The sequence below is a fragment of the Pyrus communis genome, chromosome 11, assembly GCF_963583255.1.
Source record: "Pyrus communis chromosome 11, drPyrComm1.1, whole genome shotgun sequence".
In the NCBI taxonomy this organism is placed as follows: Eukaryota; Viridiplantae; Streptophyta; class Magnoliopsida; order Rosales; family Rosaceae; genus Pyrus; species Pyrus communis.
This window is the reverse complement of record NC_084813.1, coordinates 2,965,171-3,037,259: the sequence shown is the minus strand read 5'-3', so window position 1 is coordinate 3,037,259 and position 72,089 is coordinate 2,965,171. Positions and strand designations below refer to the sequence as shown.

At 38.4% G+C, this 72,089-nt stretch overlaps 2 protein-coding genes and 1 pseudogene across 2 annotated transcripts; 2 read left to right on the top strand and 1 right to left on the bottom strand.

The window, feature by feature from the left end:
* Nucleotides 1-15,366: 15,366 nt before the first annotated feature.
* On the bottom strand, nucleotides 15,367-15,858 carry LOC137749513 (uncharacterized; the record flags this gene model as incomplete). The annotated part of the gene is made up of 1 exon (XM_068489614.1): nucleotides 15,367-15,858. A coding segment is annotated over one exon (492 nt), but the record flags the coding sequence as incomplete, so codon positions are not given.
* A 16,605-nt stretch (nucleotides 15,859-32,463) lies between these two features.
* Nucleotides 32,464-45,607, top strand: LOC137707959 (uncharacterized; annotated as a pseudogene).
* Nucleotides 45,608-49,893: 4,286 nt separating this feature from the next.
* LOC137708054 (F-box/kelch-repeat protein At3g06240-like) lies at nucleotides 49,894-51,096 on the top strand. Its single transcript, XM_068447033.1, has one exon. The coding sequence runs from the start codon at nucleotides 49,894-49,896 to the stop codon at nucleotides 51,094-51,096; it is 1,203 nt and encodes a 400-aa protein (XP_068303134.1).
* Nucleotides 51,097-72,089: the final 20,993 nt, after the last annotated feature.

Sequence of the window (72,089 nt, the reverse complement as noted above, 5' to 3'; positions counted from 1 at the left end):
GTAACATTCCTGGACCAGAGAAGACTCAGCGCCTGAAACATTCACAAAGTTCACAGTTATAATCGGCCAAATTCTCCGCAAGCTCAAGAACGAACCTTGGTTCGAACTGCCGCTACCCATGAAAGGCGATCTTACCAGGCTGGATCATACAAAGTATTGCGCATTGATAGGAGCATATTTATGCTACTTAGTTATGTTGTTTCCTTGCATTTAGTTAGTTAATTACTACTTATTATAGTCTTTTAAGCTATTTTTGTATGTTTATAGGTCCTAATGGCAAAAGGAGCAAGAAAGTGCATTTTGGAGCCATTTGGACCAATTTTGGGCATGGATTGGATAGCTTAACTATGGAGCAAAGTGGATGGACGAAATTGAAGTCAAGAGAGGCTAGGAAAGGCTACAAATCTGGAGAAAGAAGTTCAAGTACAAAGAAGATAAGGAAGGAGCAAGAAATAAGGAACATTATCCAACCTTATCTTATCATATCCTAACCAACCTTATCCTATCTTATCTTATCTTATCCAAATCAGTTTGTGCCTTAATTCTAGCTAATTAGAAGGGATTAGTTATACATTTAGACACATAACTCAGATTCTAGAAGCCTAATCCCTTATGTGCCGCATATATACCATTCCTTGGAGGTTTAGGAGTTGTAATTCCTATCCTACACCTATGCCGTGTGTCCTTGTCCCTTTAGGTCCAAAAATCTGCCCTAAATACTCTTTCTAGAACACCCTATTTGTTCCTAATTAGGTGCCGCACCTATCCTTTTAGAAACCCCAAATCCTTGTCGTGTATTCCCTATCCCTTTCCCCCTTGGTTTCTGCCAAACCTTAATCCTTTTTCCCATTGGATTATGCAATCATTTTCCTTCAGAAATTGTGCAAAACCTAGCCTATAAATACAAGTGTTTGCCGCACCATTCAATCATCCATTCACTCATTCATTCATTCATACATTTAGCCATCAAACACCACAATTCACACCACATCACCCTAGTGCCGCAAGCAAGGAAGGAAGGAGAAGAAGACTTGTGCAATTTGCCATCCAAGGGAATGCCGTGCATGCCATTGGAGTGTGGAGCGTTTCTTGGTTCTTTCTATCCTTAGATTTAGTTTAATGTTATGTTAATTTGGTTTTCAATTATGATGAACACGTGGAACTAATTTCTTTTTAGTTAGAGGTGAATTCGAAGCCATGATTATATGTTTTATATGAATTGATTACATCCAGTTATTGTTTCTTAAGCCTTGAATGTGATTTGCTTATCTAAGTTATCAAAACTTGTTTATGTATGTTGATTGGGGGTCGACACTTAATTTGCATGCATGAATTTGATGCTAGAGTATAAGGGAATTTCACCTAATCGTTATGAACTTATATTCACAAGTAGTGGAAGTCACTAGTCATGATTGTGTTAAGTAAATCCTTGGTATGAGTATCATGCTTTTCATATTTACGAATGCCTTGTCAATGCTTATGGTTTTCAAAGAACTTAATGACATTTGATATGATTTTCTATCATGCTTTTCTTAGTTAGGGAACTTGATAAGGGTAATTTGGTTGCGATGCGTATCCCATCCAATTCAATGAATTAAGGAAAATCTGAAAGTTAACTTATGCTTTTCATGGTTAATTTGGGGCGTTGTCATTCATAGTCTAAAGGAATAATAACTGGAAATTGGTTTGTATGCATATATCATGTGTGGAGAAGGACCCTCTAACTAGCCTTTTACCCATTTAATTCACCCAAATTCGTTTTTACAAAGTGTTTTATACAAAGTTTCTGTTTTAAGTTTTAAATTCGTCAAAAACAATCCCCCTTTCATTTAGTCTTGTTATTTGAGTCAAAATCTATTTTCTTTTAGTCTTTTGAGTCAAGTTAAGTTTTATTTTCGCCAAAATCACTTGTTAGGTCTAGAATTGAGTCTTTTTGAGTGTTTGTTGTTGTTTTAAGTGTTTTGAGTTAGTTTTGAGTCTATAAAGTCTAGTTTAGTGTTTTTGAGTCTTAATTGTGTTGAGTAGCATCCCTAGTTAATCCCCGGTCTAGAACGATCCCTACTTGCATATATACTACAATTGTCACAAATAGGGTTTAATTTGTGTGTCAAGTTAATTTTCACATCACGCATTCCATCAAGGACCGGGCCACACTACCAACGGTTGCCTGAAGTGGAAGCAGTACCATAAGAAGCTGACAAATGAGGGCCAATGCGACGAGTACCTTGGCAGGTCAACAAAACGGCCTACACAAGTAGGGGAAGTCTTCATCACCCCTTGAACCAAATAAGTTCGAAGTCTCAAGCAGCTCGACGAACAAGGCTTCACAAGCTGAAGATTAACCAGTTTGTTATGCAGTTTCTACCTTCCGGCACAGTTGATTTATTTCTTTATTCTCAATGAAGATTCAAGAAGTTATTCATAAGCCTGGCTCAACTGTTGTCCACAACAGCTGCTAAAAACCCTTTCTGGGTTTGCTTTCCAGTGCGAGACGATAAACTAATTGCTCTCCAGTGCGAGTAGGTAAACCAATTCCTCGACATGCGTATGGGTCTGCTCTCCAGTGCGAGAGGATAAACTAATTGTTCTCTAGTGCGAGAGGGTAAACCAATTCCCCGACACCCATATGGGTCTACTCTCCAGTGCGAGAGGATAAACTAATTGCTCTCCAATGCGATTTTTGAAATAGTGGCGCCTCTTCGATTTCTGAGCGACGCCCCTTCGATTTCTGAACGACACCCCTTTGCTTTCTGAACGACACGTAGTAGTGCGGATGCGGCTCCTTTTGACAAAGCTGCACGCGGTTTCTGAAAAGCAGAGAAAGCGTCGCCGAACTTTGACAAAGTTGAACGCGTCTTCTGAAAAGCTGAGAAAGCTTCGCCTAACTTACGTCGGAAATTCCGGCTTTTTGAATCGGTGGACGCGTCGCCTTGGCTTTTTATAGAGTTATCGATCATCGCCAACACACACACTCTGAAGAATTCCCATTCTTGAACATCGTCTCCGGCCCTTTGAAATTTAACTCCATCCACCCCTTCTCTTTGAACACTTTTGAAAAATGGCAAACCCATCGAACCTTAGCTTGGAATTGAGCCTTAGCAGTGATACGGGCGCGCCGCGTCAAGGTAACGTATGGCGCCCTTCTTTCTTATCTTCTAACGGTCCTCTTTCAGGTGAAGACTCTGTGATGCAGGACGCCACAACAGCTACAATAGTAGCTAGGAACCTCCTTACTCCAAAAGATAGTAGGCTGCTGTCAGGACGGTCCGATGAGTTAGCCGTTCAAGAATCCCTCGCACTTAGTGTTCAGTGTGCGAGTTCTGTGTCCAACATGGGCCAACGCCTGCTTGCCCGCTCCCGTCAGGTGGAATCATTGATGGCAGAGGTGGAAAGTCTCAAGCAGGAGATCAAACTGCTTAAGTACGAGAATAGAAGTTTGCACGTGCTTGCCAACAACTATTCGACGGGTATGAAGAGGAAGCTTGATGAGCTACAAGAATCCAATGGTCGGATGCAAAGTGACCGTCAAACTGACCGTCAAAGGCTTGCGGCTTACTTCCAGAGGCACATTTTTCCGGGCTCATCCAGCGTTTGGCCAAGTATTGAGGCCTCTTCTTTGATGCCTCCCGCTCCGATACCTTCCGCCCCGATGCCTTCCGCCTCGATGCCTTCTGCTCCGATGCCTTCCGCATCTATGCCTCCTGCTTCTAGAGTTTTGCCCAGTAGTGGGGCTTCAAGTAAACGCCCTTTGTGAAGCTCCATCATTCTGCCATGTTTTTTTTTTTTTTTTTTTTTTTTTTTTTACATAAATAAAATCAAACGGCATGGAATTGGTCCTTGAATGGAAGGTGATACTTGAAGTGAACCGGCATTGGTTCAAATTCTAAAGTGGGTGCCTGGATCATTAACAACATATTAGTATAAAAGAAAATTGAAATTCGGGGAGGCGGCTTACCTGTGTGCTCTGGTGCGAGATTTACTTGACACTCAAATTAAACCCTCGTTTGACAATTGTAGTAGAATGGATAAGTGAGGGATCGTTCTAGACCGGGGATTAGGAGGGCTTGCTAAAACCTTCTAAATTGACTTAAAAACATAAAAACTAAATTAAAATACTCTTAACAAGACTACTATGACTCAGAAAGGCTTTGAAAAACTCAAATTGTCTAAAACAATCAAATTGACTCAAAAAGAAGCTAGAACTTGATTTAGACGAATTTGCAATTGTTTATGACTCCACAAGCTTAAAGATACAAAAATAAAACAAATACGAATGATTAAGACTTAACAAAATAGGGGGGGGGAATTGTGGTTGGACGATATTAAATTAAAAAGACAGAATATAATTAAAGGCAAAAATGTAAATATGAATGTGATAAAAAATATGGATGATGGAATAGCCAAGGGGTTCTTCTCCACACATGTTACACTTGCAAACAAAATTGATTCTCAATTGGTCTTTCGATAAGTTGTGAAACTCAATGCTCCAAGTTAATTAGATCCGCTTAGATTAACTTTCAGATTTCCCTAAATTCGTTGGATTGAATGGGATACGCATTACAACCAAATTATTCTTAATCAAAGTCCCTAACTATGGAATACGCATGATAGAGACATTTAACCAAGATCATTAAGTTCAACGGAAATCATAAACATCGACGAGGCATTCGTTACTATGGAATACGCATGAAACTTATGCCAAGAATTCGTTTAACGCGATTGTTTATAAGCAACCTCTACTACTTGTGAATATAAGTTCATAACGATTAGGTGAAATTCACTTATATTCTAGCGTCATATTTATGCATGAAAATTAAGCTTGCAATCTCAATGAACATACATAAATAAGTTATCAATCAAACAGTTAAACGAATTGAATCCACAACTTATGAAATTCCAACCAAACGTAATCAATTCAAAATGCAAATATAAACATAGTTTCGAATCACCCCCTAGCTAAAGGGGTTTTAGTTCCTCATAACTTTGAAATTAAAGAAACACCTAAACATTCCAACAACTCAAACGTGAATTGTATGAACGTTTAGGCACTCTTCTCTTCCCTTCTCATACGTACAAAACAAAGAGAATTAAATTTAAACTTTGAAATCAAAGAAACACCTAAACATTCCAACAACTCAAACTTGAATTGTATGAACGTTTAAGCACTCTTTTCTTCCTCGTTGTTGTAGCACAAGGTCTAAGGTGAGCTTTGGGGATTATGTGAAGTGTTTTGGAGGGATGGGAAGTGGTTGGATAGTGGCTGCAATGAAGGAGAAAAACTGCACAGAAAATGGAAGGGGAATTGCGGCAATGGATGTGTATTTGTGTTGTGTGAAGTGTTGTGAATGGAAATATGAGATATGAATTGAATGAATGAATGCAAGGGTATTTATAGGAGTAGTGGAGGGAACATATGGTTGTTTGTTTAAGATGCAAGTGGCTAATTAATGATGGAAAAGTATGTGATTTAAAGGATGCAAAGTGAATGAATCATGAATCATTGTGGATGAAAGGTGGAAGTGCATGTGTTGATGACTAGGTTAGTGGGTGGAAATCTGAAAATGGCATATAGGAATGGGAGCTCATGGTTTGAATGTGTAAAGTGTGTGTGAATGCATGTGAAGATGCAATAAATAATGCATGTAGGGTTAGGAAATAATGAAGAAATGCATGTGAGATGTTTGGAAAGGAAATGGGAACCCATGGCAATGAAGTTGTTTTGTGTTGTGAATTATGATGAATGCATGTGAGTTAAAGAGGGAGAATGTGGTGAAATGATGAAGTAGGAAGGTGGAAATGCATGTGAGATGTTTGGAAAGGAATAAAGAATGAATGGTGGAAATGTGAGTGAATGATGTGCATGTGTGAGAATGCATGTGGAATTAAGAGGAGTATGGAAGTGAAATAAATGAATGATATGTTAAGTGATAAGTGAATGATATGTGGTGAGTGATAAGTGAATGGTTTGATAAGTGATAAATGAATTAGTTTAAAGGGCTAGGGTTTAAGTACATAGAATGGGCCTAAAATAGGTTGGTTTGTATGGCATAATGTGTTTGATTGGGCTAGATCCATTGTTTTGTGTCTTCAAGTGCATACAAGGCCTTCAAATTCGTCCATCCTCTTGGCTCCATGGATAAGCTATCCAATCCATGCCCAAAAATGCTCCAAATGGCCTCAAAATGCACTTTCTTGCTCCCTAGGCCCTTAGAACCTGAAAACACACAAAAGAAGCATAAAGGACTAAAATAACGAGAGAAACATAACGTAAATGCACGAGAACAAGCCATTTAAGTCGCATGAATATGCTCCTATCAAATACCCCCACACTTAGCTTTTGCTAGTCCTCGAGCAAAACAGAATAAAAACAAATAAACAAAACGACACTAAACACGTAAAACACAACCTAAACCTTCCAACAACCGTCTTAGGGATTTCCAATGCACATGACAAGTTAAAAATCATCATTCTCACAGATTTTAGTCATCTTCACATTTAAGTACATTCTTAATCATAGTCACCATATACTAGTTCACAATTAAGCATTTAAAACCATGTTTTGAATGTAGTAACATGCCTTAGAGAATTTGCTCAATTCCTTTCAAGATATGCACTCAATTTTTACTCAGATTTTCTAACTACACACCCTAATCTAGTCATATGTGAGAAGATTGATGTAAACATGAAAACGACACTCACATATATGTATCACAAAGAACGCAAATTCTGGAGTTAATAATCAATTTTAGATATGATCTCATGAATGGAATGCTACTACTTAGACGCGAGAACCAGTGACACCATAAGCTCATACCAAGTTCAAACTCCACAAATTGAAATACACAACACTCAAGATAGAAGTCAAGGGTTGTAACGGGGCTTGGGGTATGTGGATAAAGAAGGGATATGGAAAACAAAGGTTCTTAAAGAAATAGTGAGCAAAGCATTTTAATCAACTTAGAATTCACTTTTGAATGAAAACTCAACTTTTGAACAAAAAGGGAGAATTTAGACAATTTACGCCCAGAATTGGTGTTTTGGAACCTTTCTTCAATCACTTATTCTTTTCTCTTTTTTTTTTTTTTTTTTTTTTTTTTTTTTTTTTTTTTTTTTTTCTTTTGAATCTCAAAACAAAAACACTTAAACATTCTCTCCCCCACACTTATTTTCTTTCATAATGTAACTCAAAAGGAATTCAATTAAGTCATGCTCACTATCTTTTAAGAACAAGGGTAAGGACGGTCATATTCTAGGTTAGGTGAAGATAAAGTGGGTAAACAAAGAACATGGGTTAACATGGCTCAACGGGGGTAAAACTTACAACATATACGAAATATGGGAAGCGAGGCTATTTGGCTATGGTGGCAACTACACAACTTCATCTTGATATATGTTATGCAAATCAATAACATGCTTTGAATGAAATGGGCATGAGTTCTAGCATTTGGAACTATATGATGAAACGCCTTCTAAGTAGTAACCAAGCAAAGAATAATGAGATCATGCAACGATTTTAGAAAACAAGAAATCACAGATTATACTCTCCAAAGAACGTTATAGGCTCAAGTCTCTCAGGGTTGTAGCATTTGTTTGAGTTCCTTCCTTCAGGCATGTTACAAAAACTAAATTTTCTTTTATGATTGCATGTGAAGTTATACATTATAACCATAACCAAGCATATACCAAGAGTAAATCAAACTTTTCTCTATGTTAATAACTCTTTTTAACAGTCATGCAAGTACAAACCAAATCCTTATCATTGTGTTGGAAGGTATCCTAAGACACAAACACACACACAAAAACAACTTTAAAACAACTCTTTTTGGGTTTTTCAAAACAATTTTTCAAATTTTTATGGGATTTTCGAATTTTTAAGACAAAACACACTAAAACAGTTTTAAAACAGTGAGAAACAACATGTGAAGTGATAGGTGATAAAATCCAACGAATTTGCATCAAATATACTTAGTTACCCCCCCACACTTAAATCAAACATTGTCCTCAATGTTTTAAGCATAGATTCACACAAAGCATAAGTAAATACACAAAAAGCACTTAAACATACTAAACATGGCATAATGTAATTAACAAAGAGAAGAGTTTAGAGACGCAAATCTGGTTATAGAGTGTAAATTCCATCTTCTCTTTGTTGATTGCATTGAGGCTTGATCTTGATGATTCCACAGGCTTACTTTTGAACTGGTTTCTGCCCATCGTTGATTTTCCTTTGTGCTACTTCTTGAACTGGGCAGCAGGATGGTTCTTTTGGTCTCCCCCGAAGGTCTGAGCTTATCCCTTTTATCTGTTTCTTTGTTCAATCTTTCCAATTCGTATTGAAAAGGGTTGGAGGATAACTCAGCCTATGTTTGTCTCCACATGCTTCAATGTATCATTTGCACTTGCCTTACTCGCTCCCCTTTGCAGAAGTGGTCCCTTCTCCGGAAGTGTATCAACCGTTGAAGATGACTACTCGAGAGCAACGCTAGGTAAGCAATCAGGAATAGATTCCAGACAGTTGGCTCCAGAACGGAAGACTAACTCCAAGTGCCGGCTGATTGCTTGTTTTACTTTGCCATGCGAGTAAGAACAAGGACAAAGAAAAAGACAGGGAAAGAGCATGATATGAGATACTTTTGCTTTTGACCTTGATGATATGAGATACCTTTGCTTTTGAAGAAGCGGTGAATGAATCAGCACATGTATTTGTTGTGCTGTTTCCTCCTGGGTCATATGTACTCCAGGCATCTGGTATCATCTTTGGGGAAGAAGAAAGAATTGAGTCTTTCGAAAGGCTTTGCTGGGAGTACGCCCTCAGAGGTGAGGGAGAGTTGGGCATTTTTCTTCAGGTTTGCCCTGCCATAAAAGACGAAGGTCGACATATATAGAGATAATATCAAGTGGTGGTACTTTTTACCTTTGTCGACAAACGTTTTGATCCCGCAAATCCGGCTTTTTGAAATAATGGCGCCTCTTCGATCTCTGAACACGCCTCTTCGATTTCTGAGCAGGCGCCCCTTCGATTTCTGAATGACGTCCCTTCGCTTGCTGAACGACACGTGGTAGTGCAGATGCGGCTCCTTTTGACAAAGCTGCACGCGTCTTCTGAAAAGCTGAGAAAGTGTCGCCGAACTTTGCGCTTGTCGGCTAAAGATGTGTAGTTGCGATGATGGCCTCCACGTGTTGTCTGAAAAGAAGAACTCTTTTGACAAAGTTGAACACGTCTTCTGAAAAGCTGAGAAAGCGTCGCCTAAATTACGTCGGAAATTCCGGCTTTTTGAATCGGTGGACGCGTCGCCTTGGCTTCTTATTGAGGTATCGATCACCGCCACAAACACACTCTGAAGAATTCCCATTCTTGAAAATTGACTCCGGCCCTTTGAAATTTAACTCCATCCCTTCTCTTTGAACACTTTTGAAAAAAATGGCAAACTCATCGAACCTTAGCTTGGAATTGAGCCTTAGCAGTGATACGGGCGCGCCGCGTCAAGGTAACGTATGGCGTCCTTCTTTCTTTTCTTCTAACGGTCCTCTTTCAGGTGAAGACTCTGTGATGCAGGACGCCACAACAGCTACAATAGTAGCTAGGAACCTCCTCACACCAAAAGATAGTAGGCTGCTGTCAGGACGGTCCGATGAGTTGGCCGTTCAAGAGTCCCTCGCACTTAGTGTTCAGTGTGCGAGTTCTGTGTCCAACATGGGCCAACGCCTGCTTGCCCGCTCCCGTCAGGTGGAATCATTGATGGCAGAGGTGGAAAGTCTCAAGCAGGAGATCCAGCAGCTGAAGTATGAGAATAGAAGTTTGCATGTGCTTGCAAATAACTATTCGTCGGGCATGAAGAGGAAGCTTGATGAGCTGCAAGAGTCTGAAGGTCGGATTCACAGTGACCGTCAAAGGTTTTCGTCTTTCCTCCAGAGGCACCTTTTTCCTGGCTCATCCAGCGCTTGGCCAAGTATTGAGGCTTGGAATGCTCTATCTTCGATGCCTCCCGCTCCGATGCCTTCTGTTCCTACGCCTTCCGCTCCGATGCCTTCCGCTCCAAGAGTAAAGCCCCGTAGTGGGGCCTCAAGCAAACAACCTTTGTGAAGCACCATCTTTCTTTGTTTAGCAGTGCCTATCAATAAATCAAACATTTTCTCAATGTTACAATCATAGACTCACACAATTAATAAACAAACAAACAATAACAACTAAACAACCTAACAAGGCAGAAACGAAATAGCAACAAAGAGAAGAGTTTTTTTTTTTTTTTTTTTTTTTTTTTTTTTTTTTTAATTTTTATCAAATTTTCGAAGTTTTATATCAAGACACTATAAAACAGTCTAAAAACGCTTAAAACAGTGAGAAACAACATGTGAAGTGATAGGTGAATAAATCCCACGAAATTCATGCAAATACAAATTGTTTACCCCCCCCACACTTAAATCAAACTTTGTCCTCAATGTTTTAAGCAGAAAGTCACAACAGAGCAAGCAAATAAACAAATACGAGAAAGAAAGCAAAGTAAAGGCAGTAAAGAAAAAGAAAGGAATAAAAATAAGTCTCTTAAAGGGGTTTCCAAGTTCTTCTCTATTCGGATGCATGGGTTGCCTCCCACGAAGCGCTTTCTTTTACGTCTTGCAGCCGGACGGTACCTCCGTTTAAGCTTGACTAGGTTCCACGACATGGAGGGGTACCTCCTCCACGACATGCTCCTCAAACATCTCGTAATAGGGCTTCAATCGATGCCCATTCACTTTGAATTCTTGCTGCGTCCTTGAACTTTTGATTTGCACTGCACCATGAGGGAAAACATTAGTAACAACAAACGGGCCAATCCATTTAGAATGCAACTTACCAGGAAACAAACGTAGGCGAGAGTTAAAAAGTAACACTTTCTGCCCAACTGTGAAGGTCTTGGTTCGAATCATTTTATCATGGAATGCTTTGGTCTTGGCTTTGTACATCCGGGCATTCTCATAGGCTTCATTCCGAATCTCCTCAAGTTCATTCAATTGGAGCTTCCTATGAACTCCCGCTGCATCTATGTCCATGTTGAAAATCTTCACGGCCCAATGTGCCTTGTGCTCTAACTCTACGGGCAAATGACATGGCTTACCATAGACGAGCCGAAAAGGTGACATCCCAATGGGTGTTTTGTATGCCGTACGATATGCCCACAGTGCATCATCTAAACGTAAGCTCCAATCCCTCCTTGTTGGTCCAACGGTCTTCTCCAAAATTTGTTTTATTTCTCGGTTAGACACCTCGGCTTGGCCATTTGTTTGAGGATGGTAAGGTGTGGAGACCTTATGGTTGACATGGTACTTTCTTAGCAACGCCTCAATGGTCCGATTGCAAAAGTGAGACCCTCCATCACTTATGATTACTCTCGGCATTCCAAACCTAGCAAAAATGTTAGTTTTCACGAAATCTGCAACCACCTTAGAATCGTTAGTACGGGTGGCTTTTGCTTCCACCCATTTAGAAACATAATCAACGGCTAGCAAGATATAAGTGAAACCATAAGATGGAGGGAAAGGGCCCATGAAATCAATGCCCCAAACATCAAAAATTTCAACATTAAAGACAGGGGTTTGCGGCATTTGGTCCTTGGTACCTATGTTACCCATTCGTTGGCAACGATCACAAGACATACAAAAGGTTCTAGCATCCCTAAATATAGTCGGCCAATAAAAACCACACTCTAGAACCTTGAGGGCAGTGCGTTGTGTGCCAAAATGACCACCACATGCATATGTGTGACAAAAGCTTAGAATTGAGTGAAATTCAGAATCATGCACACATCTATGTACAATTTGATCTGAGCAATACTTCCACAAATAAGGGTCATCCCAAACATAGAAACGTGCATCATTTTTAAGCTTATCACGTTGGTGCTTGTTTAGTTCATTTGGAATTTGTTTAGTTACCAAGTAATTCACTAAATCTGCATACCATGGTTCACTTACCTCAATGGATAGCAGCTGCTCATCGGGAAAAGTTTCAGGGATAGGCACGGCATGTTCATGCTCCTCGTGGATCATTCGGCTTAAATGGTCAGCCACTACATTCTCGCTTCCTTTCTTATCCCGGATTTCAATATCAAATTCTTGAAGAAGAAGAATCCAACGGATAAGCCTCGGCTTTGCTTCCTTTTTTGTGAGCAAGTACCTCAAAGCTGCATGATCAGAATAAACGATTACTTTATTACCAATTAAATATGAACGGAATTTATCTAAAGCAAAAACCACAGCTAGAAGTTCTTTTTCCGTCGTGGAGTAGTTCAATTGGGCATCATTGAGAGTCCGAGAGGCATAGTATATGACATGCGGCCGCTTGTCTCTTCTTTGTCCTAGAACAGCTCCTAATGCATAGTCGGATGCATCGCACATGAGCTCGAACGGAAGGCTCCAATCTGGAGGTACAATAATGGGGGCCGAGACTAGCTTCTCCTTGAGTTGGTTAAATGCCGAATTACACTCTTCATCAAACTTGAATGGCACATCTTTTTGAAGCAATCGGCAAAGAGGGTTGGACATCTTGGAGAAGTCTTTGATAAAACGCCTATAGAACCCTGCATGGCCAAGAAACGAACGTACCTCTCTAACCGAAGTAGGAGAGGGTAAGTGACGTACAAGGTCTATTTTAGATTTATCTACTTCAATTCCTTTTTCTGAAACAATATGTCCTAAAACTATACCTTGTTTCACCATAAAGTGACATTTCTCCCAATTCAAGACAAGGTTAGTTTCAACACATCGTTTCAAAATTAAGGTCAGATTATCCAAGCAATTATCAAATGAACTCCCAAATACACTGAAATCATCCATGAAAACCTCAATGATCTTTTCAACAAAATCGGAAAATATACTTACCATACACCTTTGGAAAGTGGCCGGTGCGTTGCATAAGCCAAATGGCATGCGACGATAAGCAAATGTTCCAAAGGGACATGTGAATGTGGTCTTCTCTTGATCATCCGGGGCTATCACAATTTGGTTATATCCAGAGTATCCATCAAGAAAACAGTAAAAAGCATGACCGGCTAACCTTTCGAGCATTTGGTCGATGAATGGCAAAGGAAAGTGATCTTTCCTAGTCATGGCATTTAGCTTCCGGTAATCGATACATACTCGCCATCCAGTCTGAATGCGTGTAGGCACGAGCTCATTCTCATCATTCTTGATAACAGTTACTCCGGACTTCTTGGGAACGACTTGAACTGGAGAGACCCAACGGCTATCGGAGATAGGGTAGATCACTCCGCAATCCAAAAGTTTGATTATTTCCTTCTTCACCACTTCCATCATCGGAGGGTTGAGACGGCGTTGAGCCTCTCGAGTTGGTTTAGCCCCCTCCTCAAGAAGTATACGGTGCATGCATGTGGTAGGGCTTATTCCTTTAATGTCGGCCAAAGTCCACCCTATGGCCGTTTTGTGTTCTCGCAGCACCCTCACAAGCTTCTCCTCCTCCATTGCCGTGAGACTTGATGAAATGATGACGGGCAATGTTTCGCCTTTTCCCAAAAACACATACTTCAAATGGTCTGGCAACGGCTTAAGTTCAAGCGATGGTGCCTGAACAACAGAAGGTAGCATCTTAGTGGAAACTGAATTTGAAAGTGAGAGTGGAACCTTACCATATTGTTGTGGCAATGACTCAAGGGCTGCCACAACCTCAATTATTTCTTCACTAGAACCCATTGCAAAGAATTCCTCCTCCTTGTCGTGGCCTTGCATTGGCCCAAATCCTTCATTTTTGCGCTCTATGGCCTTAGTGATGGTTGTTTCCAGGGCGTCCTCGTTCAATTCTTCAAGGTATACCTGCGCCAAAGAATCGATAACATCAATGGAAAAACAAGAATGGTCATCAACGGGATATCTCATAGTTTCAGAAATATTAAAATCAATCACTTCCCCATCGAATTCCATTGTCAAGGTGCCTTTGTATACATCAATCTTCGTTCGGGCCGTCTTCATGAATGGCCTACCAAGGAGAATCGGCAAAGATGTAGAATGGGCTGAATCCTCCATGTCTAGGACGTAGAAATCAGCCGGAAAAATTAAATGGTTCACCTGCACAAGCACATCCTCCAAAACTCCTTTTGGATACGCGTTAGAACGATCAGCCAATTGTATAATTACACCATCTTGTTTTAATTCACCCAAATTCATAGATGCATAAATAGAATAAGGCATGACATTTATGGATGCACCTAAATCAAGCATGGCATGTTCAAAACGATTATGTCCAATTACACAAGGAATCGTGAAACTACCGGGGTCTTTGCACTTGGTAGGCAGTTTACGTTGCAAAACAGCGGACACATTCTCGCTTACCTTCACTACCTCTTTGTTTGCCCTTCTTCTCTTTGTATTGCATAGGTCCTTGAGGAATTTAGCATACTTTGGAACCTGTTTGATTGCATCGAGAAGCGGTATGTTCACTTGCACTTTCCGGAACGTTTCAAGAATGTCCTTCTCGCTTTCTTCCTTTTTTTCTTGCATGAACCTGCGAGGAAAAGGTACATTGGGCAGATTAGGACGTGAAGTACATGAATTTGAACTTAAATTACCTGATTTGGCCGAGTTAGGGTGATCTGCCTCAGGTTGTGTCGTCTCTTCATCTACTTTCTGGGCAGATTTGGGATTGTTTGGCTCGGTCCCAACTTCTTTTCCACCCCTTAGGGTGATGGCCTTGGCGGATTCGAATCCTCCCTTTGGATTGACTGTGGTTGAGCTAGGAAGCTTTCCTTGCTCTCTAATCTGTCCAAGGAACTCAGAAATCTGCCCTATTTGTTTCTTCATATCCGTCATTTCCTTCTCGTTATTTGCTATCCGGTTGTTTTGATTTTGCAACCCCTGCGAAATAGAGGTTAGTAATTGCATAGCTTGATCACTTTCCAAGGACGTACCTGAATGAGATGATGTCGAAGGTTGTTGGGGTTGTTGGGGTTGTTGGGGTGCATACGGCTTGGAATAAAAACCAGGGGGGTTTGGCCTAAATCCTCCTTGTTGGGCAGCTTGTTGTGGCTCCCTCCATTTGAAGTTTGGATGGTCCCTCCATCCGGCATTGTAAGTGTTCGAGTATGGGTTGTTTTGATTTTGTCCTTGGAAACCAATTGCATTGGCAGATTCCCACCCACCATTCTCGATTAGTTGAGGGCACTTGTCGGATGGATGCCCTTGAATTGAGCACACGCCACAAACTTGGTGTTCTTGTGCTTTTGGACCAATCACAACCTGAGAAACAAGAGAAGTAAGATTAGCAAGTTGTGATTGAATTTCAGAAATAGCACTCACCTCATTTACACTTTGTTGTCGTGGGGCTTCCCTTTGACCCACTCCTTCATATTGTTGAGCGTTGAGCGCTCGGTTGGCTATGAGAATCTTGGCATCCCTTGGTGTTTTGTCCACCAATGCTCCTCCCGCTGATGCATCAAGCATTTGACGTTCGATAGGAAGGAGGCCCTCATAGAAATATTGAAGGAGAAGTTCCTCCTTCATTTGATGTTGAGGACATGAAGCTACAAGGCCCTTGAAGCGCTCATAATAAGCCGGGAATGTCTCGCCATGATTCTGTTGAATACCACTAATTTTCTTCCGTAGGAGAATCACTCTCGAAGTAGGGAAGAATTTCTCCAAGAAAGCACGCTTCATACTCTCCCACGAAGTCACAGTTCCCGGGGCTAGTTCGTAGAGCCAATCTTTGGCCTTGTCCATAAGTGAAAATGGAAAGGCCTTCATCTTCAATATACTCCCATCCACATTGACGGGGGTCATGCTTGAACAAACCACCTCGAACTCCTTCAAGTGTTTGTTGGGGTCTTCCATAGACAAGCCATGGAACTTCGGAATATGGTGTAACAAACTGGATTTGAGTTCAAATTCCTCAGTCTTCCCCTCTGCAGCCGTGGGGTATTGGATACAAAGAGGCAATGCATTATCCAAACCCGAGGCTGAAAGCTCCTTGATGGTTCTATTATCTGCTGCCATGGCTTGTTCTTCTTCAAAAATCTGATCCGTGGGCTTTTCTTCTACACCTACTTCGTCTTCTTCAAGCCCAGGTTGTGGTGGAGGTTGTGGTGGCTCTTGTTGACTCCTCGTTCTCCTCAAAGTGCGTTCAAAATCACCGTCAAAGTCGGAGATGTTCTCTATAATAGGCCGAGAGCTACGAGTCATACACAGTACCAAAAAAAAAACAAGGAAACAAACAAACTAAGAATTTGAAATAAGAATGCACGAAAAACAAAATATAAAAATAAAGACAAAGGATTAGCAAAGTTGCTAATCCCCGGCAACGGCGCCAAAATTTGGTGCGAGATTTACTTGACACTCAAATTAAACCCTCGTTTGACAATTGTAGTAGAATGGATAAGTGAGGGATCGTTCTAGACCGGGGATTAGGAGGGCTTGCTAAAACCTTCTAAATTGACTTAAAAACATAAAAACTAAATTAAAATACTCTTAACAAGACTACTATGACTCAGAAAGGCTTTGAAAAACTCAAATTGTCTAAAACAATCAAATTGACTCAAAAAGAAGCTAGAACTTGATTTAGACGAATTTGCAATTGTTTATGACTCCACAAGCTTAAAGATACAAAAATAAAACAAATACGAATGATTAAGACTTAACAAAATAGGGGGGGGAATTGTGGTTGGACGATATTAAATTAAAAAGACAGAATATAATTAAAGGCAAAAATGTAAATATGAATGTGATAAAAAATATGGATGATGGAATAGCCAAGGGGTTCTTCTCCACACATGTTACACTTGCAAACAAAATTGATTCTCAATTGGTCTTTCGATAAGTTGTGAAACTCAATGCTCCAAGTTAATTAGATCCGCTTAGATTAACTTTCAGATTTCCCTAAATTCGTTGGATTGAATGGGATACGCATTACAACCAAATTATTCTTAATCAAAGTCCCTAACTATGGAATACGCATGATAGAGACATTTAACCAAGATCATTAAGTTCAACGGAAATCATAAACATCGACGAGGCATTCGTTACTATGGAATACGCATGAAACTTATGCCAAGAATTCGTTTAACGCGATTGTTTATAAGCAACCTCTACTACTTGTGAATATAAGTTCATAACGATTAGGTGAAATTCACTTATATTCTAGCGTCATATTTATGCATGAAAATTAAGCTTGCAATCTCAATGAACATACATAAATAAGTTATCAATCAAACAGTTAAACGAATTGAATCCACAACTTATGAAATTCCAACCAAACGTAATCAATTCAAAATGCAAATATAAACATAGTTTCGAATCACCCCCTAGCTAAAGGGGTTTTAGTTCCTCATAACTTTGAAATTAAAGAAACACCTAAACATTCCAACAACTCAAACGTGAATTGTATGAACGTTTAGGCACTCTTCTCTTCCCTTCTCATACGTACAAAACAAAGAGAATTAAATTTAAACTTTGAAATCAAAGAAACACCTAAACATTCCAACAACTCAAACTTGAATTGTATGAACGTTTAAGCACTCTTTTCTTCCTCGTTGTTGTAGCACAAGGTCTAAGGTGAGCTTTGGGGATTATGTGAAGTGTTTTGGAGGGATGGGAAGTGGTTGGATAGTGGCTGCAATGAAGGAGAAAAACTGCACAGAAAATGGAAGGGGAATTGCGGCAATGGATGTGTATTTGTGTTGTGTGAAGTGTTGTGAATGGAAATATGAGATATGAATTGAATGAATGAATGCAAGGGTATTTATAGGAGTAGTGGAGGGAACATATGGTTGTTTGTTTAAGATGCAAGTGGCTAATTAATGATGGAAAAGTATGTGATTTAAAGGATGCAAAGTGAATGAATCATGAATCATTGTGGATGAAAGGTGGAAGTGCATGTGTTGATGACTAGGTTAGTGGGTGGAAATCTGAAAATGGCATATAGGAATGGGAGCTCATGGTTTGAATGTGTAAAGTGTGTGTGAATGCATGTGAAGATGCAATAAATAATGCATGTAGGGTTAGGAAATAATGAAGAAATGCATGTGAGATGTTTGGAAAGGAAATGGGAACCCATGGCAATGAAGTTGTTTTGTGTTGTGAATTATGATGAATGCATGTGAGTTAAAGAGGGAGAATGTGGTGAAATGATGAAGTAGGAAGGTGGAAATGCATGTGAGATGTTTGGAAAGGAATAAAGAATGAATGGTGGAAATGTGAGTGAATGATGTGCATGTGTGAGAATGCATGTGGAATTAAGAGGAGTATGGAAGTGAAATAAATGAATGATATGTTAAGTGATAAGTGAATGATATGTGGTGAGTGATAAGTGAATGGTTTGATAAGTGATAAATGAATTAGTTTAAAGGGCTAGGGTTTAAGTACATAGAATGGGCCTAAAATAGGTTGGTTTGTATGGCATAATGTGTTTGATTGGGCTAGATCCATTGTTTTGTGTCTTCAAGTGCATACAAGGCCTTCAAATTCGTCCATCCTCTTGGCTCCATGGATAAGCTATCCAATCCATGCCCAAAAATGCTCCAAATGGCCTCAAAATGCACTTTCTTGCTCCCTAGGCCCTTAGAACCTGAAAACACACAAAAGAAGCATAAAGGACTAAAATAACGAGAGAAACATAACGTAAATGCACGAGAACAAGCCATTTAAGTCGCATGAATATGCTCCTATCATGCTCCGACATAAACTCAAGAATAAACACCACTCGCTGGAAAGTTTCAGGGATATTGGACTTGGCCAGATTGCATGTGAGTATTGGTCCTTGTCTTGTGTCATAAAATTCAATTTCTTTGGGGTTGTTTGCCTCAAGTATATCCTTTTCTAGACATTCCCCAGTCACATCTTGCTCTTGATTCTTTGGAAAGGATTCGAAGATGCCTTTCTCACCTTCTTCTTCCTTGGATTGCATAATCCTGCAAGGAATAGGGACATTCAGTGGAACGGGGTTAGAAATAATTAACTTTGGAACAACCTTACCTGAATTGGATGGCGTAGGAGCGATAGGTGCCTGCGGCAAAGGTGTTTCCACCCTTGCCATAGGTTGCGTGTGTTCCTCTTCCTCAATTAGCAGCTCCTCATCCACTTCTTGCTCTTGAATTTGTTTCATGAACTCCATAATCTGCCCAATTTGCTCCTCCCATTTACCCAACTTCTTGTCTTGATTTTGTTCGTCCTTGGTTTGAGTTTGGACTTCCTGCGTCAAAGTAGTAAGTAATTGAAAAATCGTATCATTATCGCTTGAATTACTTACATTGCTTTGGGCAGGTTGTGGTGGCTGCATAGGCGTTGTATAGAACTCCTCATATGGTTGCCAATATTCTCCTTGTTGAGTCTCCTCGACTTGGTTTTGTGAGCCCTGCACCAAACAAAGTAATTCATTAAGCTTTTGATTATAATCTATTGACGAACTTGAGTTTGGTTGGGCATATTGAATATGAGGTTGTGGTGGATGCATAGACGTTGAATAGAACTCCTCATAAGGCTGCCAATATCCTTCTTGTTGAATATGTTGAGGTTCCCACCATATAGAGTTTGAATGATCACTCCAATCGGAATTGTAAGTATTGGAAAACACGTCGTTCCTTGATTGATTATGATCAAATGTACCAACTCTTTGCGTTTGGTACTCTTCCATAAGCTGTGACAAAAGAGAAGCACTATCAAGTGCCATGTCTTGCGTCTAAAATAAAACTAAAAATATATACACACAAACGAAAATAAAACAATCCAAGAGATTAGCAAAGTTGCTAATCCCCGGCAACGGCGCCAAAATTTAATGCGTGATTTATACGCGCATAAATTAAACCCTCTTTTTGACAATTGTAGTATAAGTATAAGTAGGGATCGTTCTGGACCGGGGATTAGGAGGGATTGTTAATCACTTGGATTTGACTCAAAAACGTAAAAACACAAACTAAAACACTATACTAAACTCGAAGAATTCAAAACTAAAAATAAGAAAGATTAAGACTAAGACTTAAACGAAATATGGGGGGATTGATTTTGGACGAATTTAAACTAAAATGGATAGATTGTAAAGAAAACAAATTGTAAATATGAAATTGACGGAAATGAATGGATGGTATGGCTAGCTAAGGGGTTCATCTCCATACATGTTACACTTGCATAATAAAATGATTTCTAATTGTATTTCAATAAACCATGAATTCTCAACACCCCGGGTTAATTAGGTCCGCTTAAATTAACCGTCAAGTTTTCCTTAAGTTAATGAATTGGATGATTGCATACGACAACCCAAAGCATTCCTCTCAAGTTCCCTACATGAATTGCATAATAGAGATACAAGCAAGAATCATTAAGCATCATGAAAACTATAAGTGTTGACGAGGCATTCGTTACTATGATTGCATGAAACTTATGCCAAGAATTTGTTTAACGCGATTGTTTATAAGCAACCTCCACTACTTGTGAATATAAGTTCATAACTATTACGTGAAACTCACTTATATTCTAGCGTCAAATTCATGCATGAAAATTAAGCGTTCATTCTTAATAAACATACATAAATAGGTTATCAATCAAACAGTTAAACAAATTGAATTCACAATTTATGAAACGTAATTAAAAGTAATCAAATCATATTACAAACATAAACATAATTTCGAATCACCCCCAAGCTAAAGGGGGGTTTAGTTCCTCATACAAAACAAAGAGAATTGAAATTAAACATTGAAATCAAAGAAACGCCTAAACATTCCAACAACTCAAACTTGAATTGTATGAACGTTTAGGCCCTCTTCTCTTCCTCTTTATTGTAGCATAAGGTCTAGGGATAATTGGTTTGGGGGATGGAAGTGTGGAATGGAAAAATGGTGTTTGGATTATAAGGGGAGAGATGGGAAGCTCACGGCTAGGGAAGGGAGAATGTGTTTGTAATGTGTTGTGTATGAAAATGAGATGATCATGAATGAATGAATGCAAGGGTATTTATAGGAGTAGTGGAGGGAACATATGGCTATGTCATTTGTAGGTGAAGTAGGTGGATGTTGTAGGTGAGTAGGTGGATGTTGTAGGTGAAGTAGGTGGATGTTGTAGGTGAGTAGGTGGATGTTGTAGGTGAAGTAGGTGGATGTTGTAGGTGATTATGAGTGATAAGTGATAAGTGTATGATATGTTAAGTGATAAGTGAATGATTATGATAAGTGATAAATGAATGTATGATATGATAAGTGGTGAATGATAAGTGGTAGTGTTTAAGTATTTAAAATAGGGAACAAAGCCCTTCCTTGCATGGCAAGGAAGGGAGACACAAGGAAACACACGACAATGTCCTAAGGTTGCTAGGAATGTTGTTTTTGTGTTCTAAAATGCGTAGGAGTTTTCAATGATGCTCAAACATGAGGTCTTTTTAGGATTTAACTTTCCTACTTCAAGTCTTCAATTTCGTCCAAACTTTGGCTCCATGGATAAGCTATCCAATCCATGCCCAAAAATGCTCCAAATAGCCTCAAAATGCACTTTCTTGCTCCCTAAGCCCTTAGAACCTGAAAACACACAAAAGAAGCATAAAGAACTAAAATAACTAAAGAAACATAACGTAAATGTACGAGAACAAGCCATTTAAGTCGCATGAATATGCTCCTATCAAATACCCCCACACTTATCTTTTGCTAGTCCTCGAGCAAAACAAAACAACAAAAGAACACGAAACTAGACAAAACGAACAAAACACAACCTACACCTTCCAACAATCGTCTAATGGATTTCCAATGCACATGACAAGTTAAAAATCATTAGTCCCATAGATTTTTGTCATCTTCACACTTAAGTACATTCTTACTCATAGTCACCACATATTATTTCACAAATAAGCATTTAAAACCATGTTTTGAATGTAGTAACATGGCTTAGAGAATTTGCTCAAATCCTTACAAGATATGCACTCGTTTTTCACACAGATTTTCTGACTACACACCCTAAACTAGTTATATGTGAGAAGATTGATGTAAACATAAAAACGAACACTCACATATATGTATTTCAAAGGAAGCAATTTCTGGAGTTAATAAGCATGTTTAGATATGATCTCATGAATGGAATGCTACTACTTAGATGCGAGAACCAGTGACACCATATGCTCATACCAAGTTCAAACTCCACAATTGAAATACATAACACTTAAGATTGAAGTCACGGGTTATAATGGGGCTTGGGGTGTTTGGATAACAAAGAAGGAGTACGGAAAACAAAGGTTCTTTAAGCAATAGTGAGCAAAGTAATGAATTAGACATTTAGAATTCCCTTTAGAACGCAAAAATCAACTTTGAACACCCAAGGGGGAATCACACAAAACTTAGGGCCATATTCAACTTTTTTGGATCCTTTCTTCAACCATCAACGCTTGTGAGTTCATCCTTACTTATTTTCGCTCCTTTTTTTTTTTTTTTTTTTTTTTTTTTTTTTTTTGAATCTCAAAACATATATATAAACTTAAGAACAAACTTTCACTCCCCCACACTCATTTTCTTGCATAATGTAACTCAAAAGGAATTCATTTTCCATCATGCTTACTATGCTTCAAGAACAAGGGTACAGATGGTCCTAATCTAGGCTAGGTAAGGGGTGATGTGGTTAGCAAAGAAAATAGGCTAAACGAGGCTCAACGGGGTTAAGACTTACAATATATACGAAATATAGGAAGTAAGGCTATTTGGCTATGATGGCAACTACACAACTTCATCTTGATATATGTTATGCAATTCAATGTCATGCTTTGAATGAAACGGATATAAGTTCTAGCATTTAGTTCTATCATGATACAATTGCATTCTAAGTAGCAACCGAGCAAGGAATAATGAGATCATGCAACAACTTAAGAAAACAAGAAATCACAGATTATACTCTCCAAAGAACGTTATAGGCTCAAGTCTCTCAGGGTTGTAGCGTTTGTTTGAGTTCCTTCCTTCAAGCATGTTACAAAAACGAATTTTTCTTTTATGATTGCATGTGAAGTCATACATTATAACCATAACCAAGCATATACCAAGAGTATATCAAACTTTCATCCATGTTTATAACTCTTTTTAACAGTCATGCAATTACAAACCAAATCCTCATTATTGTGTTGGAAGGTACCCTAAGACACAAACACACAAAAACGACTCAAAACACTCTTTTTAGGCTTTTCAAAACAATTTTTTTCAAATTTTTATGGTATTTTCGGAGTTATAAAAACAAAACATACTAAAACACTCTAAAACAACTTAAAAACACCTTAAAACAGTAAGGAACAACATTTGAAGTTATGGGCGATAAAATCCCACGAATTTGCATTAACAACATTAGTTACCCCCCCACACTTAAATCAAACATTGTCCTCAATGTTTTAAGCTTAAAATCATACAAAGCATAAGTAAACACACAAAAAGCATTTAAACATACTAAACATGGCAGAATGTAAATAACAAAGAGAAGAGTTTAGAGACGCAAATCTGGTTGTGGAATGTAAATTCCATCTTCTCATTGTTGATTTCATTAAGGCTTGATGTTGTTGATTCCACAGGGGTTCCTCCCATCGTTGATTTTCCTTTGTGCTACTTCTTGAACTGGGCAGCAGGATTCTTTTGGTCTCCCCCGAAGGTCTGAGCTTACTCCTTTGGTCTGTTTCTTTGTTCAATCTTTCCAATTCGTATTGAAAAGGGTTGGAGGATAACTCAGCCTAAGTTTGTCTCCACATGCTTCAATGTATCATTTTCCCTTGCCTTGCTTGCTCCCCTTGCAGAAGTGGTCCCTTCTCCGGAAGTGTGTCAACCGTTGAAGATGACTACTCGAGAGCAACGCTAGGTAAGCAATCAGGAATGCATTCCTGATTGCTTTCATTTACTTTGCCATGCGAGTAATAACAAGGGCAAAGGAAAAGATAGGGAAAGAGCATGATATGAGATACTTTTGCTTTAGACCTTGATGATATGAGATACCTTTGCTTTTGAAGAAACGGCGAATGAAGCAGCACATGTATTTGTTGTGGTTGTCTCCACATGCTTCAATCGACTGTTTCTTTTTGCCTCATCTGTACTCCCGGTATCTGGTATCTTCTTTGGGGGAGAAAAAATCGAGTATTTCAAAAGGCGTTGCTGGGAGAGCGCCCTCAGAGGTGCGGAAGAGTTGGACATTTTCTTCAGGTTTGCCTTGCCATAAAAGACGAAGGTCGACATATATAGAGATAATATCAAGTGGTGGTACTGTTCTTTTACCCTTGTCGACAAACGTTTTGATCCCGCAAATCCGGCTTTTTGAAATAGTGGCGCCTCTTCGATTTCTGAGCGACGCCCCTTCGATTTCTGAACGACACCCCTTTGCTTTCTGAACGACACGTAGTAGTGCGGATGCGGCTCCTTTTGACAAAGCTGCACGCGGTTTCTGAAAAGCAGAGAAAGCGTCGCCGAACTTTGACAAAGTTGAACGCGTCTTCTGAAAAGCTGAGAAAGCTTCGCCTAACTTACGTCGGAAATTCCGGCTTTTTGAATCGGTGGACGCGTCGCCTTGGCTTTTTATAGAGTTATCGATCATCGCCAACACACACACTCTGAAGAATTCCCATTCTTGAACATCGTCTCCGGCCCTTTGAAATTTAACTCCATCCACCCCTTCTCTTTGAACACTTTTGAAAAATGGCAAACCCATCGAACCTTAGCTTGGAATTGAGCCTTAGCAGTGATACGGGCGCGCCGCGTCAAGGTAACGTATGGCGCCCTTCTTTCTTATCTTCTAACGGTCCTCTTTCAGGTGAAGACTCTGTGATGCAGGACGCCACAACAGCTACAATAGTAGCTAGGAACCTCCTTACTCCAAAAGATAGTAGGCTGCTGTCAGGACGGTCCGATGAGTTAGCCGTTCAAGAATCCCTCGCACTTAGTGTTCAGTGTGCGAGTTCTGTGTCCAACATGGGCCAACGCCTGCTTGCCCGCTCCCGTCAGGTGGAATCATTGATGGCAGAGGTGGAAAGTCTCAAGCAGGAGATCAAACTGCTTAAGTACGAGAATAGAAGTTTGCACGTGCTTGCCAACAACTATTCGACGGGTATGAAGAGGAAGCTTGATGAGCTACAAGAATCCAATGGTCGGATGCAAAGTGACAGTCAAACTGACCGTCAAAGGCTTGCGGCTTACTTCCAGAGGCACATTTTTCCGGGCTCATCCAGCGTTTGGCCAAGTATTGAGGCCTCTTCTTTGATGCCTCCCGCTCCGATACCTTCCGCCCCGATGCCTTCCGCCTCGATGCCTTCTGCTCCGATGCCTTCCGCATCTATGCCTCCTGCTTCTAGAGTTTTGCCCAGTAGTGGGGCTTCAAGTAAACGCCCTTTGTGAAGCTCCATCATTCTGCCATGTTTTTTTTTTTTTTTTTTTTTTTTTTTTTTTTTTTTACATAAATAAAATCAAACGGCATGGAATTGGTCCTTGAATGGAAGGTGATACTTGAAGTGAACCGGCATTGGTTCAAATTCTAAAGTGGGTGCCTGGATCATTAACAACATATTAGTATAAAAGAAAATTGAAATTCGGGGAGGCGGCTTACCTGTGTGCTCCGACATAAACTCAAGAATAAACACCACTCGCTGGAAAGTTTCAGGGATATTGGACTTGGCCAGATTGCATGTGAGTATTGGTCCTTGTCTTGTGTCATAAAATTCAATTTCTTTGGGGTTGTTTGCCTCAAGTATATCCTTTTCTAGACATTCCCCAGTCACATCTTGCTCTTGATTCTTTGGAAAGGATTCGAAGATGCCTTTCTCACCTTCTTCTTCCTTGGATTGCATAATCCTGCAAGGAATAGGGACATTCAGTGGAACGGGGTTAGAAATAATTAACTTTGGAACAACCTTACCTGAATTGGATGGCGTAGGAGCGATAGGTGCCTGCGGCAAAGGTGTTTCCACCCTTGCCATAGGTTGCGTGTGTTCCTCTTCCTCAATTAGCAGCTCCTCATCCACTTCTTGCTCTTGAATTTGTTTCATGAACTCCATAATCTGCCCAATTTGCTCCTCCCATTTACCCAACTTCTTGTCTTGATTTTGTTCGTCCTTGGTTTGAGTTTGGACTTCCTGCGTCAAAGTAGTAAGTAATTGAAAAATCGTATCATTATCGCTTGAATTACTTACATTGCTTTGGGCAGGTTGTGGTGGCTGCATAGGCGTTGTATAGAACTCCTCATATGGTTGCCAATATTCTCCTTGTTGAGTCTCCTCGACTTGGTTTTGTGAGCCCTGCACCAAACAAAGTAATTCATTAAGCTTTTGATTATAATCTATTGACGAACTTGAGTTTGGTTGGGCATATTGAATATGAGGTTGTGGTGGATGCATAGACGTTGAATAGAACTCCTCATAAGGCTGCCAATATCCTTCTTGTTGAATATGTTGAGGTTCCCACCATATAGAGTTTGAATGATCACTCCAATCGGAATTGTAAGTATTGGAAAACACGTCGTTCCTTGATTGATTATGATCAAATGTACCAACTCTTTGCGTTTGGTACTCTTCCATAAGCTGTGACAAAAGAGAAGCACTATCAAGTGCCATGTCTTGCGTCTAAAATAAAACTAAAAATATATACACACAAACGAAAATAAAACAATCCAAGAGATTAGCAAAGTTGCTAATCCCCGGCAACGGCGCCAAAATTTAATGCGTGATTTATACGCGCATAAATTAAACCCTCTTTTTGACAATTGTAGTATAAGTATAAGTAGGGATCGTTCTGGACCGGGGATTAGGAGGGATTGTTAATCACTTGGATTTGACTCAAAAACGTAAAAACACAAACTAAAACACTATACTAAACTCGAAGAATTCAAAACTAAAAATAAGAAAGATTAAGACTAAGACTTAAACGAAATATGGGGGGATTGATTTTGGACGAATTTAAACTAAAATGGATAGATTGTAAAGAAAACAAATTGTAAATATGAAATTGACGGAAATGAATGGATGGTATGGCTAGCTAAGGGGTTCATCTCCATACATGTTACACTTGCATAATAAAATGATTTCTAATTGTATTTCAATAAACCATGAATTCTCAACACCCCGGGTTAATTAGGTCCGCTTAAATTAACCGTCAAGTTTTCCTTAAGTTAATGAATTGGATGATTGCATACGACAACCCAAAGCATTCCTCTCAAGTTCCCTACATGAATTGCATAATAGAGATACAAGCAAGAATCATTAAGCATCATGAAAACTATAAGTGTTGACGAGGCATTCGTTACTATGATTGCATGAAACTTATGCCAAGAATTTGTTTAACGCGATTGTTTATAAGCAACCTCCACTACTTGTGAATATAAGTTCATAACTATTACGTGAAACTCACTTATATTCTAGCGTCAAATTCATGCATGAAAATTAAGCGTTCATTCTTAATAAACATACATAAATAGGTTATCAATCAAACAGTTAAACAAATTGAATTCACAATTTATGAAACGTAATTAAAAGTAATCAAATCATATTACAAACATAAACATAATTTCGAATCACCCCCAAGCTAAAGGGGGGTTTAGTTCCTCATACAAAACAAAGAGAATTGAAATTAAACATTGAAATCAAAGAAACGCCTAAACATTCCAACAACTCAAACTTGAATTGTATGAACGTTTAGGCCCTCTTCTCTTCCTCTTTATTGTAGCATAAGGTCTAGGGATAATTGGTTTGGGGGATGGAAGTGTGGAATGGAAAAATGGTGTTTGGATTATAAGGGGAGAGATGGGAAGCTCACGGCTAGGGAAGGGAGAATGTGTTTGTAATGTGTTGTGTATGAAAATGAGATGATCATGAATGAATGAATGCAAGGGTATTTATAGGAGTAGTGGAGGGAACATATGGCTATGTCATTTGTAGGTGAAGTAGGTGGATGTTGTAGGTGAGTAGGTGGATGTTGTAGGTGAAGTAGGTGGATGTTGTAGGTGAGTAGGTGGATGTTGTAGGTGAAGTAGGTGGATGTTGTAGGTGATTATGAGTGATAAGTGATAAGTGTATGATATGTTAAGTGATAAGTGAATGATTATGATAAGTGATAAATGAATGTATGATATGATAAGTGGTGAATGATAAGTGGTAGTGTTTAAGTATTTAAAATAGGGAACAAAGCCCTTCCTTGCATGGCAAGGAAGGGAGACACAAGGAAACACACGACAATGTCCTAAGGTTGCTAGGAATGTTGTTTTTGTGTTCTAAAATGCGTAGGAGTTTTCAATGATGCTCAAACATGAGGTCTTTTTAGGATTTAACTTTCCTACTTCAAGTCTTCAATTTCGTCCAAACTTTGGCTCCATGGATAAGCTATCCAATCCATGCCCAAAAATGCTCCAAATAGCCTCAAAATGCACTTTCTTGCTCCCTAAGCCCTTAGAACCTGAAAACACACAAAAGAAGCATAAAGAACTAAAATAACTAAAGAAACATAACGTAAATGTACGAGAACAAGCCATTTAAGTCGCATGAATATGCTCCTATCAACTGCCGCTACCCATGAAAGGCGATCTTACCAGGCTGGATCATACAAAGTATTGCGCATTGATAGGAGCATATTTATGCTACTTAGTTATGTTGTTTCCTTGCATTTAGTTAGTTAATTACTACTTATTATAGTCTTTTAAGCTATTTTTGTATGTTTATAGGTCCTAATGGCAAAAGGAGCAAGAAAGTGCATTTTGGAGCCATTTGGACCAATTTTGGGCATGGATTGGATAGCTTAACTATGGAGCAAAGTGGATGGACGAAATTGAAGTCAAGAGAGGCTAGGAAAGGCTACAAATCTGGAGAAAGAAGTTCAAGTACAAAGAAGATAAGGAAGGAGCAAGAAATAAGGAACATTATCCAACCTTATCTTATCATATCCTAACCAACCTTATCCTATCTTATCTTATCTTATCCAAATCAGTTTGTGCCTTAATTCTAGCTAATTAGAAGGGATTAGTTATACATTTAGACACATAACTCAGATTCTAGAAGCCTAATCCCTTATGTGCCGCATATATACCATTCCTTGGAGGTTTAGGAGTTGTAATTCCTATCCTACACCTATGCCGTGTGTCCTTGTCCCTTTAGGTCCAAAAATCTGCCCTAAATACTCTTTCTAGAACACCCTATTTGTTCCTAATTAGGTGCCGCACCTATCCTTTTAGAAACCCCAAATCCTTGTCGTGTATTCCCTATCCCTTTCCCCCTTGGTTTCTGCCAAACCTTAATCCTTTTTCCCATTGGATTATGCAATCATTTTCCTTCAGAAATTGTGCAAAACCTAGCCTATAAATACAAGTGTTTGCCGCACCATTCAATCATCCATTCACTCATTCATTCATTCATACATTTAGCCATCAAACACCACAATTCACACCACATCACCCTAGTGCCGCAAGCAAGGAAGGAAGGAGAAGAAGACTTGTGCAATTTGCCATCCAAGGGAATGCCGTGCATGCCATTGGAGTGTGGAGCGTTTCTTGGTTCTTTCTATCCTTAGATTTAGTTTAATGTTATGTTAATTTGGTTTTCAATTATGATGAACACGTGGAACTAATTTCTTTTTAGTTAGAGGTGAATTCGAAGCCATGATTATATGTTTTATATGAATTGATTACATCCAGTTATTGTTTCTTAAGCCTTGAATGTGATTTGCTTATCTAAGTTATCAAAACTTGTTTATGTATGTTGATTGGGGGTCGACACTTAATTTGCATGCATGAATTTGATGCTAGAGTATAAGGGAATTTCACCTAATCGTTATGAACTTATATTCACAAGTAGTGGAAGTCACTAGTCATGATTGTGTTAAGTAAATCCTTGGTATGAGTATCATGCTTTTCATATTTACGAATGCCTTGTCAATGCTTATGGTTTTCAAAGAACTTAATGACATTTGATATGATTTTCTATCATGCTTTTCTTAGTTAGGGAACTTGATAAGGGTAATTTGGTTGCGATGCGTATCCCATCCAATTCAATGAATTAAGGAAAATCTGAAAGTTAACTTATGCTTTTCATGGTTAATTTGGGGCGTTGTCATTCATAGTCTAAAGGAATAATAACTGGAAATTGGTTTGTATGCATATATCATGTGTGGAGAAGGACCCTCTAACTAGCCTTTTACCCATTTAATTCACCCAAATTCGTTTTTACAAAGTGTTTTATACAAAGTTTCTGTTTTAAGTTTTAAATTCGTCAAAAACAATCCCCCTTTCATTTAGTCTTGTTATTTGAGTCAAAATCTATTTTCTTTTAGTCTTTTGAGTCAAGTTAAGTTTTATTTTCGCCAAAATCACTTGTTAGGTCTAGAATTGAGTCTTTTTGAGTGTTTGTTGTTGTTTTAAGTGTTTTGAGTTAGTTTTGAGTCTATAAAGTCTAGTTTAGTGTTTTTGAGTCTTAATTGTGTTGAGTAGCATCCCTAGTTAATCCCCGGTCTAGAACGATCCCTACTTGCATATATACTACAATTGTCACAAATAGGGTTTAATTTGTGTGTCAAGTTAATTTTCACATCACGCATTCCATCAAGGACCGGGCCACACTACCAACGGTTGCCTGAAGTGGAAGCAGTACCATAAGAAGCTGACAAATGAGGGCCAATGCGACGAGTACCTTGGCAGGTCAACAAAACGGCCTACACAAGTAGGGGAAGTCTTCATCACCCCTTGAACCAAATAAGTTCGAAGTCTCAAGCAGCTCGACGAACAAGGCTTCACAAGCTGAAGATTATCCAGTTTGTTATGCAGTTTCTACCTTCCGGCACAGTTGATTTATTTCTTTATTCTCAATGAAGATTCAAGAAGTTATTCATAAGCCTGGCTCAACTGTTGTCCACAACAGCTGCTAAAAACCCTTTCTGGGTTTGCTTTCCAGTGCGAGACGATAAACTAATTGCTCTCCAGTGCGAGTAGGTAAACCAATTCCTCGACATGCGTATGGGTCTGCTCTCCAGTGCGAGAGGATAAACTAATTGTTCTCCAGTGCGAGAGGGTAAACCAATTCCCCGACACCCATATGGGTCTACTCTCCAGTGCGAGAGGATAAACTAATTGCTCTCCAATGCGAGATGGTAAACTAATTCCCCGATACCCATCTGGGTAAGCTCTTTAGTGCAAGAAGGCCACATAGCTTAAAAGATCAAATGCTTGAAGATCAACTAGGCAGCAAATGGTCAGGGGGCAGCAGCCACTTTTGCACTTAACAGTTCACTCATCCGACATTTCATCTTTAGCAGCTCCGATCTTGGCAGCTTTATCCTTGACTGCTTCATCTAAGGCAGCTGAGAAATCAAACTCAAGCAGTTTCCTCATTTTTGGCAAGTAGCCCAGACATGGCAGCCCAAACCGTTGTCTATACCACGCCACTTCCTCGTCCCATGCCGAGCCAATCCTTGGCTTTAATCAAGTCGAGCAGCACAAGCAATGGCCCCTGCCACACCACCTCCTTGGCCCATGACAAGTTAACTCCTGGCCCCTGCTAGTCGACGTGCAGCACCACCCCGACGGCTACCTTATGGCAGCACGTCCCAAGAAAAAGACAAAAAGAATTAAGTTTTCCTTACATCGGTGCGGTGCGAAGAAGACGAAGAAAGCAACGAAAGTCGGTCATTTGTACAGGCAAGTGTAGAAGATTGCTAGGGGAGGGGGAACAAATATCCTCTAAGCTTTCTCTCTCTTGTAGGGTAGAATAAATCGCTCTCCAAAGTCGATCTAACAACCCACTTAAGGTGGACTTAAAAAGGCTTTGAGAGAAATTTATTTCCATTTCCAAGAAGGATCTAATTTCATATTAAAGAGGGAATCTACATCAAAATAGGAAGCAGTCCTAAGTTTCTTAGAGCAAGAAGATCTCTACACCTGCTGCTCTTTCCCACGAGTAGCCCAGCAGGTGTGGGGGCATTTGTGGAGCTAAAAATAATCAAGAGGTGACACATGGATTTTTAGGTAAAGAAGACAAAATTACCCTCGAGACACACTGGGTTTTCTACACGCGAGCAGTGGAGAATCATCCATCAACCAAGACAAGAGTGCCCAAAATAGGTAACAAGTTCAAATTTATCTCATCCATCTTTATTCCATATCCTCTACAAGGAAATCATTTCATAACCTTCAAAACCTTACCTATAAATTAAATTAATTAGGTTAATTAATGGATTAATTCCTAATTGATCCATTAATCACCAAATTAATCACCATTACACCCCAAAAAACATCCAAGGGTTGGCCACTCTCTTCCAAAGAGGGCCGGCCATGCTCTATAAATAGGACTCCATTTTCTTTGAAAGGGGAGGTCCACACTCTTATAAAACTCCAAAAACTCTCCAAACCCTTTTTCTCTCTAAATTCTAACTTTGGCATCGAAGGTTCTTTGGCCAAAGCCCCCCTCCCCCCATTCATCGTGGGTGCATGAGGCTCTTGGCCTTTACCTAATGTGTTAATTGTTTTGTAAGTGCAATTTTGTCCAAGATCAAGAAGGCGGAAATTTGCATCCACAACAATCATCCTATACAGATGTATGGTTATTGCAATGGGATTGTCTCTGTAAAAATAGGGAACAATGTTGTTCTATGCAATCCTGCAATTGGGGAATTCAGGAAACTTTCGGATTCATGTCTTTTTCTACCTTCCCCCTAAGGAAAATTCCAATTGGAAACGAGCTAAAGAATACAAGATTGCGCAAATTATAGAAAATTGTGAGTGGTCACATGATGAGCAAACATATTGTCATTGTATTGCTCTTCCTTACACGGCTAAGTTATATGATGCGAGATTTATACGCACACAAATTAAACCGTCTTTTCGTCAAATTGTAGTATATGTATAAGTAGGGATCGTTCTGGACCGGGGATTAGGAGGGATTGCAAATCACTTGGAAACTGACTCAAAAACGTAAAAACACAAAATAAATGTATTTCTAACTAATCTAACACTTTAAAATAAATGGGGGATTGGTTTTGGATGAATTTAAACTAAAACAGAAACTTGGAAACAGATTATAAAAACGAAATTGATAAAATAGAATGATGAAAAACTAGTTAGAGGGTTCCTTATCCACACATGAACATAAGCATATAATTTGACTCCCAGTTATGACTTCAACAAACGATGAATGACAATGCTCCAAGTTAATTAGGTCCGCTTAAATTAACTTTCAGATTTCCCTAGATTCATTGGATTGGATGATTGCATACGACAATCCAAAGCATTCCTAATCAAAGTCCCTAACCATGGAATACGCATGATAGAGACATTTAACAAAGATCATTAAGTTCAACGGAAATCATAAACATCGACTAGGCATTCATAACTATGGAAAACGCATGTTAATCCAGCCTAGGGTTTACTAAACACAATCGTGACTAGCGATTTTTACTACTCATGAATATAAGTTCATAACGATTAGGTGAAATTCCCTTATATCCTAGCATCAAGTTTAGGCATGCAAATTAAGTGTCGACCCTCAACCCACATACATAAACAAGTTCTTAATCAAAACAGAAAAGTAAACCACATCTAAAGTTCATGAGTTCATAACTGGAGTAAATCAAATCATAACCAACATATGTCCATGGCTTCAAATTCGCCTCTAACTAAAAAGAAATTAGTTTCACATGTTTAACATAATTGAACAACAAGTTAAATTAAACATGAAAACAGAAACAAGAAAAGAAAGAACAAATGGATGGAAAGTTAGCTATGGGGTTCATCTCCACATATGTTATACTTGCATAATAAAATGATTTCCAATTGCGTTTCAATAAATCATTAATTCTCAACTCCCCAAGTTAACCGTGATGCACTAATTAACCTTCAAATCTTCCTAACGTTATTGAATTGGATGATTGCATACGACAACCCAAAACATTCCCCACAAGTCCCCTACATGATTGCATAATAGAGATACAAGCAAGAATCATTACGCTCTATGAAGATTATAAGTGTTGACGAGGCATTCGTTACTATGATTGCATGAAACTTATGCCAAGAATTCGTTTAACGCGATTGTTTATAAGCAACCTCCACTACTTGTGAATATAAGTTCATAACGATTAGGTGAAACTCACTTATATTCTAGCATCATATTCATGCATGAAAATTAAGTGTGCACTCTTAATAAACATACATAAATAAGTTATCAATCAAATAGTTAAACAAATTGAATCCACAACTTATGAAACGCAATTAGAATTAATCAAATCAAAATGCAAGCATAAACATATATTTCGAATCCCCCCCTAGCCAAGGGGGGTTTAGTTCCTCATACAAAACAAAGAGAATTAAAATTAAACATTGAAATCAAAGAAACACCTAAACATTCCAACAACTCAAACTTGAATTGTATGAACGTTTAGGCCCTCTTCTCTTCCTCTTTATTGTAGCATAAGGTCTAAGGGATGTTGTTGGTGTGTTGAATGGATTGGGGAATGATTGAAATGGAAGAGGAATGGTGTTTGGATTATAAGGGAGAGATGGGAAGCCACGACAAAGGAAGTTTGGTGGTGTGTTTGTGGTGTGTTGTGTATGAAATGAGATGATATTGAATGAATGAATGCAAGGGTATTTATAGGAGTAATGGAGGGAACATGACAGCTAGGAGGTGGGTGGAAATGTGGCTGCAAGTTTGGTGAATGATTATGAGTGAATGCATGTGAATGTGGCTAGGTTGGAAAGCTGGAAATCTGAAAATGCAAATGGGAATGCTGAAATGCAAAGGTGGCCACGGTTTTTAGTGTGTTTTGTGTTGGAAATGCATGTGAATGCATGTGAATGTTGTTTGTGTTGTGTGATTGTTTTGTGGTTGAATGATTAAGTGGCTGAATTAAAGAATGGGAGTGCATGTGGCTTAGGTGGTGTAATGATGAAGTGGGAATTGAAAGAATGTGGTTGGAAAGTGGAAGGGAAGGCACGGCACAAAGGGGGAAGTGTTGGAAATGCATGTGATGCATGCCAATGTTGTCTTTTGGTGCATGTGTGTGTTGAATGGTGTCCTTTAATTATGCACGGTTTAGGGCTGTTAAGGGGAGAGAAATGGGAGTGAATGTGGCTTAATGATGAAGGGGGAAAGCTTGGAAAGCATGTGGCAAGGTTGGTTGCATGATGATGATGCATGTAAGTTGAAATGCATATGTTTAAATGGTTGAAATGTGTAGATGATTATGAGTATGATAAGTGATAAGTGAATGATGTATTAAGTGATAAATGAATGATATGTTAAGTGATAAATGAATGATATGTGGTGAGTGATAAGTGAATGGAAGTGATAAGTGATAAGTGAATGGAAGTGATAAGTGAATGGTTTGATAAGTGAATGATATGATAAGTGAATGCTTATAATAAGTGAATGATATGATAAGTGAATGATATGATAAGTGAATGATATGATAAGTGAATGCTTTAAGTGTTTAAAATAGGGAACAAAGCCCTTCCTTGCATGGCAAGGAAGGGAGACACAAGGAAACACACGACAATGTCCTAAGGTTGCAAGGAATGTTGTTTTTGTGTTCTAAAATGCGTAGGAGTCTTCAATGATGCTTAAACATGAGGTCTTTTAGGATTTAACTTTCCTACTTCAAGTCTTTAATTTCGTCCATCCTCTTGGCTCCAAGCATATGATATCCATTCCAATCTCTAATTTGCTCCAAAAGGCTCCAAAAGGCATCCTTTTGCATACCTTGCCCTTAGAACCTGAAAATACACAAAAGAAGCATAAAGGACTAAAATAACTAGAGAAACATAAAGTAAATGCACGAGAACAAGCCATTTAAGTCGCATGAATATGCTCCTATCAGTATACACCACGGCTGCTAACTCTTGGAAAGAGATCAAGATTGATATATCAAGTAAAACCTATTACTGTTCTTGTCCAATGTACTTGAAGGGATTTTATTATTGGCTTTCAAGTCATCACAATGAATACATACTTTCATTTGATGTAGGTGATGAGCTCTTTCAAAGCATACAATTGCCTTCTAGGAGGGAATCCAGTTTTAAATTTCATGGTCTTTTTATGTATAATGAATCCATCACTTCTTATTGCACTTGTTATGATCCAAGTGAGGATTCTAAATTATTTGAAATATCGGTAATGGGTGATTATAACGGAGTTAAGAGTTTTTGGACAAAACTCTTAACCGTTGGACCCTTTAAAGGCATTGAGTATCCATTGACACTTTGGAAATATAATGAGCTTCTTATGCTTGCCTCCGGTGGAAGAGCCATCTCTTGTAATTCTAGTACCAGAAATCTCAAGTACCTTCATATTAATTTAGTCTAAGGAAGGGGGAGAAAAGGCATTGTACAAATGTGCAGCAGTGATTTGGGATACATTTCACTTTATTTATGAGCTTGCCACTAGGCTGATCTCAGCCAAATTTCGCTTCATTTACAAAATTGCATGGGGCTTAAGAATGGGTTTTTAATCTTTTCGGCTAGATTTGGGCTTTGACTCAGGGAGAAAGAGGGAAGGGGGACAGAAAGGTTGACAGGTTGGAGGGAGAGGATTAGGGGTTGGCAAACGGGTCCTGGACTCACGGGTCGGGACAAGTATAGGGCGGGTCCAAAAATTATAAATACAAAATGGGGCGGGGCGGTTCTAAAAGTTGGAGAAAACAGGCCCCCCACCTGGACTGTTCATTGCCTACCTAAATGAATAACCCTCTATCTCTCTACCAATTCACTCAACTATCAATTCTCCCCTCACCTTCGATCTCTCCGACACCAATCCAAGTCTCCTCCCTCGATCTCTTCTTCTTTGAGTCTCATTTCCTCTCTCATCTCAGACCTCAATCTCAAGCTCAGGCTCCCATCTCCGTACATAGTACATCGACCCTCCACATTTTCTCATTCTCCCGCCCACCCGTAGTGACTGAGTTGACCTCGACTGTGTCGACATCATAGCAGCCAGCCACCATCACCATCGTCATCGCCGTTGAGAACACCACCATCATCCAGCAAATCCCTAGGTAATTTATGAATTAGGGTTTCTGATTTAGTAATTTAGGGTTTTTGCATAAGTTTTTCTATTGATTTAGGAATTATGTCGGTTTCTGAAGCACGAAATGCAGACTCAACGATGTCTCTGGTTTGATCCGTGAGGAAGACAACGTCTCTGGTTCTATTTGGTTTTAAGTTGCAAGTAGCTCCGTGATTCTTCCGCGAATAAATAGTCAAAGCCTCTGCAATTCAAAGATAAACATTGTTGTCCTTTCTCAAGGGGTAGAAAAGAGGCAATTAATTCTTGAATGCCCAACAATTCTTATGCTTTGAACCATTTGCTAGTATTCTCCTCTCAGTATTTATTTCTGGACTAGGACATTGGATGCATTCAGACTTTGTGACATTTCTTGGAATCTTTTCAGGAAAGATGAAAATTTTTAAGTTACTATGGAGCAGCACAGAACAAATTAATCAGATCGACATGCTTATGGTGGCTTTCAGTCTCCTGCTTCAATCTCATTATGCCCAAAACTGAAGAAAAAAAAACAAAAAGTAATTGGAACTGTGGACCCACCCGAACCGATCCGTTTTAAACAGATTGGGTTAGGTTTGGTTCCTAAACCCAAAATCCTTTTATCCGGCCCGTCCTGTTACATTTTAAACGGTACGATCTGGTTCCTTCAAATTTAAGGTCGACCCGGCCCGTGCCCAGCCTAGAGGGGATCGCCTGGATTAGGGGAGAGGATTTTCGACAAGGGGGTATGGGTTAGAGCACTTCCACCGTGGGAAACCCTTCCCCAGGCTATTCACTATTTAATCCACCTAGTGAACAGTAACTGCCTTTAATGAATAGTAACGACCTTTTGCATCTCCACTTTTGCACTTGAATATCCCTAGCAATAAGCAATAAAATATTAGTTTTTTTTTTAAATAATACAAAATAATTTTATTTGTAATTTCGGATATGATTTTTAATCGGTCTCGTTGTACCATTTTCTATTAAAAAGTTTTTTTTATTATTTTTTTTTTCACACGGTGCAGCAGATCCCAATCCAAAACCTTTATTATTATTATTATTTTTTTTCTTCTACTCTTTCACATGGTGCCAATGCATCATTCCAAAAGCCCAAACTCCTTCTTTTCAACCCTTGTCCCCCCCACAACCCCCTAACGCACCCAAACCCTCCTCCTCTCTTCCTCCATCTTCACCACCCCATCGTCGCCTCTTTTCCTCCATCTTCACCATCCCACCTACCTCAGCCTCCATCAATGGTCCCGATCTTCCCCGCTCCTTAACCAAACTCTTTCTCTCTCCTCTTTCCCCCAAAAACAAATCCCAAATCGTGCGATTTGGGCGTGCCAATGGAAGGAGGAGGATAGCGAGGGGGCGAAGGCGGTGTGGGGTGCGGCGGCAGCTGCGACGGAGGAGGGACTGGATCTCTGCCATTTGTCTGTGGGTGTTCATCAACCTCAGCGAGGAACTCCGGCGAGAGCCGTTGAGTTCGAAGCTTGGGTTTTACAATTTTTTTAATTTTTTTTAATTTTACTTTTTTAATTTATTAATATTTTTTATATATTTTAATTTTATATTATGGCTGACGTCGTTCTGGCGTCAGCCCACGTCATGTTGCTTTCGGGCTCTCGAGCTGGCAACTCGTGCCTGGCCTCTCCCTTGGGCCCGCTCGGGCTCCATCGCCAGCACACGCTGGGCTTGGTTGCTCGGGCTCTGTACCATTGTTCGCGGACCTGTCCCTCGGGGGAGAGCACACGCTGGAAGTGCTCTTACACTATGTTTGGATGAGGGAAATAAACATAGAATTTTGGTAAAAGTTAGAATTTATAAATTGATAGGCACCAATTCTCTTGTTTGGATTCATAAACATAGAAATTTAGAATTTCCGCGTGGAAGAAAAACTTGGAATTTGGGACCTCCAAATCCCAAGTTCAAATTCCATGTAAATAAATGTCATTTCTCAATTTCTATGATTGATAGTTTAAAAATAACAAATTCCGTATTCAATTCCATTGTTCTTTTAGATTAACCAAACAAGAAAATTTACAAATTCTAGAAAATAAGATCTCGTCATTTCAATTTCCGTCATTTTTAAATTCCTTAATAATTTTAAATTTCTTCGTCCAAACATAGTGTTAGGGAGGAAGAGTAAGGGAGAAGTGTGGGGTAGGCTGATTTCCAGGGATTTCTTTTCACCCCTTCACTCACCACAAACCCACCCTTCCCTTCTTTTTTCCCACCCTCAAATCTTCCGTTTTCCCTCTCACAAAATACCCAGCTTTTGGTTTATTTTGGGATTTTGTTGCGCTATCGATTTTCAGATGACAGGCCTATCGGTTGAGATTTGGATTTCTTCCCCTTTTGTCGAAACGCAAAAATTTTGTTTCGGTGGGATCGGTCTCGAATAACTGCCTGTGTCTACCCTTTCCAAGGTATGGTGTTCACCGATGGCATGTTTTAGATGTTTTAGTGTGTTTCTGTTTTTTCTTTTCTCTTTGTTTTGTAATTCTTTATTTATCGTTTGCTGCTTGCCAATGGTGATTGTATGTTTTAGTTTGGATGTTTTTCTGATTTTGGGTTGGTCAATTTTTTTGGGCTGCTTGAGAAAATGTGATCCCATGTTTTGATTGAGTGAAATAATTAAGATGTAAAAAAGAGTGGAGAATTAGTGTCAAGAGTAGTGATGGAAAAAATAAGGAAAAAAAGATAGATGTGGATGAAGGTTGGACTGGAAATCGAGGAAAGTGAAGAGAAAAAAAATGGGGGTTAAGTGAGCAGCCGAAAGAGTAAAAAAAGAGGGGAAAAAGGCTTAATGTGGGGAGTAGGCAAAAGAGAAAAGCAAGAGAAGGGAGACAGAACATGAACAAGGTGTGGTTTTGTTGTTGATTTTATCCAAACTTTTGATTTGGAATTTGATTTGAAGCTTATGTGTTATTAGTTTAGTCTAATTTAGTGTTGGTTTATCTAGGTTTGTAGCTAATTTAATGTTAATGTTGATCTAGGCGTTTTAATTTGTTGTGAACTTATATGGGTTTCGTTTTTTAATTGTTATTTTACAGTTGCTAGGGATGACTTTGGCTTTTATATTGGTTTGGGTATTTTTTTTATTTCATTTGAAGATGTAGTGTCATTATACACCTTTGCACCACTGTTTGTTCTGTTTTTCTCGGTTTCTGTATATAGTTTTGGTAGAATTGGACTGTTCTTTTTAACTTAATTAAAGAGTTTGAGGCTTAATTGAATGAAAATTTAGTTTGGTTTGATCACGATGAGGTGTTTGATGTTGGGTGTATGATCCTTAGGGCCATTGGAAATGTGTATTTCCCATCTTCCAGTGATAAGCTTTTAGGATTTTACAAATTGTGGTTCATAAAGATCATTCACTATATAGAAGCATTATGATTTCTGGGGTTTGATATTTCATTTAGTTTTGTTATGTTTGGAATATAAGTTTTTTCAAATGGTTTGGTTCTTCTCGGGCCGTGCTATGCAAGAAGGTTATTGAAAGAATTTTTACTAAGGGTTAATCGAAGAGCTCTGTGTGTTTACTGTAAGGTATGATGTTCATCGATCTACACTTTTAATTTGTTTCTCAATTTTTTTTATAGTTTTGGATTTGTAAAAACCCTCGATTGAATTGGATACTGGCATGGTCTCTTACAGGAGAAAAAAGCTTCATTTTTTTTTTCTTAAATTTTTGTTTTTGTTAATTTTTTTCACAGAGGAACTCAGGTGGTAGCTAGATAACTTGGATTGATATTATTGGTTTGTTCGCAGAAATACAAAGTACCCATAAATCTGAAGTGGAAAAGAAAGGTATCCATCTCTTTTCTTTGACTTTTGCTTCAATTTTACCTCTTTTTCCATTTTCGGGTGACGTTTTGTGCTTCCTAATCGACTTTAATACAAAAATTTTGAAGCTATTGAACCCCCATTTGGTTCTGTTTGATTGATTGTCTATTTAGGGTGTTTTTTAGTTTTGCTTGGTACGTTCAGATTCATTTGGGTTTATATGTGATTTCCAGTCGATTATTTTTTTATTAGTTGCAGATCATATTTACTGTGGAAGTTTGAATCTTTGTGGTTGTTTCAGTGTCGTTCTTGCCTACACACACGTTTATCCAATAAATAAGTTCATGACATTGTTTTCAGGGGATGGACAGAAGTCCCAGGCAACGATCTCTCTGTAATTGTTTGCTTTGTATTTTAGGTTTTTGGAATTTTGATGTTTGCTGGTTATTTTGTGTTTCGATTGAAGCATTTGGTAATGACCAGTTTGTTAACGTGGTCACAATGTTAATGCCCTTCTTTTCTTCACAGTAGATCTGAGCATCCTTCGCTTCCTCGATCATCGGTTGGTTCTTGCTTGGTTTAAGTGGGTAAATTAATAATTTCATGTATTGATAAAATCTCATGTGAGAAATTAATAAAGCTTACATTTTTAATTTGTTGGTGTGTGATTATTGATTAGTTGGTTTGATTAAGTAGTTATATATAAATTGTTCAGTGATAACATGCTAATGGCATTCTAGAGCTGGTTATATAATAAATTTTGTTGCAAAATAATTTCAATGTTGGTGCTTTGTGGATTTTGCATACTGTTACGGCCTTGAGACCTTATCATCTATATTCTATATGCTTCAGTTTTGTGCAGATGGTTAAAGCAGCCATGCTTGGTAAGATAATGGATTACGTGAAGTTAAGGCTCCAAGTAAGGGTAGAGTTGTTTCAACTTTAATGCATGTTTTCTTTTTCACATGAATGATAGAATTCCTAATTACTCAATCCTCTCATCTATGTCTATTGTTTTACACACAATTATTTGCTGAGACTTTTCTGTTCTTAATATGGTCATTAATTTTAAACGATTGTTATTCCATACAAGCTTACTTTCCTTTCATAGTAACATTTTCTGATAAAATGGTAAAATTCCACTTGCATTTGACAAATAGTTGTCATCATTATAGCAGTACAATGCACATCCACATAATTGAGCATAGTATAGAAAAAATTGAATACTTCTTATAGGGCTTCTTTGTATTCTTTTTCCTGTTTGTTGACAAAATAAGATCATGTTTATTTTTCTTCTAATTTTCGAGTATATATACATAAAATGTCAGTGGAGTCGATGCATGCTTGAATGACAAACCTCACACGGAGTCACTCAGAATCTGAAAATCTAATAAACTCTAATCTGATTTTTTTTTTTTTAGTGGTGAATGAGGAGTGTGAGTGCAAATTCTAGGTTATGGGGAAGCATTAGTATTTGGAGGCACAAATTCTTTTCTACCATTATTTCAAATGTTCTCTAACTTATAGGCATTAATAATCTGTTTAACTACATGATTCCCCGTGCACCTAATTTTCCACTGCTATTATTTATAATTGGGTAGAGATTTTAAAATTAGATTTAGACCTACTACAATTAACTCATGCAAAAATTGTTTAATTAAGCACCAAATTTTTTGTCCTATATGTCTTAGTAGGACAACCGATGTCGTTTACACATCACATATAGAGAAGTGGAAAGGAGAATGCCAACGGGTAGGTTGGAGAGCACCGTCATTTTCTGTATACGTTTTCCATCACCAAATATAGGTTGGAGAGCATGATCATTTTCTGTTTGCACATCACAATGTTTGTTTTGAGTACTGATCACGCTGTTGAGGCACAAATGTTCTTCCTGCATTAGTTAATTTTCTTTATATCAAAATTGAATAAATTTAATTTTCCTTTGTATCAAAATGTATTAATGTAATTGTGATTGAAGTTTGTTTATATCTGCTTTCCAAGATTTATTTTTTAGTTACTAGATGTCGTACTCCGTTTACGAGTGCTTTTTAGTCAACTGAAAGAATGCTTTTCATTCTTCATTTTTCAGGATTTCATTTACTCTTTACAAGTGAACCCCACAATTCTAAAGTACAAGAGAAGTGAAGATTTGAGGTAATTTTTGCTATAAATTCTTTGGATTTTATATTCTGGGTTAATTATCAACCAGTTTCTGTTACTAGATTGAGAATTGTAATTTGGTACCACTGCTGCCACCTGCCACCTGAGTTTTCACATCATAATGGCACAAAATGGTTATTTTAAATTCTAGGTTATGGGTAAGCATTAGTATTTGGAGGCACAAATTCTTTTCAGCCACCGAACCAAGTTCAAAATATTTTTTCGTGTAGCTTAAATTAATCTAAAATATCATTAGTAATCTAAATTGTCATTAGATTACAAAAAAAAAAAAAAAAAAAAATCTCTTTATCTCATTGTTTCTTGGGTAGTTTTCTAGAAATGAGGCTGAAAGGTTGGGCAAAGAAACATCATGATATTGCTAATGGATTTGCTATGTTTTGGAATTTCAGGAATTTCGATTGTTGGAGGGAGAAGTTGGTTTCTTGGCATTTTCAGGTATGTAATTATGTACCCTGTTTCTTATTCAAGCCCTATTTTAAATGTATGATTGGTTTGTGTGAAATGAATGAAAAAGAGAGTTAGAATACCCTGTTTTGAATTTTGAAAAAGAGAATTAGAAATGTACTAGGATGTCCGTTTTATATACCCTGTTTTGGATCACTCTGTGTGTTTTTTGAAAAGGTGAGACATGAATGATCGGTGTGTATGTTATTTGTTCAATGAGACATCCTTATTTGGATTTTCTCGCAAGCCTATTTTATATACCCTGTTTTTATTCAAAGGTTGCTGCCCTTTGAATATGATTTGTTAAAACGTGCTATCATCAACAATTTGCATGAAAAACATATTTCACTGTGTTTTCTTCCCTCAAGGTGCTTTTCAACGCTGTTTCTTAGCTATTATTTTCGTTATTGTTCTGTAAGTTAGTGCTAATGGATTTGCTATGTTTGCGATTTTCAGAAATTTGGATCGTTGGAGGGGGCACTTGGCCCTTGGCCTTTTAAGATATATTATTTACAATGATTTTGTGACTGTTACATTTTTTTTCATGCACGTTGGGACTAGATTTGCCTATATAATTGTGGCATCCTTTGACTATGTATGGCTATGATAACGGTGGAATGTGTAATTGCTATCTCTTAGGTTGGTATAATGTTAATGGTTTGCAGATGCTTAGCAGACTATCAATAGAATTACTATCAATGAAATTGCTATCGATGAAATTGGGAAAGAAACTTGGGGAGATAATGTTAATGCTTTGCAGATGCTTAGGAGTCTGAAACTGCTTAAATTTTATATATTGAGTTGCATAAAGTCCACTAACATACGCAACTAGAGTCAGATTGCCACCCTCGGTGGTATTATCTTTGCAATGGATTTAAAGTGGGGATTTAGAAAATCTAATAATAAAACTGAATTATATGTTCCATGCTTTTCGTTTTCATTTTGTGTTAGAAGGTTGGAGCTTTGGATTGGGATTTTCCTTTATTAAACGATAATTTTGTGCTTAGGAGGCTATGTGAAACTGAATTATATGTTCCATACTTTTCATTTTCATTTTGTGTTAGAAGGTTGGAGCTTTGGATTGGGATTTTGCTTTACTAAACGATAATTTTGTGCTTAGGAGGCTATGTGAAACTGCTTAATTTTTTTAAAATGTGAACTTTTTTTTCACTGTAATCTGTTTTGTTAAAGGTAATGATAAAGATTTTTCAATTTTGTTTGTTTGAGGGGTTTATGATCAGAACCCTGATGAGACCTTCAGTGTGAAAGGCTTTTGGTTTCATAAATCACAACAAAATTGAATACCAAATGAATAAAAATCTGGCCTTAAATGCACCACTTCTTTACTCCATATTTATGCACTTATCTCCCAATATATATGCACTGATGAGACCTTAAGGAGGTTACGATGTGTTTCCCAATTATTAAACAAATCGAGATAACTTAACAAGTTAAGTCCGATATCAGGCTCAATTGTAGGTTGCCTTTAATTATTACATCTTTATAAGAAACATTAGCTTATATGTGTAAACTAAGGTCATCTATTATAAGTTTCCCTATGTCTTCTATCTCTTTACAGTGTGTGTGTTATTTGTGTCTGATTGGTTTTTCCCCTATATTTCCCTATGTTTTCTGTCTCTTTATATGTGCACTAATTAATTTGATCAGTGTGTGTATTATTTGTGTCTAATTGGTGTTGGGTATTTTCCAATTTGGGGTCTTCGTTTACTTAGTGTGCAATCCAATGTCTTATCTGGTTAGAGAGAACATAATGTTTGACAATAGGATGTCTGATATCTGATCCAATCTGGTTCTGTAGATATGTTGAATAAGTAAGGACTGTTTGCTGATTTAGTTGCATATCGAGTATCTAGAGATTGTCTTTTATGAGTAGATGATTAATTGTAGATGTAATGCCCCTTAGTAGAAGGAAATTACGGTGCATTAACAAGAAAAATCAAGATAATGTGTACACAAATGGGTTAGTTTTTTTGCTGTCAGTTGGTGTCCAACCTGATGCAAGCATCTTTTGAAGTGTGTAATATCTTTTGAAATGTATATAAAAACAAAGCGCTTATCTTACCGACCCTATTCACTCATCTATCCCTCAGTTCATTCAGGATTATGTTTAATTTATTTAGTTTAAATGTGTCTTGTTCATGCAGTTAAAGTTGGTGCATTTAAGTCCTGCAACAATGTGCTGACATATTTACTAACCCTCCTATTATCAATGAGGTTATAGATTTTGAAGCTCTTATTTATGTGGAAAGTATTGTTCAAGTAAAGTGAGTTGAGGGCAGAGTTCCATTTTCTCCTTTTTAATTTGTATGCATGAAGGCTTGAATTTGCATCTTTTAATTTAATTTGCTTCTTGGTCTTTGTACTATGTTTGCTTATCATGGGCTGCCTTTAGTTTTTGTGATTCCACTTTTTCGTAATGTTATTTTATTTGGAAGTGTTTGATAACTATAATTTTAGAGTTAATTAGTAATAACAATTCCCTTATGTTTTCCTTTTATTTTCTTCGAAATTCCTTTCTTTAAACCTAATAGTTTTTACTCATTTAACATAATCAAGTTAAACCTTCTAACGAAGGCATGACCACTCTCTTAAGGTCTTCATTTTGAGGACTTGTAAGGTCATTCTTTTGTATGAGCCTTTAAATTAATCTTATGGTAGGTTAAGCTGATAACTTAAATAATTCATGTTATACTGAAAGACTAATTCTGAAAAGTAATTAAATTAAAAAAAAAATATTCTCACGCGAAACATTCGTCTTCTTCCCCTACCATCTCTTTGCTCCAAATCTCTTTCCTCTCTCCATCTTCATCTTGATAGTTCACTCCCCTTCTTTCTCGTTCCTTTTTACATATGAAAAAGGGAGTCATGTTTTTAAATTATCACTGTTGGAAAATTTCATATGGAAAAAGGGTTCATGTGTTTAAGAAGGGGATTCCAATTTTTGAAACCATACAATCTTAATTTTTTTTTGTTTCTTTTTTTGTATGTGCTTTGTAACTAATTGGGTTTGAATACTACTAATAAAAGATTGGATGAAACTGGAGTTGTAATTATCTGGGTTTAGATATTTGATGAGGAGACTAGGTTTTGTAAATGAAGGGATTTGACATGACGTCTTTCCTAGAAGGCTCTATCTCCAAGTGAAAGAGGAGAATCTACATCAAATTGGAAAATAACTCATCTACTTTGCAATGCAGCTTGGAATTTCTATATCAACTGCCCTTTCTGCGTGCAGCCCAGGGGTGTGGGGACATTTCTACACCTATTGCCCTAGAAACGGCACGTGGACTTTTCCCAAAGAAGACAAGATTGCTCTCATTAAATGGGCAGGGCACGCATATATTACCACGCGTAGCTCAGCATCCCTAGAGGTTCAAACAATTGACTACGGATGACACAACCTTGGCCAATGGGAAGTTGTCATGTGTAGGGCAAAATCTTACATCTAGGTTGACCACCTCCCTATAAATACTCCCATCTCCTCTAAATTTTGGTAAGCCTTTCACTACGCGTAAGCTTTAGCTATGCATACAAATCCTAAACACTCACTCTTTTTATAGTTACTGACTTAGACATCAGAAATCCATTGGCCAAACCCCCTCCCCCACCTCGTGGGTGTGTGTGGCCTTATCTTTGATCAGAAGTTGATAAGCCAATTTCATATTATGTATTTTACCCAATTCTTAGTATATTTTGTTTAATATTTTGGTAGAATTTTGATATTTTAGACTATATTTTCAATGTAGGACTTCGACTTTCTCTTGAGCAAAAACTACTCAAATGGACCAATTTTGGAGTGATTCTAGTTGGAGGATATTTGTATTCTTTCAACTGTTCTTGTAAAAGTTTAAGATTTTTCTACCAAATGGATTATTTATGGTGATGAAACAAAGGAGCAGTGCGCAGTGCAGGAAAACTGAGATTTTGGGCTTAATTGCGAATTTTGGGAGTTCAAGATGACCTATTTTGGCCTCGGGGTCCTTCTGGAAAAGGGTTCAAGACATTTTAAACCTTAAAAGAAGCTATCTTGAGCCTGTATTGGAGGTGGCCAAGGCCTAAAACGTGGCTGATTAGTTATATGGTAGATTCTCCTTTATTGTCTAGCAGTTTGCTTCCTAGTTTATTTTATGCTTTTTAGTCAAAACTCCTTACTTTGGTTCTTGAGATTTGAAATCGATAGAATTGGTCCCTGAGTTTGTCCACCGTCAATCATTTTGGTTATTCTGTGAAAAATCTCCATTAAATAAGGATAAAGTGACAAAAATACCCTCAATTTTTGTAAAATCACTTTGGCCTATTGTTTATTAAATTGAGGGTAGTTTTGTCATTTTAATCCTTATTTAAAATAACTATTCATGGAAGGACCAAAATGATTGGTGGCAGGCAATCTTAGGAACCACTCGTATTGATTTCAAATCTTGATGAACAAATTGAGGAGTTATGCAAATCTTAGGGATCATTTTGGCTAAAAATGCTTTATTTTATTATAGTTTGTTTCCTAGTTTTATTCTAAGACATTTTCTAGGAAGGATTTAAATTGTAATACTATAAATAAAGGTGGCCGACCCTAGGTTTTCTCTACAAACTTTTGCGAGGATTGCCAAAGGCTCTGACATATTTTAGACTTTATTCTACAAGATGTTTTCAATTTTTTCTATTTCAATAAAATTCCTTTTGATTCTAATTATGAATATGCGTAACTAATTTCTTTTGTAAGGACAAGGCCATGAGCCTTAGCATGAATACGTAGTTTTTATTTAATTTCTTATGATATTATGCATGCATACTTTTAATTATTAGTCACTATGCTTAAACTGTCTATTTGTCTTAATGATTAGTTACAATTAGGATGTTTAGATAAGTAATTGGATGCAATTTATGTTGGAATGTCACCTTTGAAATTGAGGAACACATTTTGTGATTGATTATTGTAAATTCACTTAGGGCGAATACCACATCTTAAGGGATGCATGGTTTTTCAAAGGGTTTTCACAAAGCGTAACGAGTCATGCATGTTTACGTTTGATTTGAATGCTGCAAATGACTTGTATGTTTGATGTACATTCTATCTTGAATGCCACAAGTAGAATATGCATTAGGAAAACCTAATCTTCAAAATTGCATGTGTAATTCATAAGTAATTGGTAAAACTACATAGGATTGTCTAGGTGATAGAGGAACTCTATTTCTTTATAATTTGATATTTCAAAACCATTTCCTTTCAAATTGTTTTCTTTAAAATTGGTCTCTTGCTGATTTCTTTAATTAGCTTATTTGAATTTTTTTTAAATTTTAAAAATTAAATATCAACTTTTTCTAAACTTTGTTTCAAGTAATTAATTAAGACTTGGTTTTACATAAATTGTTCTAAAAATCTTTTTGGGAACGACCTTGCATGAACATTCTTACTACAATAACCTTTTTCTCTTGCAAATTTTGGTGCGATATTAACCCTTTTTTGTGCAAGTATTAAAAATCCTATAAGAGGCGTTACTTGTTTTGTAGGAACAAATTTGTCAAGACTAAAGATGGTAGATTTTGCTACCCCATGGTCATCTTATATATGAAGAATGCATTCAAGAAAATGTTTCACTACATCTCTGCTACAAGGTCAACACACCAATACTTTCAAAATTATAATGAAAATTGTATATCAAGAAAAACAAAAGTTGAACTGGTTTTCACACATCATTTTTGATCTCCCACACATCGTATATAATTTTTGAATTTTTTGGTTACCCGATAGATACAAAAATGTGTCTGTTTATTAATTCTAAAACAAAGCATATGACGTTTTATCACATTGACATAAAGAAATAGTTCATATGTGCCTTGGTGCAAGTTTAACCCTCACCTATCCCGTTCCCTTAACATTTAACAATTTAACCCACTACTACAATCATTTGATTAAAAAATTTTTGAAACCAAAATGATGGATCACAATAACACGATCATATTCTTGTTTCGAGATCATATATTAACTTTGCATTTTCTGTAAGGTGTCTTTACATTATTCTACTTCATTTTTTAGTCTGTCATGTACAGAAGTAAGATTGTGAATTATTTAACATATTCTTTTAAATACGAAAGGCCTATGAGTATTCTACTGCAAAAAGTAAGGGTCCGTTTTGAAATGTTTTACAAAATAATTTTTAAAATTTTTTATTTTATTTTATTGTTTAAGAATGCTTTTGGTTATTTAATTTCAAAATGATTACTGAGAAAGAAAACATTGAAAATGTGTCTATTATCAATTTAATGTAGAATTAAAAAGTAAAATTTGAATGGTTAGTTTTGTATCAATAAAAAGATTAAAAAATAGTAAAATTTGAACATATGATCCTCCATAAAACTCGAAACTGACTCAATCGCTCCTATTTTTGACAGCTATACATGTTGTGGTGCTGGAACTCCAATATTTAGTACTGTTGAAATTGAACTTCAATCTACCAGGCCTTAAGGGACTTGTAGTTTGATTTAGTCTGGCTCAAACTGGTGGTTTTCTTTCTTGTGTATATATACGTGAAGAATTCTTGTGGAACAAAATTGCTAAAATGTCCCAGGTGCGTGAACGTGAAACTCCTGAAGATAGGGTGGTCGAAACACTATCTAGGTTGCCGCCCAAGTCTCTAATGCGATTCAAATGCATACGCAAGTCTTGGTGCATTCTCATCAATAGTCCAAGTTTTGTGGCCAAACACCTCAACAATTCCATGGACAACAAACTATCATCATCCACTTGCATCCTTCTCAGCCGTTCTCAGGCTCATGTTTTCCCGGATAACAGTTGGAAACCAGAACTTTTCTGGTCCATGATTAATCTTTCCATTGATAGTGATGAGCACAACCTTCATTACTATGTTGAGGACCTAAATATACCGTTTCCATTGGAAGGTCATGATTTTGTACAGATTGAGGGCTATTGCAATGGGATTGTCTGTGTAATAGCAGGGACAAGTCTTTATTTGATAACTGTTCTTTTATGCAATCCTGCAACGGGGAAATTCAGGCAACTTCCCCCTTCATGCCTTCTTTTATCTTCCCGTCCTAAGGGAAAATTCCAATTGGAGTCGATCTTTGGAGGATTGGGATTCGGTTATGATTGCAAAGCTAAAGAATACAAGGTTGTGCAAATTATAGAAAATTGTGAGTATTCAGATGATCAGCAATACTATTATCATCGTATTGCTCTTCCTCACACGGCTGAGGTATATACCATGGCTGCTAACTCTTGGAGAGTGATCAAAATTGATATATCAAGTGAAACCTATCATTATTCTTCTTCAGTGTATTTGAATGGATTTTTTTATTGGTTTGCAATTGATGGCGAGAAATACATACTTTCATTTGATTTAGGTGATGAGATATTTCATAGAATACAATTGCCTTCTAGGAGAGAATCGGATTTTGAATTTTCTAATATTTTTCTATGTAATAAATCGATTGCTTCTTTTTGCTCTTGTAGCGACCCAAGTGATGAGGATTCTACATTATGTGAAATATGGGTAATGGATGATTATGACGGAGTTAAGAGATCATGGACAAAACTCTTAACCTTTGGACCCTTAAAAGACATTGAGAATCCATTTACATTTTGGAAAACTGATGAGCTTCTTATGGTTGCCGCTGGTGGAAGAGCCACCACTTATAATTCCAGTACCGGAAATCTCAACTATCTTCATATTCCTCCTATTCTCAATGAAGTTAGAGATTTCGAAGCTCTTATTTATGTGGAAAGTATTGTTCCAGTAAAGTGAGTTGAGGACAAATTAAGTTCCATTTTCTTCTATGTACTTGTATGCATGATATTAGATATGTCGATGGAACATTGTTTTGTTGAGATCATATCCACAAAAGTAGTACTCATAGCCTAGCACTGTTCTAAATCTCATCTTGTGTTACATTTAACTTTCATATATGAATTTTTATTGTCCCCTTCCCCGTATGGTTTTATTTTATTTTATTGATCAATTGAATGTCTTTGCTTGGTCCTCTAAACTCAAATCAGTTACATAATACATTATTTTTTATGAAATTGGCACAACTCATACTTTTGGTTTTCAGAATCAATAGCTTTATTAATTGGGTAAATGACAAAAAAATACCTCAATTACTAGTGTCACGACACTATCATACCTCATCTTTAGAATTTGGTCCAATGTTATACCTCCGTTAGCTTGGCCGTGAATTTCTCAGTTAAATGCTGACGTGGCTTAATCCGGGGCCTAGTTCCTCGCCCAGATGGATTCCATGTGGCACCACACCCAATGCTTTCCCACCAAATGGCATCCAGCTGAGATTCCCAATACACGTGGCTTTCTCACAGGACAACATGTGGATATTGTAGACATTGAAATTTCAGTGAAATAAATGTTGACCAATGTATTAAAATTACAACCTTTATTCGTTTCACCTACATCACACACTCATTTCACCTACAACTTCCACTTACTTCACCAACCTCACACACTTATTTCACCTACATCACACACTCATTTCACCTACAACTTCCATTTATTTCACCCACATCACACACTAATTTCACTACAACTTCCACTTACTTCACCAACCTCACACACTTACTTCACCTACCAACTCCATTTATTTCACCTACAACATCCACTCACTTCACCAAAAAAATGGATGGTGGTGATTCACTCTCAAAGCCTATAAATAGGCTTCTCCATCAAGAGAAAATGAGAGGAATTTACATCACACCTAAACCTTGAAGCCTTGAAACTCTAAAGCTCTCAAGAAAATCCCGAAGGATCAAGAAAGCACTCTTCGTTCTTCATCAAATCCTCCTTCAAGATCAAGCCTCAACGGCCCTTGAAGAACTTCCACCAACTCAAGATCAAGCCCCGACGGCCCTTGAAGAAAGTGTTCATCATTCATCATCCGTTCATCCTAAGATCAAGCCCTAACGGCCATTTACAACCTTAACAAGTCCACACATCCAATCGTTCTTCAAGATTAAGCCCAAAAGCCCTTGAAGATCCGCTCATCCATCAACCTTCAAGATCAAGCCCAAAAGCCCTTTGAAGAATCCGCACAACCATTATTCAAGATCAAGCCTCGACGACCCTTGGATCAATCGCACATCCACAAATCAACACCTTACAGAGATCGAATCAGAGGATCAAATTACAAAGAGATTGTAACCCCAAAATCATTAATTAATACAAAATATTATTTTTGTACACATGTTCGTATTTCAGGAATTTTTTGTGTTTACAAATTTGGCACGCCCGGTGGGACAATCTCTACCTCTCATCTCTTTCGCCGTTCAAGAAAACCAAAGCACACCTCCAAAATCAATGGCATCAAGCAAGGGACAAGCCATTCTTACAACCACCAAGAGAAGAAGCATGAGCACTTCTGCCACGAATAGAGCATCCATTGGTGCCACAACCACTCCTCAACATGCCGCTGCAAAGTTGATGCCGCTAAGCAAGCAAGAGGAAGCATCAAAGGCACGAGTCGGTCATCAACTTGACCTTGCTGGGGGCACCAAAGCATGCTGCTGAAGCACACAAGATGACATCCCAAAATGGCCAATGGGGTTCTTCATCAGCACCCTGGATTTCTGAAGGAAAATTATGTCTATTGGTTGCAAAAGTCATGACCATCGGCGTCACCTCTGTTGAAGAACAACTGGCTCAAATGAGTGAAGCAATTGCAAAGCTCACACGAATTGTGGAAGAGAAGGATTTGCAGATTACTGCACTCATCAACCAACTAGATGCGCGGCTCGACGTGAAAGTCGACCCAAATGTTGGTCCATTAAAGAAAGAAGTCGACGAAGAAGAGGAACCTCCAGCGGAGAAAGTCGAAGAGAAGTTGAAGCTAGACCAAGCAACGGCGTTCATGGGATCTCTCTTTATCCAGCAGCTATAAGAGATGATCGCAAGCACCATTAAGACACAATACGAAGGAAGCTCACATAACTCCGTACTGTACTTAAAGCCTTACTCCAAGAAGATTGATTCTTTGAAGATGCCAAAGGGTTATCAGCCCCCAAAATTCATGCAGTTCGATGGAAAAGGCAACCCAAAGCAACACGTCGCCCATTTCATTGAAACTTGTAACAATGCTGGGACAGAGGGAGACTACCTCGTCAAACAGTTCGTGCGTTTTCTGAAAGGTAGCGCCTTTGACTGGTACACCGACCTCGAACTAGAGTCTATGAATAGTTGGGATTAGCTAGAAAGGGAATTTTTCAACCGCTTCTACAGCACTCGTCGCACTGTGAACATGCTGGAGCTGACCAGTATGAAATAGTGGAATGATGAACCTATCGTCGACTACATCAATAGATGGTGTTCATTAAGCCTGGATTGCAAAGATCGGCTTTCTGAAACCTCTGCCATTGATATGTGCGTTCAAGGCATGCAGTGGGGACTACACTACATCCTTCAAGGCATTAAACCATGAACATTTGAGGAGTTAGCCACCCGCGCCTATGATATGGAGTTAAGTATCGCCCGTCATGGGAATAAAGAACTGATCGCCGACTACAAGAACGACAAAGTTTTGGGGCCAAAGGTGGATAAGGCTGCGTGGAAACCCACCAAGGAAGCAATGATGGTCAACACAACTCCAGTCAAAATCCATACACGAGGCAAGGCGATTCAAGCTAAAGCTTTTTGTGATCAAGAGATGCGTAGACGCACTTTGAAGGAGCTTGAGGAGAAGACTTATCCATTCCCCGACTCTGATGTGGTTGCCATGTTGAAAGACTTGATTGACAAAAAGGTGATCGACCTATCTGAGTGCAAACGGCCGGAAGATATGAACCGTATTGACAGTCCAAGGTACTGTAAATTCCACCGCTTCATCAGTCATCTGACGGAAAAGTGCTTCGTGCTAAAAGATCTCATCATGAAGTTGGCTCAGAAAGGGATCATCGAGCTAGATCTTAATGATGTGGTGAAGTCAAACTATACCACCGTCACTTCTGGCTCTTTCAACTCAAAATCTTCACCTCAACCGCTGGGGGCATGCTCCAAAACCATGTCAGTCAAGTCAAGTGAAGTTAAAGGATGGACTTATGTCACTCTAAAGAAAATGCACAAGAAATATACGTTTCCTCCATAAGTTCACCAATCGGAAAGGGGGCAAAGCAGCTACCGTCAACCTTCAAAGCTATATGAAAGTGTTGAGGATGATGAAATTATGACACAAAGATCGTTCGTTGCCATCACGATGCGCGATTTCTTCCCCAAGGACTTCTTCAATCACTCGGTCAAGACTCCTTGCTATGAAGATTGCAAGGAATGCCTTTCTAAGATTGTTTGACAAATTCAAAAAGCTCCTCGTTCGCACGAGCCTAAAAGGTGACAACCAAATGCTCCTGGCCCGCAAGAGCATAAACTGTGTACGACAAAATCATCATCAAAATCACCATTAAAATCATTAAAAAAAAAAAAAAAAAACCATCACTCATTTGAACTACGTCATAACTTGATCCATCCTCAACCAAGGGTACGTAGGCAACTTGAAACTTCAAAACTTCAAGTACAGTCACATCATCAACAAAAACACAAACACTTTGAAGAATAAATAGCAAATTCAAGAATGCATACACTTCATTTCCTTAAAGGAAAAAAGTCGGCTCTAAAGTCTGATTACAAAAAAAGCAGAAGACACTACTTGAAAACTATGTCCCTAAAACTACGGAGGTGATCTTCAAGCAAGCCTTCCAAAGTCTTCAAAGTCTCTACCTCGGTGAGAGACAAGATGGGCAATTCCATAGCCATGCCTTTCTCTTGCTCTAGGTGTGAAATCTCTTCTTGGCATCGAGAAAGTGTAGCTCCCTACTCCCCGAGAACACTTTCAAGTTGTGATGCTTCGATGCCCAGCTATTCTTGCTCTCGTATCAACGTATCTAGACGCACCTAGACGGAAGCTAAAGAAATCTCTGTGGCTTGATAATCTCCCAAATCAGCTTGTTGAGAAGACCGGACTTGGGTTAGTGACAAGTCTATTGCTGCAAGATGGTGAGCTTTAACATCTGGACTCAGCTTCTTAGAGAAAATAGTATTAAAAAGGCACCAGTTGTTGGGTGGCTTTGACTTCAATAAAGGGCTGCCTGATTTAAGTGATGCCTTCGCTCTTTCCTCCATCATAAGACAGCAAATATTGCAGCGATTGTGCAATGGTTGCACAGTGATGATGTGATCCCATATATATATATATATATATGTATATGTACAAGAACCCAGAGAAGCAGATGGAGTACGGCAACTATGCAAATAATGGTGCGGTGACTATGCAAACAACAATCCGCATGCAGTGAAGGATGTAATAAGATGACTGTGCAAAAAAAAAAAAAAAAAAAAAGCGTCTGCATGCGGTGCAGCAAGAAACCCAACAGTGCCAATCTACCATACTAGTCATCAGAACAATGTACACGCACACAAAAAGAAGGTGCAAGCTACTGTTAGCAAGTCAAGAAGAAAAAGGAAAAGAGATGGTGGCGACAGAATTATTGAAAAGAAGAAAATAGGGGAAGGATGGTGCACGGCACCAACTTGCAAAAGTATCATTTATTTAAAAAAAAAAAAAAAAAAAAAAGGAAGCCTTCACAAAGGTTGCTCACGTGAAGCCCCACTACTTGGCAAAATTCCAGGAGCGGGAGACATCGAAGATAGATTATTCGAGGCCTCAATACTTGGTTGAACGCTAGATGACGAAGGCAAAAGGTGCCTCTGGAAGAAAGCCACAAACCTTTGACGGTTACTTTGAATTCGACCTTCAGATTCTTGCAGCTGATCAAGCTTCATCTTCATGCTCATCGAATAATTATTTGCAAGCATGTGCAAATCTCTATCCTCGCACTTAAGCTGTTTGATCTCTTGTCTAAGATTTTCCACCTCCGTCGTCAATGATTCAACTTGACAGGTTCGAGCAAGTAGGCGTTGGCCTATGTTGGACACAGAGCCCGCACACTGAACACTGAGAGCTAGGGATTCTTGAACGGCCAACTCATCGGACCGTCTTGAAAGCAGCCTATTATGTCTAGGAGTGAGGAGGTTCTTAGCTACTACCGTAGCCGTTGTTGCATCCCTCATCACGGAGTATTCGCCTGTAAGATGGCCATTAGAAGATAAGAAAGACAGGCACCATATATTACCCTGACGCAGCGCACCAGTATCACTGCTGAGACTCAAATCTAAGCAAATGTTAGATGGGTTAGCCATTTTCAAAGATGTTAAAAGAGAAGGGTTGGATGGAGTAAAATCTCAAAAACAAAATACACCGGAGACGATTTTCACGAACGAGCAATCTTCAAAGTGTGCATGTTGGATGTGATCGATACCTCTATAAAAGGAGAGGCGACATAGCCACCAATTAAAAAAAAAATCGAAGAGACACCACTCTTCAAATCTTAAAAGCCGAATTTTCCTGCGTAAAGTTAGTCAACGCTTTTCAGACGCAATCTCAGCTTTTCAGATAACGCGTGCAACTTTGTCAAAGATCTCTGACAAAGTTGAAAACGCGTGGAGTTCACTATCCCAACTACCACACTTTTGGCGACAAGCGTGGGTAACAAAGCCGCACCCTCACCACTACCTGCTATTAAAATCCCTATATATGTCAACATTCATGGCAAGGCATGACTCTTCTTCTTGGCCAAGAATGTAGCTGCAACCAAACCTCTCAATATGCTTAGTTTTCTTCTTCCCTGAAAACACCTATTCAACCAAGTCTTCAAGAGCAAACGTATGTCATATCATTAGGGTCGAAAGTGAGAGTATCTCATAGCATGCCTTTTCCTCGTCCTTTGCTTTGTTCTTGTTCTTCCCTGCAAGACAAAGAGAGAGAGAGCGATCAGTCGGCACTTGGAATCAAGCTTCCCGTTTGGAACCGACTGCCTGGAACCCCTTCCCTGATTGCTTACCCAGCACTGCTCTCAAGTACTTATCTTCAACTGTTGATGTACCCCCAAAGAAGACACCAGATGCCTGGAGAGCAGATGAGGCAGGAGGAAACGGTAGATCAAAACATGTGGAGACAAGCGCAACAAATATATGTGCTGATTCATCTGCTGCTTCTTCGAAAGCAAAAGTATCTCATATCATCAGGGGCGAAAGCAAAGGTATCTCATATCATGCTTTTTCCCTATCATTTCCTTTGCCCTTGCTCTTGCCTGCAAAACAAGGAGAAAGAAAGCAATCAGTTGGAACCTGAAATCAAACTTCCGATCTGGAACTGATTGCCCAGAGCCTTTGCCTGGTTGCTTATCTAGCGTTGCTCTCGAGTGCTCGTCTTCAACTGTTGGTGAGTCTCGAATTCCCTCAGCAAATACTTCAAGACAGGTGACAGGATGTCGACTCTTTACACTGAATTTGCCAAGCATGGATGAATCGCTGAGAAGTGATGCTCTGAAAAACCATTTATAGGCAAAGGGTTGCGCACCACCTCGATTATGCAAAAAAAAAGAAGAAATGAGCGGAGAAAAATGCAGTACAAGGAGCTGGAACAACTTACTGTAGCACGACGCCCTCCCCTGCAGAACCGCATAATCTAGACAGAGGAGTTTAAGTCAAATCCAAGCTTGACATCATTGGTCTAATCAAAGAGCTCTAGAAGCCTCAACAACCCTTCGTTGACACCGTCGCCAAAGAGCAAAGCCTCATCTCGCGACGCCATCAAATCGCCAATACTTCTTCAAAAGCAAAAGTATCTCATATCAACAAGGTCAAAAGCAAGAGTATCTCATATCATGCTTTCTCCATGTCCTTTCCTTTGTCCTTGTTCTTACCTGTAGGGCAAGGAGAAAGAGAGCAATCAGCTGGCACTTGGAATCAGCCATCCGATCTAAAACCGACTGCCTGGAACCTATTCCCTGATTGCTTACCTAGCATTGCTCTCAAGTAGTCGTCTTCAACGGTTGATACACCTCCAGAGAAGATACCATATTTGCCTGAAGAACAGCTAAGACGAGTGACAATGAAACATCAATCTTGTGGATCGTCAGCAAACGCAACAACTGCACGTGCTGATTCATCCCCTAACCCTCTTCAATATGAATTGGAAAGATTGAACAAAGAAACAGGCCATCACCTCCACCTCGTGCTTGCCTGCCATGTGTCTGAATCCTGAAACCGCTCATGGTCCTATTATCACTCAAGATTAAGCCTCGATGGCCCTTGAAGAAATCACAAGTCCGATTCAAAATCAAGTGTTCACCAACCTTGAATCAAATTCAACTCCAGATAAATAGGAGTAAGTTCAGACCTTCGGAGGTGACCAAAAAACCCTCCAGCCCAGTTCAAGATTAAGCCTATGGAAGATCAACGATTGGAGGAAACCAGAAAATCTTCCAGTCCAATTCAAGATCAAGCCTCGACGGTCCTTAGATCGACATCTACATTAAGGGACTTCAAAACGCATCTTCTACGCATGACAAGCACATGTATACGACACGCCTTGAAGTGGGGGCATTTGTAGACATTGAAATTTCAGTGAAATAAATGTTGACCAATGTATTAAAATTACAACCTTCATTCGTTTCACCTACATCACACACTCATTTCACCTACAACTTCCACTTACTTCATCAACCTCACACACTTATTTCACCTACATCACACACTCATTTCACCTACATCACACACTCATTCACCTACAACTTCCACTTACTTCACCAACCTCACACACTTACTTCATCTACCAACTCCATTTATTTCATCTACAACATCCACTCACTTCACCAAAAAAATGGATGGTGGTGATTCACTCTCAAAGCCTATAAATAGGCTTCTCCATCAAGAGAAAATGAGAGGAATTTACATCACACCAAAGCCTTGAAGCCTTGAAACTCTAAAGCTCTCAAGAAAATCTCGAAGGATCAAGAAAGCACTCTTCGTTCTTCGTCAAATCCTCCTTGAAGATCAAGCCCTAACGGCCCTTGAAGAACTTCCACCAACTCAAGATCAAGCCCCGACGGCCCTTGAAGAAAGTGTTCATCATTCATCATCCGTTCATCCTAAGATCAAGCCCCAACGGCCTTTTGGATCAACAACCTCAACAAATCCACACATCCAATCGTTCTTCAAGATTAAGCCCGAAAGCCCTTGACGATCCGCTCATCCATCAACCTTCAAGATCAAGCCCAAAAGCCCTTGAAGAAATCCACATAACCATTATTCAAGATTATGCCCAAAAGCCCCCTTGAAGAACTTCCACCAACTCAAGATCAAGCCCCGACGGCCCTTAAAGAAAGTTTTCATCGTTCATCATCCGTTCATCCTAAGATCAAGCCCCAACGGCCCTTTGGATCAACAACCTCAACAAATCCACACATCCAATCGTTTTTCAAGATTAAGCCCAAAAGCCCTTTGAAGAAATCTGCACAACCATTATTCAAGATCAAGCCCAAAAGCCCCCTTGAAGACCCGTTCATCAACCTTCAAAGATCAAGCCTTGAAGGCCCCTTGAAGAAACTTCCCTCAACCTTCGAGATCAAGCCCTAATGGCCTTTGAAGAAACTTCAAACTGTTCATCCAAGATCAAGCCTCGATGGCCCTTGGATCAATCGCACATCCACAAATCAACACCTTACAAAGATCGAATCAGAGGATCAAATTACAAAGAGATTGTAACCCCAAAATCATTAATTAATACAAAATATTATTTTTGTACACATGTTTTTATTTCAAGAATTTTTCGTGTTTACAGATATTCCATTAAAATTAAAAAAATAGTTTAAATTACAATTTAAAAAATTAAAAAAAGTAAGGGAACATTGTAAAGTGTGCCTTTCGAATTGGTTTTCCCCTCAGTACACCCAAATCCTATCGATCTAATTTCATTCCCAATTCCAGAAAAACAAGAACCTTAACCCTAGTTCTCGCGGCTCCAAATCTCGAACAATCAAATTAGAAATTCAGCGAAAAACCTAAATCATCTTGTTGACTTGCTTCCTTGACTTCGTTGGTGTTGGAAGGATGTTTCATATGGGTTCCATTGGCTTTGAAGAAAGATCGAACGATTCGACATGGGTTGGTACGTGGGCGAGGATCCTGATGAAACGATGCCCACCTAGTGTAAGTTTTTTTTGTGCTTTTGATGATTCCAAATGCATACTGAACTTATTTTTTGGAATGGGTTGAATGTGGGTTTTGTTTATTCTTGTTTGAAAAGGTGGATTCATGCTTTGTGAATTTGAAATGGTACCTGAGGTGTTGGAATGGGTTGAATGTGGGTTTTGTTTATTCTTGTAGCATTGTTTATTCTTGTTTGAAATGGTGGATTTATGCTTTGTTAATTCGAAATGGTTCCTAGGGTGTTGGAATGGGTTGAATGTGGGTTTTTGTTTATTCTTGTAGCATTGTTTATTCTTGTTTGAAAAGGTGGATTTATGCTTTGTTAATTCGAAATGGTCCTTGGGTTGGAATAGATTGAATGTGGGTTTTGTTTATTCTTGTAGCATCGTTTATTCTTGTTTGAAAATGTGGTTTATGCTTTCTTAATTCAAAATGGTTACTGAGTTGTTGGATAATAGGTTTGTTGCTTTGTGTATTCTTGTGAAGATAAGGTGGTTTGTTGTGGTTTGTTGCTTTATTGCTTTGTTTATTCTTGTTGAGAAATGGTTAATGTGCTTTAGCTGTTTGCATATAGTTGTGGTTTGTTGCAATTGCATATGGTTGCATATAGAATGTTGTGCATTAGTTGCATATAGTTGCATATAGAATGGTTTGTTAGGTTAAAATGTAATTGCTTTTGTTTGTTGTTGGCTTTTAATTAGGGTTTGTTTTTGTGAATTTCAGTTTATCGAGAAATATTCTCTATTGAATTGCATCATGGTGGGGAGATAAGTTATGACATCTACGTTGGGGAAAAAGTGACATATATAGATAATTGTGACAAAGACCTCATGTCATTGTCGATGATAGATGATATGGTGGAGGCATTTAGATGCAGTGAGTGGTTCAAGAACTATTATTACAGGATTCCCAACATGGACCTTTCTAATGGTTTGAAGCCGATTCAAAATGATTTCAATGTTTAGTCGATGTGCAATTTTGTTCGAAAAGATAAAGTGATTGAGATGTACATCGAAGAATTGACGACAAAAGAAGTCATAACCCAAGAGCAATAGTTTATGGAGTTCATGGAAGTCAGTGGTCTAAGTAAATTGGTTATTGAGGAGATAAGTAGTTCAGAGGGGGATGTTGGGCCAACACCACTTAAACGAATATGATATAGGGGCTTGCTAGCTATTAAAGGGCCAGAAATAGATGATTGTTGCACATTTCAAGTAGTGAAAACATGTGCAATTGAGGTAAAAGAGATAAATGTTGATTCTGGGAATGGTCAGAAAGAAACAAATTGTGAAAGGCCAGAGGAGAGTAAGGGGAAATCTATGGCTAAGGTAGGAGAAGAGGATAGGGAAATCTGTGGCTAAGGTAGGAGAAGAGGATAATGAGGTAGAAGAAGGGGACACTGAGGTAGGAGAAAGGGATGTAGGCGAGGGGGATGCTAAAGTATTCTTTGATGTACCTATTAGTTTGGAGGGGAATGTTGAAGAAGATAATGAAGAAGCTACTGAAAAAGATGATAGTGACTTTAAAAAGGGTGAGTATGGGAGTGATGCAGATGACCCAGTGTTTTCCAAGTTTGATGGCATTATGAAAGAAAGGGAATCTGAGCATAGAAAGAAAAGGAACTTTGAGCAAACAGATGAAAGGGATTTTGAGCAAAGAAGTGCAAGGCAATCTGAGTAAAGATGGGAAAGAGAAGAAAAGCAAAGGGAAGAAGAATTTGATACTGCAAATGTGGAACAAAATGTGGTTGATGATCTAGACTATAACTTTGATGCTCTTGAGAATGTACACTCTTCGGATGATGAAGGAGAAACAAAAACATGAGCGATTTCCAGAGTTTAATGAGAAAATAGACATGAAGAATCATACTTTTACACTCAGGCTTGTTTTTAGGGATCATTTGCAATTCAAGCGAGTTGTCATCATTTACTCCATAGTGAATGGATATGGGGAAATCCATTTTCTTAGGAATGAGAAATTTAAAGTCACAGTAAAGTGTGCAAAAGGGTGCCCTTGGAAGTGTTGTGCTGGAAAAAAATGTATGGTTCAAACAGCTTACAAATTAAGACCAAACTTGATGAACACACATGTAGGAGAACTTGGGCAAACAAGAACATGAAGTCCCCTTTGCTGACTAGTTTGTACATGGACTGGATAAAACTGAATCCCACATGGCCTGTGGATTCTTTTTTAGCAACTGTCAAATCAAAGTGGAATCATAGTTGTACAAATCAAAGTGGAAGGCTTACAGGGCTTTAGATAGGGCTTTGAAGATCATTGAGGGAGAACATGCAGAGCAATACATAAAGTTGTGGGACTTTGCTGAGGAAGTGAGGAAGACTAACCCTAGAAGCACAGTGAATGTGAAGTTTGATAGGGGGAGGTTCCAAAGGATATATGTGTGCTTGGGGGCTTGCAAATAGGGGTTTAAGTCAGGGTATAGACCGTTGATAGGATTAGATGGGTGCCATTTAAAGAGTGTACATGGAGGTCAGCTACTTTGTGCTATTGGCATTAACCCAAATGATGAAACATGGGTTATAGCGTATACAGTTGTGGAAATGGAAAATAAGTCCAGTTTGATTTGGTTCTTAGAGTTATTGGTCGTTGATGTTGGGACTGTCAGTAAAGGTAGATGGACAATTATCAATGATCAGCAAAAGGGGTTAATTCCGGCCTTTCAAAAAGTCCTCCCTGATTCCTACCACAAATATTATGCGAGACATTTGTATACCAATTTCAGAAATTTGTTCAAAGGGAAAACATTGAAGGATGCTTTGTGGTCAGTAGCCAGAACAACGACAGTTCCCCACTTCAAAAAAGCAATGGAGGATATGAAAAAGCTCGATGAAAAAGCCTACAATTGTTTGGTGAAGAAGCCTGCAATCATTGTTGCAAGTCCCATTTTGAAACATATCCCAAGTGTGACTTGTTGCTGAACAATCTCTGTGAAAGTTTCAATGATGTCATACTTGTGCAACAACGACCATTGTGCAATAACAGCCATAAATTTCAAGAGAAAAACTAGAGGAATTCTCTTAGTTTTTTTAATAGGTTTTGTAATGTTTTGTAATGTTGATTGGAGATGCTAGAAGAATTCTGTTAGTTTTTTTTAATAGGTTTATGAATTTCTGGATAATTAAGTAGGTTTTATGATTAATTTGGTCTATTTCATACTTTTCTTGGAAATGATAAGTAATTTGTGCTTGAATACACTTGTTTTGTTGTGGTTATATCATTATTATTGGGTGAGATTTTTCAAATTCGAGATCAAGGATGTTAATTTGTGCTTAAAATGGTAGATCACCTTTTTTTCACTTTTTGGTAGGAAAATGAATTTCAAATTTCAAATTACCAAAAAAAGAAAAAAAAAATCAAATATATTTTCTAACGTTAATTAGGAATAATTTGATTAGGAATAATTTGGTTGTAATGCGTATTCCATTCAATCCAATGAATCTAGGGAAATCTGAAGGTTAATTTAAGCGAACCTAATTAACTTGGAGCATTGTCATTCATCGTTTGTTGAAGTCATAACTGGGAATCAATTTATATGCATATGTTCATGTGTGGATAAGGAACCCTCTAACTAGCTTTCTCATCATTTTATTTCATTAATTTCGTTTTTATAATCTGTTCTAATTAGAATCTGTGCATTTAGTTTAAATTCATCCAAAACCAATCCCCCATTTATTTTAAAGTGTTAGATTAGTTAGAAATACATTTAGCTTGTGCTTATAAGTGTTTTGATTCATTTTGTTTCCCAAATTCGTCCAAAGTACTCAAGGTGCTCAAAACTGCCCAGAAAGTGTTTTTTAGGCAGTTTCGAGTGCTTTGGGTACTGTTTGAGTCTTTTGGTTTGTTTTAGTGTTTTAAAGTTTAGTTTTGCAATATTTGAGTCTAGTATAGTATTTTATTTTGTGTTTTTACGTTTTTTAGTCAAATCCAAGTGATTAACAATCCCTCCTAATCCCCGGTCCAGAACGATCCCTACTTATACATATACTACAATTTGACGAAAAGAGGGTTTAATTTGTGTGCGTATAATTCCCGCATCAAATTTTGGCGCCTTTGCCGGGGATTAGAAAATTTGCTAATCCCTTGGATTGTTTTATTTTTGTTTGTTTATTCCAGATTCTTAATCTTGTTTTGTTTCTTGTTTTAGGTACTAGTTTATGACTTGGAGTTCTCATCCGATTCGTGAACATATCCTGGACCGATTGGGTTCTTCGTCCGGCTGCAAGACGTAAAAGAAAACGCTACTTGGGAGGCAACCCAATGCACTGAAAAAAAAAAAAAAAAAAAAAAAATTTCATATATTAAATAAAATACTAAACATGGAGAAAGATGGTGCTTCACAAAGGTTGTTTACGTGAAGCCCCACTACGAGGCGTCGGAGCGGAAGGCATCGGAGCGGGAGGCATCGGAGCGGAAGGCATCCGAGCGGGAGGCATCGGAGCTAGAGCATTCCAGGCCTCAATACTTGGCCAAGCGCTGGATGAGCCAGGAAAAATGTGCCTCTGGAGATAAGCAGAAAACCTTTGACGGTCGCTTTGAATCCGACCTTCAGAGTCTTGCAGTTCATCAAGCTTCCTCTTCATGCTCGTCGAATAGTTGTTTGCAAGCACGTGCAAACTTCTATTCTCGTACTTAAGCTGCTGGATCTCCTGCTTGAGACTTTCCACCTCTGCCATCAATGATTCCACCTGACGGGAGCGGGCAAGCAGGCGTTGGCCCATGTTGGACACAGAACTCGCACACTGAACACTAAGTGCGAGGGACTCTTGAACGGCCAACTCATCGGACCGTCCTGACAGCAGCCTACTATCTTTTGGAGTGAGGAGGTTCCTAGCTACTATTGTAGCTGTTGTGGCGTCCTGCATCACGGAATCTTCACCTGTGAGAGGACCGTTAGAAGATAAGAAAGAAGGGCGCCATACGTTACCTTGACGCGGCGCACCCGTATCACTGCTGAGACTCAATTCTAAGCTAAGGTTCGATGGGTTTGCCATTTTTCAAAAGTGTTCAAAGAGATGGGGTGGATTGAGTTAATTCTCAAAGGGTCGGAGTCGATTTTCAAGAATGGGAAATCTTCAGAGTGTGTTTGTTGTGGTGATCGATAGCTCTATAAAAAGCCAAGACGACGCGTCCACCGATTCAAGAAGCCGGAATTTCCGGCGTAATTTAGGCGACGCTTTCTCGGCTTTTCAGAAGACGCGTTCAACTTTGTCAAAAGATTTCTTCTTTTCAGACAACACGTGGAGGCCATCATCGCAACTACACATCTTTAGCCGACAAGCGCAAAGTTCGGCGACGCTTTCTCTGCTTTTTAGAAAACGCGTGCAGCTTTGTCAAAAGGAGCCGCATTCGCACTACTACGTGTCGTTCAGAAAGCGAAGGGGCGCCTGCTCAGAAATCGAAGGGGCATCGTTCAGAAATCGAAGAGGCGCCACTATTTCAAAAAGCCGGATTTGCGGGATCAAAACGTTTGTCGACAAGGGTAAAAGAACAATACCATCACTTGATATTATCTCTATATATGTCGACCTTCGTCTTTTATGGCAAGGCAAACCTGAAGAAAAAAAAAATAAAAATGCCCAACTCTCCCTCACCTCTGAGGGCGCACTCCCAGCAAAGCCTCTTGAAATACTCAATTTTTTCTCCCCCAAAGAACATACCAGAAACCTGGAGTACAAATGAGGCAGAAGGAATCGGTCGATCGAAGCATGTGGAGACAACCACAACAAATACATGTGCTGCTTCATTCGCCGGTTCTTCAAAAGCAAAGGTATCTCATATCATCAAGGTCTAAAGCAAAAGTATCTCATATCATGCTCTTTCCCTGTCCTTTTCTTTGTCCTTGTTCTTACTCGCATGGCAAAGTGAAAGAAGCAATCAGCCGGCACTTGGAGTCAGTCTTCCGATTTGGAGCCGACTGCCTGGAATCCATTCCTGATTGCTTACCTAGCGTTGCTCTCGAGTAGTCATCTTCAAAGGAGCAAGTAAGGCAAGGGAAAATGATACATTGAAGCATGTGGAGACAAACATAGGCTGAGTTATCCTCCAACCCTTTTCAATACGAATTGGAAAGATTGAACAAAGAAACAGACCAAAGGGGTAAGCTCAGACCTTCGGGGAAGACCAATTGAATCCTGTTGCCCAGTTCAAGAGTAGCACAAAGGAAAATCAATGATGGGCGGAAACCAGTTCAAGAGTAAGCCTGTGGAATCACAAAGATCAAAGCCTCAATGCAATCACCAAGGAGAAGAGGGAATTTACACTCCAAAACCAGATTTGCGTCCCTAAACTCTTCTCTTTGTTAATTACATTCTGCCATGTTTAGTATGTTTAAGTGCTTTTTGTGTGTTTACTTATGTTTTGTGTGAATCTATGCTTAAAACATTGAGGACAATGTTTGATTTAAGTGTGGGGGGGGTAACTAATGTTGTTAATGCAAATTCGTGGGATTTTATCACCCATAACTTCAAATGTTGTTCCTTGCTGTTTTAAGGTGTTTTTAAATTGTTTTAGAGTGTTTTAGTGTGTTTTGTTTTATAACTCCGAAAATCACATAAAAATTTGAAAAAAATGTTTTGAAAAGCCTAAAAAGAGTGTTTTGAGTCGTTTTTGTGTGTTTGTGTCTTAGGGTACCTTCCAACACAATGATAAGGATTTGGTTTGTAATTGCATGACGGTTAAAAAGAGTTATAAACATGGATGAAAGTTTGATTTACTCTTGGTATATGCTTGGTTATGGTTATAATGTATGACTTCACATGCAATCATAAAAGAAAAATTCGTTTTTGTAACATGCTTGAAGGAAGGAACTCAAACAAACGCTACAACCCTGTGAAACTCGAGCCATTACCTTCTTTGGAGAGTTATTTTCTGTGATTCTTTGTTTTCTAAAGTTGTTGCATGATCTCATTATTCCTTGCTTGGTTGCTACTTAGAATGCAATTGTATCATGATAGAACTAAATGCTAGAACTTATATCCGTTTCATTCAAAGCATGACATTGATTTGCATAACATATATCAAGATGAAGTTGTGTAGTGCCACCATAGCCAAATAGCCTTACTTCCCATATTTCGTATATATTAGTTTTAACCCCGTTGAGCCTCGTTTAGCCTATTTTCTTTGCTAACCACATCACCCCTTACCTAGCCTAGAGTAGGACTTTCCTATACCCTTGTTCTTAAAGTATAGTGAGCATGACTTAAATGAATTCCTTTTGAGTTACATTATGCAAGAAAATGAGTGTGGGGGAGTAAAAGTTTGTTCTTACGTTTATATGTATGTTTTGAGATTCAAAAGAAAAAGAAGAAGAAAAGAAAAATAAGTAAGAATGAACTCACGAGCATTGATGGTTGAAGAAAGGGTCCAAAAAGTTGAATATGGCCCTAAGTTTTGTGTGACTTTCCCTTGGGTGTTCAAAGTTGACTTCTGCGTTCTTAAGGGAATCTAAGTGCCTAATTCAATACTTTGCTCACTATTGCTTTAAGAATGTTTGTTTATCCTTCACCTTTCATTGTTAGCCAATACTCTAGCCCCGTTACAACCCTTTGACTTCTATCTTGAGTGTTATGTGTTTCAAAATGTGGAGTTTGGAATTGATATGAGCTTATGGTGTCACTGGTTCTCGCATCTAAGTAGTAGCATTCCATTCATGGGATCATATCTAAACATGCTTATTAAATCCAGAAAATGCTTTCTTTGTTATAACATATGTGAGATACTAGTCTTTCATGTTTACATCAATCTCTCACATATAACTAGTGTAGGGTGTGTAGTCAGAAAATCTGTGTGAAAATAGAGTGCATCCTAGTAAGGAATTGAGGAAATTCTCTAAAGCATGTTACTACATTTGAAATGTGTTTTAAATGCTTAATTGTGAACTAGTATGTGGTGACTATGATTAAGAATGTACTTAAGTGTAAAGATGGCTAAAATCTGTGAGAATAATGATTTTTAACTTGTCATGTGCATTGGAAATCCCTGAGGCAACGTTGGAAGGTGTAGGTTGTGTTTTGTTCGTTTTGTTTTGTTTTTGGTTTCTTTTGTTTTGTTTTGCTCGAGGACTAGCAAAAGCTAAGTGTGGGGGAATTTGATAGGAGCATATTCATGCTACTTAAATGGCTAGTTCTCGTGCATTTACGTTATGTTTCTTTAGTTATTTTAGTCCTTTATGCTTCTTTTGTGTGTTTTCAGGTTCTAAGGGCTTAGTGATGCGAAAATTATACGCACACAAATTAAACCCTCTTTTTGTCAATTGTAGTATAAGTATAAGTAGGGATCGTTCTGGACCGGGGATTAGGAGGGATTGTTAACCACTTGGATTTGACTCAAAAACGTAAAATAACAATATGAAACACTATACTAGACTCAAAGAATGCAAAACTAAACTTTAAAACACTAAGACAAACCAAAAGACTCAAAACAACACAAACACACTCAAATATGCCTAAAAACCACTTTCTGGGCAGATTTGAGCACAAACACAAATTTGGACGAAATTAAGTAATAACTTGACTCAAGAATGTAAAAACACAATATAAAACACTAAACTAACTCAAAGAATGTAAAACTAAACACTTAAAACATTAAAACAAACCAAAAGACTCAAACATCACCCAAAACACTCAAAACTGCCTTAAAATCACTTTCTGGGCAGTTTTGAGCACTTTGGTGAATTTGGACGAAATTGGGAAATAAAATGAATCAAAACACTTAAAAGCACAAACTAAATTGATTTCTAACTAAATTGGACATTAAAGTAAAGGGGGATTTAGATTTATACGAAAATTGAAATAACAAAACAAGTTAATAAACGAAACAGATTGTAAAACGAATTTGATGGAATGGAATGAATGGATGATAGAATGGCTAAGGGGTTCATCTCCATACATGTTATACTTGCATAATAAAATGATTTCCAATTGCATTTCAATAAACCATGAAACTCAACACCCCGGGTTAACCGTGATGCACTAATTAACCTTCAAATCTTCCTAACGTTATTGAATTGGATGGGTTAGCGCATACAACAATTCAAAACATTCCCCACATGTCCTCAACATGAATGCATAGAAGAGATACAAGCAAGAATCATTACGCTCTATGAAAATTATAAGTGTTGACGAGGCATTCGTTACTATGGATTGCATGAAACTTATGCCAAGAATTCATTTAACGCGACTGTTTATAAGCAACCTCCACTACTTGTGAATATAAGTTCATAACGATTAGGTGAAACTCACTTATATTCTAGCGTCATATTCATGCATGAAAATTAAGTGTGCACTCTCAATGAACATACATAAATAAGTTATCAATCAAACAGTTAAACGAATTGAATCCACAACTTATGAAACGCAATTAGAAGTATTCAAATCAAAATGCAAGCATAAACATATATTCGAATCACCCCCTAACCAAGGGGGGTTTAGTTCCTCATGGTACAAAACAAAGAGAATCAAAGAAACACCTAAACATTCCAACAACTCAAACTTGAATTGTATGAACGTTTAGGCACTCTTCTCTTCCATTCCTCATTCGTACAAAACAAAGAGTATTGAATTTAAACATTGAAATCAAAGAAACACCTAAACATTCCAACAACTCAAACTTGAATTGTATGAACGTTTAGGCACTCTTCTCTTCCTCTTCGTTGTAGCACAAGGTCTAGGGATAGTTTGATGGTGTGAATGGTTTGGGGAGTGGTGGAAATGGAAGGATGGTGTTTGGATTGTAAGGGAGAGCACGGCACAAGGGAGTTTGATGGTCTACATTTCTGCAATGGATGAGTGTTTATGAATGGAATGGATGGACTTGTGAAGGGCACGGCCCCAAGGGACCAATTTCTGTTGTGAAATGAATTGTGTGAATGAGAATGTATGAATGAGTATTTATAGGTGAAATGGGGGGGAACATGACAGTTAGGTTGCATGTGCTAATGCTGGAATGGTATGGTGAGTGAATGTGCACGGCAATGAGTGTTGTTAGTGCTGAAAATGCAAGTGTGTGCATGTGAAATCTGCCAAGATGCATGTGAAAGTTGGGATTGCATGTGTGTGCATGTGAAATCTGCCAAGATGGGGGAAAATATGGAAAATGGAAGTGTATGAATGTGCACGGCTAGGTGGAGTGTGTAAGGGAATATGTGGTGGATGATTAAAGTGCATGTGTTGGCTGAAATGATTGTGTTTGTTTGAATGTGCATGTGATTAAATTAAAGGATGCAAAGTAAACAAATAATGAATGCATGTTGAATTATGAAGATGCATGTGCAATGAAGTGGAATGACAATCTGAAATGGGATAGGTACCCACGGCAATGATGATTTCTGGTGGTGTTTGGGTGTATGTTTGAATGGTGCATGTTTGAATGATTAAAGGGGCATGTGGGGGTGGAAATGATGAATGAAATGCATGTGAATGACAACTAGATATGTTGATGAATGCATGTGACTTGTTTGTGGTGAGTGAATGCATGTGCAAAGCTGGAAATGGGAGTGAAGAGTCACGGCAATGGGTGTTTGGGGTTGGAAATGCATGTGTTTGCATGTGATTGCTGTTTGTATGAAAGGTGTGGTGAATGATGATGAATGCATGTGAATGAAGTGGATTTTCTGATGGAATATGCACGGCAATGAGTGGTGGATGGGAGTATATGTTTGAATGTTTACAATGAATGGAATGATGAAAGAATAAAGGGTGCATGTGTGAATGATTGAATGTGCATGTGGGTGAATGTGAAGGGAATGACAATGAGTGCATGTGGAGGGGATGCACGGCATGGTTATGATGAATGCATGTGCAAAGTTGGTTGAATGATAAGTGGTGAATGATATGTGATAAGTGATATGTGGTGTGTGATAAGTGATATGTGATAAGTGATTGAGTGTATGATATGATAAGTGGTGAATGATAAGTGATATGTGGTGATGATAAGTGGAAGTGTGGCTGAAATGAATGAGTGGAATGTTGGAATGTTATGCACGGCTAAGGATAAAGGAAAGGTTTAAATGTCCTAAAACTAAAGGGAACAAGGTTCCAACACTTTGGTCTTCAATTAGGTCTTCAATTTCGTCCAACACTTTGGCTCCAAGCATAGGCTATCCATCCTTAGCCCAAAAGTGCTCCAAAAGTCTCCAAAATGCATCTTTTTGCTCCTTTAGCCCTTTGGACCTACAAACACACGAAAATAGCTTAAAGTACTAAAATAACTAAAGAAACATAACGTAAATGCACGAGAACAAGCCATCTAAGTCGCATGAATATGCTCCTATCACTTAGGGAGCAAGAAAGTGCATTTTGAGGCTATTTGGAGCATTTTTGGGCATGGATTGGATAGCTTAATCATGGAGCAAAGAAGATGGACGAAATTGAAGCCTTGCATGCTCTTTAGGACATAAAACAAAGGGCCTAGCCCAATCAAACAATCCATCAATTCACATGCAAAACCACCATTCACACACATGCACCCAAACACTTCCTTGTTGCCGTGCCTTTCCCTTCCACTTTCCAACCTTTCCAAATGCAATTTCATCAACACATGCATTATTTATTCACTCCTCCATTTCAGAAATTCATCCATTGTACATACCACAAACACTCCCCCCTTTTGTGCCGTGAGTTTCCCTATTAATCCAAACACCATCCTTCCATTTCCACCACTCCCCAAACCATTCACAC

Excerpts from the sequence above, each read along its gene's own strand:
- LOC137708054 (XM_068447033.1), top strand. The coding sequence starts at position 49,894 with ATGTCCCAGGTGCGTGAACGTGAAACTCCTGAAGATAGGGTGGTCGAA.